General features: G+C 42.3%; 3 protein-coding genes across 6 annotated transcripts in view; 1 reads left to right on the top strand and 2 right to left on the bottom strand.

The window, feature by feature from the left end:
* NECAP1 (NECAP endocytosis associated 1) overlaps positions 1-11447 on the bottom strand; it is a 12741-nt gene extending 1294 nt beyond the window's left edge. The window contains exons 1-8 of the mRNA XM_059403624.1: positions 11313-11447; positions 5230-5330; positions 4970-5074; positions 4228-4309; positions 3305-3413; positions 3044-3224; positions 735-837; positions 1-410 (exon numbers count right to left, since the gene is read on the bottom strand). The exon at positions 1-410 is cut by the window's left edge and continues 1294 nt beyond it. Of these exons, the coding sequence (XP_059259607.1) occupies positions 362-410; positions 735-837; positions 3044-3224; positions 3305-3413; positions 4228-4309; positions 4970-5074; positions 5230-5330; positions 11313-11407 (825 nt within the window). The 5' untranslated portion in view covers positions 11408-11447 and the 3' untranslated portion in view covers positions 1-361. The remainder of the gene's footprint in view (positions 411-734; positions 838-3043; positions 3225-3304; positions 3414-4227; positions 4310-4969; positions 5075-5229; positions 5331-11312) is intronic.
* Positions 11448-34250: 22803 nt separating this feature from the next.
* C3AR1 (complement C3a receptor 1) lies at positions 34251-42968 on the top strand. The gene is made up of 2 exons (XM_059403623.1): positions 34251-34317; positions 38893-42968. The coding sequence occupies exon 2, from the start codon at positions 38905-38907 to the stop codon at positions 40342-40344; it is 1440 nt and encodes a 479-aa protein (XP_059259606.1). The 5' UTR covers positions 34251-34317; positions 38893-38904; the 3' UTR covers positions 40345-42968.
* Positions 42733-62747, bottom strand: FOXJ2 (forkhead box J2). Of its 4 annotated transcripts, none has more exons than XM_059403618.1 (11): positions 61578-62747; positions 55038-55384; positions 53687-53761; positions 52694-52762; positions 52400-52540; positions 51756-51954; positions 48865-49251; positions 48362-48463; positions 47591-47800; positions 46868-46966; positions 42733-45694 (listed from the first exon to the last, which is right to left on the bottom strand). In XM_059403618.1, the coding sequence occupies exons 2-11, from the start codon at positions 55368-55370 to the stop codon at positions 45606-45608; spliced, it is 1704 nt and encodes a 567-aa protein (XP_059259601.1). In that variant the 5' UTR covers positions 55371-55384; positions 61578-62747; the 3' UTR covers positions 42733-45605. The 4 variants fall into 4 exon arrangements, with proteins under 4 accessions (XP_059259601.1, XP_059259603.1, XP_059259602.1 ...); XM_059403620.1 differs by having other exon boundaries at positions 51900-51954; XM_059403619.1 differs by lacking the exon at positions 61578-62747 and adding an exon at positions 55610-55630.
* Between the last annotated feature and the right edge of the window lie 9036 nt (positions 62748-71783).

Raw genomic sequence — 71783 nt, 5'->3', positions numbered from 1 at the left:
TGATTCGGAAAGAAGGAAGAATTGAAAAGATGGGAGGAAAATTTTACAGATGGTAGATTTTGTCCCCCCTCCGCAAAGAGACCTGGCCTTCTGAGCCCTGCATAGTCAGCCACAAGTATGGTGAGACCCATTATTCCCCTGCCTTAATCGTGAACAGGAGAGAAGGGATACTTTCTTGGCTGTACAGTAAGTAACAACATAGGGGAGTGACATAAACCAGCAATGGAGAAGCTATGAAAAAGATTGTCCAGTAATTTTGATTCTGGGGACAGTAGGAGTTCCTAGCTTCCCTCACAGATTGGTGCCCTCAAGTTCATTTTTTTTTTCTTCAAGTCTGTCCTTAATGTCCTGCCAATGCTATTCAGAACTGGACCCAGTTGGATGGCTGTGGTGCCTGGTTTGGAACAGAGCTGTAAGACAGGAGAAGAGAGAGAAAGCCAAAGGAATTAGGATAGCTACTCCATTCTTCATGTAACAGCTTCCAAGAAACTGCTGCCCAGACTTTCTGAAACTACACCTCGCGGAAATTCTACTTATCAAGTCTTGAGATATCCCACATCAAACATCATCCTACAACTCTTACCCCACCAACCCCCACACTTCCCTACTACTTTACCTAGAATTCCTGCCGAAGACTCTATGACCTGCAAATGCCCTGCTTTCCCAGATCAAGACTTCGTTTAACTGTAACATATCCTCTGACTGAGAGTATGGTGGTTTCATGAGGTTCATACCTGGATGCAGTGCTAAAGTCTCCCCACAGGTCATTGTTTGCAGAAACTAGAGCTGATGCTGGTGTCGTGACAGGAGCAGGAGAATCCAAATCTAAAAGGATATCTGAATACACAGTAAAGAGAAGAGAAAGAAAAGGGAAAACATAATAAAAATCTTAGTAATAAAAACTTATGCTCACACAAATCTACACACAAATGTTCACTGCAGCTTAATCTGTAATAGTCAAAAACAGAAGACAACCCAGATGTCTTTCCATGGGTGAAGGTTAAACATACTGTAGTACTTCCATACCATGAACTACTACCCAACAACAGAGAAACTACTGACAGACACAACTTGGATGAATCTCAAGGGAAGTATACTGAGTGGAAAAAGCCAATCCCCAAAAGTTATGTCCTCTATGACTCCACTTACATAACATTCACAGAAGTGACAAAATTATAGAGAGAGAAAAGAAATTAGTGATTGCCTAGGGTTAGTGAGGGGGTGTGAGGCAGGACACAGGAGGCAGATGCAGTTATAAACGGATGACATGAGGGATCCTTGTACGGATGGAGCTTGTCTGTATCCTAACCATGGTGATGGATCCAGGAACCTACCCAAAATAAAAGTGCGTAGAACTAAAAACACACATATACACACAAATGAGAACACGTAAATCTGATGAAATCTAAATAAGATCAGTAAATAGTATCAATGTCAACTTCCTGGTGGTATCTGACTTTGATTTTGCAAATGTTACCATTTAGGGGAACTGAGTAAAGGGTACACAGGATTTCTTTGTGTTGTTTTTCATAACTGCATGTGAACCTATGATTATCTTAAAATAAATAGCATAATTCAAAAAAATTTAAAGTAAACTTTAGACATTATACCCAGTGCCTTCTGGAGACACTTATGAAAAGATGTAGGTTATAACCATTTTTACGTCAAAATTTCAAAAGAAGCTTACTCCTAGCAATCAATGATATGAATGCTCTACATCCTGTAATTCAATAAGTTAAAACTACAGATTCTAATACCTGCTTCTCTAATCTTTGGAAAATTGCTTCCCGAGTTCTAATGTTCCTATTCTTTTTATTGGAGAAGAGTTGACATTTACTTATTTATTTATTTATTTTTAAAGATTTTTATTTATTTATTTGAGAGAGATCGCAAGTAGGCAGAGGGGGGAGGGGGAATCAGGCTGAACAGAGAGCCTGATGCGGGGCTCAATTCCAGGACCCTGAGATCATGACCTGAGCCGAAGGCAGAGGCTTAACCCACTGAGCTACCCAGGCGCCCCTAATGTTCCCATTCTTGAAATGGAAAAACTCCATCTACTCTTTTTCCCCTCAGATAATACGGAAGAGTGAAAATGTATTCATACACCCAGATGCTGTCTAATTTTCTCCCAAATACCTTTGGGAAGAAACGAAAGATAAAAAAAATAACATTTACTGAATGGCTGCAATTTTCAAAGGACTATGTTAGGTGGTGTCACATCATTTCTCCTTTATAATCCTGGGGTAATTCTAAGTCTCCCTTTTGCAGTTAAGGATATTGAGACAGGATGCCTGGGTAGCTCAGTCAGTTAAGCATCTGGCTTCAGCTCATGTCATCATCCCGGGGTGCTGGGACTGAGCCCTACATTGGGCTCCTTGCTCAACAGGAAGTCTGCTTCTCCCTCTTACTCTGCCCCTTCCCCCCATGTACACGGTCTCTCTCAAATAAGTTTTTTTGTTTTTTTTTTTAATATTTATTTATTTGACACAGAGAGAGAAGAGAGCACACAAGCACCAAGTCGGGGGAGCAGGAGGCAAAGGGAGAGGGAGACACAGGCTCCCTGCTGAGCAGAGAGCCAGATGCAGGGCTCGATCCCAGTACCTGGGATCATGACCCAAGCTGAAGGCAGATGCTTAACCAACTGAGCCACCCAAGCACCCCTCAAATAAAATCTTTAAGAAGCAAAAAAGAATACTGAGACTCAAAAATGTAAATAATGTTACTAAACACATTCAGATATAAAATAGCAGAGCTATGACCAAAATCTTACTCCATCTGACTCTCAGACCTATTAGCATCTCACCAAGGTATAATGAAGAAAACAGTCACTAAATCTACTCATTTTCCAACAAAGAACCTGCCAAATATCATGACTCTCGGTTCACTGGAAAAGCTTTAATTCCTTATTAGAGGCTGCCAGAATCACCGTGTCAGTACCAAGTGCCATTTAACAGCAAAAACATCAAGATACTCCTTGACCAACAGATGCTACCCAATCAAAACCTAAGATATGATGATTTCTCAAAGTTATGAAGAGATTTACCTGCATCACTACCTCCATGGTTAGATTTTGGAATGGGTGGTGGAGTGACATGATTGCTGATGGCAACGGAGGACGGTGGGGGAATAGTGACTTTGCCTCCAGGTGGGGGTGGGAGCAAGCTTAGGCCCCCAGCCCCTGTAGTCTTGGGCTTAGAAGCACCTCCTTTCTTAGTTGTAATGTTCTACATAGAGAAAACAGAGAAGAAAAAGTCACAAGCTTATTACAGAAATACAGGGAGTAGGGGAAAGAAAGCATACTCACCCCAATACTCAATTTGATGGTCTGTCCTTCCTTGAAGCCCAGATCCAACTTGGGACGATTATCCATGTCCTGAGATTCTTTGGATATCTCAGATTCCTGCTTTACCCACCTAAAAGAGTAAATTATGTTAATCTGAGATTACCTGAGAGTCCGGCACACAAACCTGAGTGTAACTAACTTATAGGAGACAGGATTCTAGAAAGCAGAGTGAGGGAATATGAAGAATGAAGAAGGAAAGGAAGAAAAGCCACGAAAGAGGGCAACAGCGTTCAGTGGCACTGAGGAGCCACACAGAATACATGTTTAACTTGTCCCTCCAAGGACAGCATTTAGCTGCCAATTCCCATCCTCCATGGTTGAGCGCTGCCCCTGGGAGGGAGTGTTAATTCCTCAGTCCTTCCAGGCTGCATTCCTGTGCCAAGTGAGTGGACTTCCACAGTTTCAGAGTTCTGAGGCAGAAAAGCAGAGTTGTGCCTATGCCTGCCCTTGAAGTAGGGAGGAGATGGTGTGCATGATGCTACCCACCACAGCTGTGCCAAAACCAGGCAGGCAGAAGAAATGTTGAAACAGACATAAAACATGTCAGCTACACAAAGTAACAAAACTGCCCCACAACTCCCCACTATCTCCCATACAGTCCTGCTATTATTATATGCCTCCCTTAGCCACTTAAAAGCACAAGTCCCCAGAGACATAAGCAAAAGCATCTCAAAATACCATACAAGGGACCAAAAACATGTTCCAGGTTTTAAGGAAAGGATAGAGCAAATACAAAGATAATGTAAGCAAATGGAAAGATTCCAATTCATAATGCACTAGTTTACCAAAAACAGAAATCAGAAGGTAAAAGAGTGTCCATTCAACTGAAAAGGAGCACATCCAAAACCTTTTAACCAGGTAACTAAAGGTCAAATTTCACTCACTTGAAGTGATCTTGCAAGGAGACATTAAAGTCAAAGGCATCACCCCGATCTGTGAACCCAATGCCAATGAAAGCACTACGCCCTGTGAAAAAGACAGGAATATTCTCAATAGGAAGTACCCCTTGGGGAAAATTCCACCCAGTGAAAAGTCCGGAACATGAAACACTTTCTCACAGCCCAGGGGTCCACAATCTACATATAGCCCAAGGGCCAAATGCTGCCATCACTTGTCTTTATAAGTAACATTTTACTTGAACACAGCTACACCAATTTGTTTACACATTATACGGCTGCTTTCACAATACATCAGCAGAATTAAGTAACCACAGTTGAGGACAAAATCTAACTGCATCCTAACAAAAAGTTAGGACAACCTCTGATAGAGACTACAGAGAAAAGACAGAGAATGACTGCCCTAACATAGATGATTTAAGACAGTCCCACCAAAACCCACCACTAACAATGAGTGAATGGGCAATATATGTTAATTCTTTGGTTAGTTAGACACTTTGATTGATTTACATCTACCTATAAATCACAGTGTCTTGAACTTGTGTTCATATCTATTACTAATAACATGCTAATCCTTGTCCTTGCTTTTAGCAACTAGAGTTAACTATGAAGAAAGGAGAGGACAAATTTAGTAAACTAAAGAAAGATAAATGCAATTAGGACACACTTTCATTGAAGTGCATTACCTATTTTCCTACTATCATCCCATTCAAAATACCAGATTCCTTACCAGTACCATCCTGGATCCGGATTACAAAGTAGCGGCTGGAATCTGTCACTGTCTCCACAGCAATACCAGGATATTGTTCTACTGGTGCCTGAGCAAAGAGCTCCCCTGACAGGTAAGAAAAAGACTTCTTTGGGCAAAGGAAGCAAAAATCTAAAACTCCAGTTAACAAATATTTCCATTCCAATCCCCAACTTAAATGTACTTATAAATGCAGCAAACCAATACTCTTAATACGTCAGAGAGTCACCAGCACAGATTACCTGAAACTTTATCCTCAAGTTTGATGTAAGCGATCTTTCCTTTTGAAGTGATTCGGAGGCGACCAGTCCAATCAGGCTGGTCTAATTTCCAGTCAGATGCCCTAGAATAGGAAAATAGGAAGTCTCAGGTCCATGTCTTTAATTACTAAAAACCTACACAAATCATTTGTCACCGCTCTATTTTGCTGTCCTGAGCTTATTCTTTCTACCTATTAAATAATCAATAAGAATAACTCATGACCCCTCTACATAGATGTCTCATTATACATATAGCCCACAGCAAACAAGTCCTTACTATGTAAGGATTATCCAATAAGCATCAATAAAACATATAAAGTACAAATACAAGCAATTTTTAAAAATTCTCATAATAATACCATTTCCCTACTGCAGATAATAATTTATATAACAGTATTTTACCAATCAGGTAACAACAAAGTCTACTAAATAAATCATATTGGTAATAGAACCCTTCCCAAATCCCTAAATGTATCATCATCTTTCACTGAATTCAACCAATATTTACAGAGTGTGTATTAAGTCACAGGCACTATTCTGAGCACTTGGGATACAACACTGAATGAACAAAACAAAGACTTCTACCCTCATGATGTTTACAATATAACAGAATACAAGTAATAAAAGAAAACATAAAAAATAAGCAATATAAATAATATCTCAGAAGATGGTAAGTGCTACAGTAAAAAAGAAAATGCAGAGGCAGAAAAGGGAAACTGGGAGGGTAGTGGGAGAATAAACAGGTTGTAACATTCAAGAAGGTGGTTGGGGAGACCTTATTAACAAAGCGAAAAGTGAGCAAAAATGTGAAGGAAGCAAGAAAGTTACCCATGCAGATATTGGAGGAAGGGGGCAATTCCTGGACTAGAACAATTAGTCAACAGGTGCTGAGATGGGAGTGTGTCTGGAATGTCTGCCCTCAAAAAAAGGAAGCTGCTACAGTAAGAATAAAATAAATTAAGAGATGAAGTGGGAGAGGTAACAGAGGGCCAAATTTTATAGGCCTTGTTAGAACTTTGGCATTCACTCTGAGTGAAGAAGCCATTACAGGTTTTAAGCAGAGGTGATACATGATCATGATCTTCCTTTTATTTTATTTGTTTTAAGAAAATAGCTGTTTTTTTAAAAGACTTAACTTACTTGAGAGAGAGGTGAAGGGAAGAAGAAAAATCTCAAGCAGAGACTTCCCACTGAAATGTGGAGCCAGACACATGGCGCAATCTCATGACCCTGAGATGACCACAACCGGAGCCAAAATCAAGAGTTAGATGCTTAACCTACTGAGCCACCTCGGCACCCCAATCTTCCTTTTATTTTAAAAGGATTACTTTGAAAAAAAAAATAATAATAAATAAATAAATAAATAAATAAATAATTTTTTTTTTTTTTTAAAGATTTTATTTATTTGATAGAGAGAAATCACAAGTAGACGGAGAGGCAGACAGAGAGAGAGAGGGGAAGCAGGCTCCCTGCTGAGCAGAGAGCCCGATGCGGGACTCGACCCCAGGACCCTGAGATCATGTCCTGAGCCAAAGGCAGCGGCTTAACCCACTGAGCCACCCAGGTGCCCCAATAAATAAAAATTTAAAAAAAAAAGGATTACTTTGTTGTGTGTAGAAGCAATGTAAGTGACGAAGCATGGGGATTAGTTAAGAGACTACTGCAGTAATCTAGGAGTCATAATGGTGACTAGGAAGATGGGGCAGCAGAAGTGGCTACATTTTGGATATATTTAAAGCAAAGAAGAAGGATTTTCTAATGGATTTAATGTGAGGTAGAAGGAAAGAGAAAAGTCAGGATGACTCTAAAGATTTTAGCCTGAGCAACGGAGATGCCAATAACGGAGATAGACTACAGGTAGAGCAACGTCTGGGAAGAAAGATCAGGAGTTCAGTTTTGAATATGTAGAGTTTAAGATAGCAAACAGATTTTCAAGCAAAGATACAGAGAAGGCATTTGAATATGAGTCTGGAGTTTAGGAAAGACATGTGGGCTAAACATACCGATGTCCATGGAAACATTACAAATACTGAATACTTATAATCTGTATGATGATAAATAAATTTGAATGAAATCTAAGACATTTAAATATGACTAATTTTACAAAGCAGTGCCTTGTGATTTTGTGGAAAAGAGAGGGCAAAGTAAAAGTTATTAATAACTTATCCTTGGGCAGCTGGCTGGCTCAGTCAGTAGAGCAAGTGACTCTCGATCTCGAGGCTGTGAGTTCAAGGCCCACGTTGGTGCAGAGATTACTTAAAAATATTATCTTAAAAACAAAACAAACAAACTCATCCCTTAGGAACCCGAAGACAAACACTCACAAGTTAGAAAGGTAACAATAAGTATATCTAAACAATAATAAGTTTAACAAGATGGCAAGCAAAAGATGGAAAAGAGAAAGCACAGGTTTTGAACAGGATTTATAAGACAAATCTTTGTCATGTCCACCTCTCTTGATGCCCTGCCTCAAAGACGCTCAAGTACTTCAATCTGATCCAGAATGCAATGCTCTAAAGGTCCCTGTATTTTAATTTTTTTTAATATGGTCATTACTTCTTCTATTATGCCTCTATGAGCTAAACACAGTATACTGTGTTTAGAACAAGCCTACCAGATGTGTTTCTTGGGACAAGTTCCTTGTCTTATTTATCTTGCGTGTCTAGTGGCCAATATTCAACAAATTCTCAATAAGTGAATGGATATGCCCAGCAGCAGTCTCCTTCAGCCCTGAGCCTTAGTTCCTTTCCCACTCCCAAGACCTAGCCTGAGGAACTCTTGGTTTCACTGGTCTTCTGAACTGACTTCAAATACTTTCATTCGCCTCGGTAATAAATCCTTACAGCAATCATATGGAACAGGCATGAAAAGCCTATTATCTCTGTCTCTCTAGGTGAAGAACAGTAACAACAGTAAGTATATAATGCCTAACTTCAAAGTCCAGCGTTGTTCTTATTACCTTAAAACAGACTATTAAGCTTACTATTGATTTAGCTGAGGAGGAGGGTAGTGATAAATATAAAAATTTTTATAAGTTGGGATACTATTTCTTCATCATTTATAAGTTTCTCGTAGACTGAAACTATCAGTGAAAGCCTGAAAAGCAACAGCTCACTCTAGGTGATCTTAGTCACACAAACCAAGTGACTCCTGCCTCCTAAAAAGCCCAGTTTTTCCTTTAATGGCAGCCTAAAGAAGTCATGCTTATAATGGAAAATGCGTTCTGTAAACAAGATTAGGCAGAGAAAAAGACATAAAAGTAATGTTTATCAAGCATCTATTACATGCCAGGCATTATGCTCACTCTTACGAAAATTAAGTGAGAGGATACTGCAAGGTATAAGTAGTATATCCATTTTTACAAATGAGGAAACCACAGTTCAAAAGAGTTAAGTGTCGGGCGCCTGGGTTGGCTCAGTCAGTTAAGCGTCTGCCTTTGGCTCAGGTCATGATCCCAGAATCCTAGGATCAAGCCCCATGTCAGGCTCCCTGCTCAGTGGGGAGTCTGCCTCTGCCTCTCCCTCTGCTGCTCCCCATGCTTGTACACTCTTTTTTTTTTTTTTAAGATTTTATTTATTTATTCAACAGAGAGAGACAGCTACAGAGGGAACACGAGGAAGAGGGAGAGGGAGAAGCAGGCCTCCCGCTGAGCAGGGAGCCCGATGTATTGCAATGAGGGGCTCAATCCTAGGACCCTGGGATCATGACCTGAGTGGAAGGTAGATACTCAACGACTGAGCCAACCAGGCACTCCTTGTGTGCTCTCTTGTTCTCTCTCTCTAAAACAAGTAAAATTAAAAAAAAAAAAAAAGAGAGAGAGAGTTAAGTGCCTTGCCAAAAGCAAATAAATGGGAATCTCGTTGCAAACTTAATGCAGCTCTCTTCATTCATTATAGTAAGAGTGGATAATGATAAAATACCTTTTGGAGGATTACAAATGTCAATAATAAGCAGGAAAACATAGATAACAAGTAAAAGAGGAAAATTAAGAAACTGTTTTGATGCCTCACTGCTGTTAATGGACATAAGGATAAAAGGCTCTGGATAAACTAGGAAGTGAAGGTAGAGAATGCAGATGGGTGAGAGAAGGAAGGCCTTTAAAAAATCATAAAGCAGGGGGCGCCTGGGTGGCTCAGTGGGTTAAGCCGCTGCCTTCGGCTCAGGTCATGATCTCAGGGTCCTGGGATCGAGTCCCGCATCGGGCTCTCTGCTCAGCGGGGCAGGGAGCCTGCTTCCCCCTCTCTCTCTCTCTCTCTGCCTGCCTATCCATCTACTTGTGATTTCTCTCTGTCAAATAAATAAATAAAATCTTTAAAAAAAAAAAAAAAAAATCATAAAGCAGAAGAAAAAGAAGAGAAGCCCACTTTATGGTATATCCTATCCTCCAGGAAGTCTTAACTATTAAGTTGGGCTATTCCACCTTATTTAGCAGTTCAATCAATGCCAACTTATGCAATTAAGTATAACCTACTAATTTCTTCCACATTTAGAGTGCCCACTATGTGTCAGACACTATAGTAGACCCTGGTACTATAAAATTAGAAAAGAAGTTAGAAAAGAAAAAAGTTGTTCATAGCTAGTCTGGCAAAACAGATTGATCAATCAATTACAATACAGAAGTAAGAGCACTCACTATGACAGAGATAAGCATAGGTGTTGTGGAAGCATGCAGAAAACATACTAAAGCCAGAATGAAAAGGTAAAGGGGAGCTTCCCAAAGAAGATATCCCTCAGCTGAGTCACACATATTACTACCTGTAATTACCATCAGAAAGCATGTAGATTCCTATTATGGTCAATTTGAAGTCTGATTGAAAGACTGGAATTAGGACTACCTCTTTGCCAAAAGGTACAACCCACAGGGTCTAATGCACAGGTCAGCAAGCACAAAGATACTGAGTGATGATGAACTGATGATGAACTGATGATGAATGCCTCTCTGGTAAAGAGGCAAAATAAAGGGCAGAGGAGGAGCACAACAGTCAAAGTAATAATAAATGCCAAGAGAAAAATCATGATGGTGATGTGGATCAGAGAACAATAAGAACAGCATCCTATCTATTTACATGCTGCTTTACTGTTTCCTAAATTCTTTCACATTGTATTATTTCATTTAACCCTCCAAAAACTTCTGTGAGGTACATAACCAGAGCAGATTTTATTATCATTAATTTTTTCCCCTATTTCACAGATGAGAAAACTAAAGCTTGGAAAAGCTAAGAGATTTGTCTCAAATCATACAGCTGTTAAGTTGTCAGAAGTCATACTCATATTTCTTAGCATGTAATCCAGTTAACATGTTAACTCTTTCCACTGCATGACCTCATGACTTCCTACAGCATCCTCAGAACCTGTTATCGGATTACAAGGTGGTTAGTTAGCACTACAGAGAAAATGCTCCATTAACTCTGGAGAGAAAAAGCTATGGCAGAGGTAAAGGGGGGAGGGGGGAGGAAAATAGAAAATACTATGTAATCATCAAGAAAACGTACTGAAAAGAAACAGAATGGACAACCAATGGAAAACCTATAATCCTAACCTTTGCCCACTAGCCAAAGAACTGAAAAGGAAAACCAAATGGTGGATGGTATTTGGTAGCAAGACTGACAACTGCACAGAAGATAAACTGTATCACCTACAGAATGGCCAACAATGACTATCCACAAAAGCGTACCGGGTACTGGTAATGGGTATGAGGGAGGACGGGAGGGGGTTTCGACAAGGGTGACAAACTGAAGGACGCAGGAAAGAACTAAAGGTGACTGGCAATGGAGCAGGGACGATTGGATGTGGATGATGTGGAGCAGATGGGTAACCCAGAGGGGCCCAAGGGAGGAGGGGTGTGAAGATGCAGACGGTAATTTTTCTAAAAGCGGAGGAAACCAGGATGGCATTCCACAGTGGGGAAAGAACAGGAGGGCTGGGCCATAACAACCCAGGTGAGCAGGCTAACAAGGTGACAACCCAGAGGTGGCAGTGGCAAGGGACGTCCAGCGTGCTACCTGAGGAAGAAACTGTCATCCCCGACCCGGTATGCGTGTGCTGCAGTGCCTCGGGGTTAATACCTGTAACCGCGGTTGGAGGCCCGGGGAGGAATCCGGTAGACGCTAACGTCGGGCTTCACACACAGAACAGACTCGTACTCCAACTCAGCCGCCATCTTGGCTCTGCACTCCGCGCCACCGGGGGCGGGGTGTATGGAATGGGGACGAACTGTTGGGGGCGGGGGAGGTGGGCTGTGCGCAACTTCCGCTTACGCTGCTTCCCGCGCGATTTTAGTTGGGTTCCTGAGATTAACCTCCGGAGGTACCGGCTGGGGTAGCCATATTGAAACCTGGAAACCGTGAAGCTGCGCAGTTCGCCATCTTGGGTAATGGCAAACCGGCCTTTCCAGTGCGTGACCCACGTTATGGAAATCTCGATTCCCAAAGGTGATTAGGGAAAGCGCCATCTTGGGGCTGGAAGGGTCCTGCAGTACTTGGGGAGGAAGAGGACCATGTTGAAAACTGGGAGAATTTTTTTCTGACGAGAACCACTTTTTAACCAGTTTCCCGGTAGAAAAAGGGTAATTACTTGTTGGTAATCCCAAACCGGGTACCTACGTAAATACATGACTCATAGTCATGGTGGATTTTTAATCCTCCGGCGTCTAAATGTTAAAAATGCCCAGCCTGATTGTTGCCGTTTAATCTCGGATTTCACGGAACAACACCTGTTGAAATAGTTTGCCACACTTTCAGTGTACATTCTGGTTATCTTTTTGGAAAATAACCTCAAACTCTTAAATGGGACCAACTCAATTACTGATAAATTAGCAAAAACTAGTGAGCTATTACTTAATGCTCACTGTTTGCTCCAAATCCTATTGTAATGATAAATCCTGTTGAACTCTTTCCATAAATATGTTCTCTGTACTCTTCACATGTAAACTTGCCACAACACTATCACTTTGAACCGATTTAATTAGCAGGGATAGCAGGTGTCAAAACCAAGTTATGATCTGAAGTCTGTCTAAAATAGTAGCAGTCTTTGCCCCTTCATTATACTGACTGGTTGAAAACCTGTCATTAATAATAGCCTACCTGACAAAGTGATAATCTTAAAATTCAAAAAGACTTTTTTTTTAAAGACTCTATTTATCCCTTGAGTGAGAGCATGAGAGGGGAGAAGGTCAGAGGGAGAAGCAGACTCCCCGTGGAGCCAGGAGCCCAATGTGGGACTCCATCCCAGAACCGGGATCATGACCCAAGCCGAAGACAGTCCTTTAACCGACTGAGCCACCCAAGCACCCTCAAAAGGACTTATGATATATATATCCCTGGCAAGGATGTGGGAAACCAGCTACTCTCATACACTAGTACCGTGAATGTACGTTGATAAAACATTTTGAAGGGAAATTTAGCAGAGTTGATCAAAATATCCTATATAACTTTAAATTTAGTAAAACCACTAATAGGTATGAGACTTTTTTTTTTTTTAGATTTTACTTATTTATTTTGAGAGAGGAAGAAAGAGAGAGCCCAGGCAAGCATGGGAAAGGAGGGACAGAGAAAGAGGGAAAGAGAATCTCAACCAAATTTCACCCTGAGAAGGGAGCCAGACACCTGGCTCCAGCTCACCATCTGAGATCCTGACCTGAGCAGAAATCAAGAGTCAAACTCTAAACCAACTAAACCACCTAGGTGACCCTAGAGATATTCTTATGTGCACAATAAAGTAGGTACAGTATTTATTACAGCATTGTTTATAATAGTGAGTAATGCAAAACAACATGAACACCTATCAGTAGAAAATATATATTAATATATATATATATATAATATGGGATGCCTAGGTGGCTCAGTGGGTTAAGTGTCTGCCTTTGGCTCAGGTCATGATCCCATTGTCCTGGGATCCAGTGGTGTGGGGCGCCCCACTTAGGGGGAAGCTTGCTTCTCTTCTCCCTCTCCCTCTCCCTCTCCTACTGTCCCTGCTACTGTCCCTGCTTGTGTTTTGTTCCCTGTCCTGCTGTCTCTCTCTCTCTGTGTCAAATAAATAAATAAATAAATAAAATCTTTAAAATAGATAATATATAATACATATTATGTTATATATAATATATAATATAATACATATATAATATATGACACATATATTATTTACATAATACATATTATATATCTATTATTTATGTAATTTATGTTTATATCTAATTTATTATATATTATTTACATAAAATCTAAAATATATAATAAAATTATATATAAATATATATTTATAGTATATATATTTTATATATTATATGTAATTTATATTTAAATTTATATATGATATAGTAATATGTATTATTTATATTGATATATTATATATTATCTATAATATAAATGTTATATAAGATTTATATATTTTTTTCAAGATTTATTTATTTATTTGACAGACAGATCACAAATAGTAGGCAGAGAGGCAGACAGAGAGAGAGGAGGAAGCAGGCTTCCCATGGAGCAGAGAGCCTGATGCGGGGCTTGATCCCAGGACCCTGGGATCATGACCTGAGCCAAAGGCAGTGGCCTAACCCTCTGAGCCACCCAGGCGCCCCAAGATTTATATGTTTTATATAAACATATATAAATATATGTTGGTACCTAAATATATATTTATATATGATATATTTATATATAAAATATAAAAAAATATATGGCCATGAGAAGGCCATAGGAAAAGATACATGATTTAAAAAAAAGTCAGTAAACTTTCACTTAAAATTTCAGTAATCCTAAACTACTTCTGGTTCCAAAATTGTCCATGTTCATCATATTCTTCACACCTTTACATGCATTAAACCTTCTATCTTGAACATTTTCCTCTAGCTTGTCAATTTGATGTGTTCACATATGTGCTCAAATAATACCTCCTCTTGGACTTCACTGGGTACTTTTTTCTAATTCCAGTGTAGTTAACATACCATGTAATATTAGTTTCAGGTGTATGTTATAGTGAATCAACATCTCCATACCTCACCTGATGCTCATCACAGCAGGTGTACTCTTTACTCCCCATCACCTACTTCACCCATCGCGCACGTGCGAGCACACACACACACACACACACACACACCCCTTAGTAACCATCAGTTCGTTCTCTATAGTTCAGATTTTGTTTCTGGGTTTGCCTCTCTCTCTCTTTTTTCCCCTTGTTCATTTGTTTTGTTTCTTAAATTTCACATCTGAGTGAAATTTACCCACAGTAGAAACACATTTTATATTAGAACCCAATGCACACATATGTACTTGAAACAAAGTTTTCCTAAAATGATAATTCTATTAAACATGATGGCAGTTTATAATTTTTATTGTGATCTCTTCTGTTCTATTTTATATTATTGTTCTCAATCCACAAAACTGATTTCAATACTAGTAGTACATCTTGACCTACTTGACCCACAGGTTAAGAAAAAGTAATGAAGAAAGACCAAGAATGTTTCTGATAATTAGATCATATACTAAGATTATTGTGTATATTTTACTCTGCTTTTTTGAAGAGTCATCTTACTACCACCTCACACCAGCCAGAATGGCTAAAATGAGGAAGTCAGGAAATGACAGGTGTTGGCAATGATGCAGAGAAAGGGGAACCCTCCTACCTTGTTGGTGGGAATGTAAGCTGGTGCAGCCAATCTGGAAAATAGTATGAAAGTTCCTCAAAAATTTGAAAATAGAGCTACCCTACAACCCAGCAATTGCACTACTGGGTATTTACCCTAAAGATACAAATGTAGTGATCTGAAAGGACATGTGCGCCTGAATGCTTATAGCAGCAATGGCCACAACAGCCAAACTATGGAAAGAACCTAGATGCCCATCAACAAATGAATGGATAAAGAATAATTTTTAGTGTATTCCTGTGTGTGTGTGTGTGTAGTGGCATGTATGGAATACTATGCAGCCATCAAAAAAAACCAAAATCTTGCCATTTGCAATGACATGGATGGAACTAGAGGGTATTATGCTAAGCGAAATAAGTCAATCAGAGAAAGACAATTATCATTTGATCTCTCTGATAATGAGAAATCTGAGAGATAGGGCAGGGGGTCATGGGGGGAAAAATGAAACAATCTAAGATCGGGAGGGAGACAAACCAGAAGAGACTCTTAAACTCAGGAAACAAACTAAGGGTTGCTGGGTGGGTGTGGAGGGAGAGGGTGGCTGGGTAATGGACATTGGGGAGGGTATGTGCTCTGGTAAGTGCTCTGAATTATGTAAGACTGATGATTCATAGACCTGTACCCCTGAAGTAAAATAATACATTATATGTTAATAGAAAAAAAGAAAAAGAAAAAACTAATAAATTCAATTAGCCAACAACGAAAGAAAGTCATCTTACAAACTTTCTACCGGCTGTACGATAAAGTCTAATTTTCTTAGCTAGATGATTCTTAATAATCTTGCCCCAACCTTCTTTTCAGGCTCACATAGAGCCACTTGTCTCACACCATCTTCTTCTTGCTCCCAGTGTCGTCTCTAGCTTAATCACTTTGCTGTAATTTTCCAAACACACCATTTTTGTTCATGTTGAACATATTTGCACAGACTGAAATGTCCTTCCCATTCATTCCCTGGTAAAATGTCTTCAGATGTAATTTATATATCAGTTTATCTAAGGAGTCTTTCTCGACTTCCCCAAACCCAGCTCTACACTCCCACAGCATTATTTATACTTAGTTTTTAATTCTTATCACGTTGCATTCATCTGTTAATAGGTACAAAGGCAAGAAACATGTTTGTATTTACACAGTATCCATCACAGTTTTTGGAATGTAGTAAGAACACCATACTTTTTTTTTCTATTAAATGAATGATTGTTTCTGTCCATCTTTAATGCTATAATTTGTTCTTTATAAATCCAAAAAATGCTAAATATCGTGGCTGGAATTCACCTCTGCCCACCAGCAGGGGGTAGCAGCTACACAATTCAAAAGTTCTGGACTGGAGATTAGATTAACTGTCCCAGAAATCAAGCTAATTTTCTCCTATGTGTGATTCTCCAAGTATATGTGATTTAACCGAGTTCAACAAAAGCATCTTTGTTAGAAATGTCAGGGGCCCCATACAACTCAAATTTTGATTATTTTTAGAAATATTTTAAACATGAAAATAAAGGTCAAGTTTTCCTGACTTTTTCCACCAGTAAGTATTTTTCAGCTCTTTATTCTTTGCACACATACAAAAAAACTATTTATCACTGGGTTTTCAATTCTGACTTACCTTTGTTCAGGGTACTATTATCTATCATGAAATTGTACTTGTTAAAGTATAACTGTCCTAAGTCTTAGGGTTGCTACAAATGCAGTGATAAGAATTGTAATGAGATTTCAATCACAGTTTATAAATATTCCTTACTTAGAATGGACCCTAGTGACCTTGTGGGTGAAATCTTGCACTTTTAATATGACAGACTTGAATCCGAGACTTATTAAATCATTTGTCCAAAGACACAGTTGGTTATGAAGTCAGGATTGGAAACTCATGTTTCATGATTTACAAATTAACATTTTCTTCATCCCACCACACAATTTAAATACAAGAAGCACCCAAGATACTGGTACAAAAATAGAACACTTGTGTAGTTTTGTATCCATATCATTTTTTTCCATTTAATATAAGCCATAAAGATAACCTCACAAGTACACAGAAATATATGGGCTATTTACAGAAGAATTTTTATAATTAGAAAATGGAAATAATCTAAATGTCCATCAAATCTGGAATTGATCCATTCCATAAATAAATAAGTTATGGCACATCTATCAGTGAAGTACTATGCACCTATTAAACATTGAAATTTGTCTATATGCTCAGATATGAAAAGGTAAGTTAATAAGTGAAAAACTGTAAGGTCCAAAAAGGTATAATATTAGGTCATCTATAAAAAATAAATATAAGGGTTGCCTGGCTGTTTCAGTCAGTAGAGCATATAACTCTTGATCTTGAGATCATGAGTTCAAGACCCATGTTGGGTCTAGAGCTTTCTTTTAAAAATAATAAATAAATAAATAAAATCTAGACTTGATAGGCATAAAATAATTATGAAACTATAGCAAAGATGCGTAACAGGGGCTGTTATTTCTAGTAAGTGGAAAGGGTAAAGAAAGGGAAACTCTTTTTCTTTCTTTTTTTTATTTTATTCATTTATTTGACAGACAGAGATCACAAGTAGGCAGAGAAGCAGGCAGAGGGAGAGGAGGAAGCAGGCTCCTCTTCTGAGCAGAGAGAGCCCGATGCGGGGCTCGATCCCAGGACCCTGGGATCATGACCTGAGCCAAAGGCAGAGGCTTTAACCCACTGAGCCACCCAGGCTCCCCTCTTTTTCATATTATATACTTCTTTATGCTACTGTTGTGATAACTAACTTATAACAGTAAATCAAGAACTATGCATATAAAATTTCAATACATGAAAATGAAACTACATGTTATTTATGAAGTCATACATATGTAATAAAAATATAAAAGCCATTAGGGGAAAACTGGTTATCTCTGGAGAAAGAAAGAGCTAAAACATTTGGGGAAGAAGGAGTATGCTGTGAAGTGTGTAAACCTGGTGATTCACAGACCTGTACCCCTGGGGATAAAAATATATGTTTATAAAAAATAAAAAATTAAAAAAAAAAAAAAGTATCTGAAGTAGGGGCACCTGGGTGGCTCAGTGGGTTAAAACCTCTGCCTTCGGCTCAGGTCATGATCCCAGGGTCCTGGGATCGAGCCCCGCTTTGGGCTATCTGCTCAGCAGGGAGCCTGCTTCCCTTCCTGCCTCTCTGCCTACTTGTGATCTCTCTCTCTCTCTCTCTCTGTTAAATAAATAAATAAAATCTTTAAAAAAAAAAGTGGCTGAAGTAAACAGCATAATATTAAAACCTTAGTAAAGGTGAGTAGTCACAAGTTGATAGAGCTGATGCAAATTCTATTTTTTATATACTTATTCACCTATCTTAAATATGTCATCATAATAAAATAGAGTATGGGAGTCCAAGAGGTAAAAATTGTGAAGTAAATAATGAAGAAACAACCTGGTAAATTACTGAGTGATGTAAGTGAGCTGCAGAATTATACGTATAATTTAAAATGAGCATGCCCAATGTGCTCTCTATCTCTCACTCACACACACACACACTTCACATATACTTATTTGTACATAGAAAAACTCTGAAAAGAATACATTTAATAGAAGTCACCTCTTGAGAAATGCACTTTGGAAAAGGAAAGGTAGAGAAAGAATTTTCACTTTTGCTTTAAACATGTCTGCATTTAGTTAATTGAATTACTGTTAAAAAAAATGTCTGCCTTTGATTTTTGCAACGAGCACATATTTAGTTGTATAATTCAAAAATAAACATTTTTAAAAGTTAGAAACACTGTACTGGTTTTACAATGATTTCATGATGTTTTAGTTACATAGTAAGTAAAGTCAGTCATTGCCCTAATTCTGTCTCTTCCTACTCCTTGCTTCCCATTGTGGTCCTGCAGCTACTGGGTCAGGTTAAACTGGTCCAGTATGTGAATTTGATAATCTCTAATTCTTAGGTCAGGAATTCTGACTTTGTCCAATTGATTTACTCTGTATCCCCAATACATAAGACACGCCTGGCACATGGTGTGTTCAATCAAGAGCTACAGTTAGAATGATGGTGACGTAGGGGCCTAAGCGGGGAAAAATACCAAGCAAGTACTAGAATTACAGAATTTAAGATCAAAGCCACCTTAGCATTTGTGGAGAAAACTACCAGGTCCTGCAACCCTGAGAAACAAAGGATATGTCTCACATGATGATGCTGACCTGAAGTTCCAGATGAGAACTCTTGATAGGATTCTTTTTTCTGATTAAGAAAATATATCTGCTTCCTCCTAGGTGTTCAAGCTTTAAGAGTTACAAAACGTGGGTAATAATTTGGTCCCAGAGAGGTTTGCAGCAATAACTCATCCTTTGAGAATCTCCATGCCATCTCAAGAACATGAGGCATGTGGCAGGTGTGGGATGTAATTAAGAAAAGGATCAGATGCTACAGCTAAATATATCTGATTTTCCTCCCAACTCTGTCCTCTCATACTGCACCAATTACATTTACCAAATGTAAATCAAACAGAAGCAATTTCTAGTCCCTACTATAGTTACTCTGTAGATAATTTTCTAAGGAAATACTTGATTTCCAGAGTAATCTCCTTATTGAGTGAAGAGTTTTGGAAGACATTCCTCATGACACAACTAGTCACAAAATTTTTTTGAATTGGTCCACATCCAAGGATGTGGGGCAATGGAACTGGTGGGAGTTTGGCTGTTTCTAGTAAAGTTGAATGTGGTCATACCAGGAGCACTCCTCCAAAGTAAGCAACTTCTGCATATGTTCACTAGGTACAAACATACAATCGGGCTGAATGTTCTTAGGGAAAATGCACAAGAATATTATTGCAACATTGTTTACCATTTATAACCATTTATGAAATAAATGTCCACCATTAGAACAAATCAACTTGGGTATATTGGTATAATAAGACAGTGTAAAGAGTGAACATGAATGAACTACTCACGATGTGCAGCAAAAAGGATAGATCACAAAAACACAATGTTGGTTGGGGAAGAAAGAAAAAAGTAAGTTAACGAAAGAAATAACTAGATTGTCCATTTGGGCAATATTCAAAAATGAACAAATCTAAAGTTGTATGGTTTTGGGAAATATATTTCAGTGGCAAAGCCATTTTCAAAATGAAGGGAAATGATAAATACAAAATTCCCAATTGTGGATACTGGGGGTTGGTGGGGAATGGGGAGGAAGATTAAGGTGGGCATGGAGTGTGCTTGAATGATAGTGATAGCATTCTACTTTTAAAACAGGATGAAGGGGGCTGCCTGGGTGGCTCAGTGGGTTAAACCCTCCGACTTCGGCTCAGGTCATGATCCCAGGGTCCTGGGATCGAGCCCTGCATTGGGCTCTGTGCTCGGCGGGGAACCGCCCCTCTCTCTCTGCCTGCCTCTCTGCCTTCTTATGATCTCTGTCTGTCAAATAATTAAATAAAATCTTTAAAAAACAACAACAAAAAAAAACAGGATGAAAAATTTGAAAAAGTTGGATGATAAACTCATGATAACATTTCATTATTATTTAAAATGTACATATTTGGGGCACCTAGGTGGCTCAGTCATTAACTGTCTGCCTTTGGCTTAGATCATGATTCCAGGGTCCTGGGCTCAAGCCCCCCATCCGGCCCCCTGCTGGCTGGGAAACCTGCTTCCCCCCTCCCACTCCCCCTGCTTGTGTTCCCTCTCTCACTGTGTCTCTCTCTGTCAAATAAATAAATAAAAATATTTTTAATGTACATATTCAAAATTAATAAATAAATAAAAATTAAAATGTACATATTCATTGCAGAATTTTCCAAATGTGTTATATACCTCACATTTAAAATGTGATATGTGGGGGAACCTGGGTGGCTCAGTGGGTTGGGACCTCTGCCTTTGGCTCGGGTCGTGGTCCCGGAGCCCTGGGATTGAGCCCTGTGTCGGGCTCTCTGCTGGGTGGGGAGCCTGCTCCCTCCTCCTCTTTCTGCCTGCCTCTCTGCCTACTTGTGATCTGTCTTCAAATAAATAAATAAAATCTTAAAATAAAATAAAATGTGATATGTGAAGCAGCTAAGTTGTTAGTTATTGATTCCAACAATAAACATTCTGTATGGCAACAATAATGGTATTAAATATAACGATATATAGCACATTGAAAATTACAAAATGCGGGGTACCTCAGTGGGTCAGTTAGTTAAGCCTCTGATTCTTAATTTCAAAGTCATGGGATGGAGTCCTGGGTTGGGAGGGGGGTCCTCACTCAGCAGGGAATCTGCTTGAAGAGTCTCTCCCTCTCCCTCTACTCCTTCCCCTGCTCACATGCTCTCTTCCTCTCTAAAATACATCTTTTTTAAAAACTACAAAATGTGGGGCACCTGAGTGGCTCAGTCAGTTGAGTATCTGCCTTTGGCTCAGGTCATGATCCCAGGCGGGCTCCCTGCTCAGTGGGGAGTCTGCTTCTCCCTCTCCCTCTGCCTGCTGTTCCCCTGCTTGTTCTCTTTCTCTGTCAAATAAATACATACAGTCTTAAAAATTAAATACATACATACATACATAAATACAAACTAGAAAATACTTTCACATACACAATCTCATTTATTTCTCACAATTGTCTTCGCGGGTCAGTAGTATTATCCCCATTTTCATCAAAAATATGCTGAGATACAGAAAGATCTATTGATTTGGTCATTCAAATATTCAAATATTAATATATTTAATGTTTAATGTTTAATATTTAATATTTAATGTCAGGAAAAGAATACCTTATATTTCTGGTACTAATGCAATAGCTGCTCATAATTTACATTTATGTTTGCATGTATTATTAGTAATACTGTGTATATGGTTGAATTATAGTAATGAATAATGATTACTGAATACTGAATACTATTCTACATGCTTATGTGCATTATATCATTAATCCTCACAACAGATAGGTACTATCATTATCCTGCTAGTTTTACAGGTGAAGAAACCGAAACACTGTGATTAACTAACTTGTCTACTGTCACAAGTGGCAAACAGATCTAAATGTTTCCAAGACCAAGTCCTTAACCAGCATGCAACTCTACCTCCGTAATCCTTTTTTTTTTTTTTTTTTTTTTAAGAGGGAATAGAGACATGGGAGAGGGAGGGGCAGAGAAGGAGGGAGAAAGAGATTCTTAAGCAGGCTCCATGCTCAGTGTGAGCCCAACGCAGGCCTTGATCTCACAATCCTGAGATCACAGTCTGAGGCAAAATCAAGAGTCAAATTCTTAACCAGCTGAGCCACCCAAGCGTCCCTGCCTCCGAAATTTTTTCTTCTCCCTCCAACCTCTCCATCCAGTTAATGGGCAGAATATGCAAAACTTTTTTTTTTAAGATTTTATTTATTTATTTGACAGAGAGAGATCACAGGTAGGCAGAGAGGCAGGCAGAGAGAGAGGAAGGGAAGCAGAGGCCCCCTGCTGAGCAGAGAGCCCTATGCGGGACTCCATCCCAGGACCCTGAGATCATGACCTGAGCCGAAGGCAGTGGCTTAACCCACTGAGCCACCCAGGTGCCCCAGAATATGCAAGACTTTTAACAATTCCAGGAGATCCTTATTATGAAATTTATATCTGTGAATTTGCCTATTTGCTTAAATTTATTTGTAACCCCAAGATCGATATTCCCCAAACCTTTCACAGTTATTCATGGACACACAAAGTGGCAGAAAATTTGACTCACTGGAAATGCACATATTCAGCTGAGATTGAACAAGGTAATACTGTACCTTCTTGTTTAATCTCTCGTATTTTTTTTAAGGCTTTATTTTTATTTGCAAGAAGGAGAGTGTGGGGTGGGGGTGGCAGGGAGCAGGCAGAAGAAGATAGAGAAGCAGACACCCCACAGAGCAGGGAGCCTAATGCAGGGCTCTTATCCCAGGACCCTGAGATCATGACCTGAGACAAAAGCAGACACATAACTGACTGAGCCACCCAGGCGCCCCTCACCTCTCATATTTTAAAGAAGTGCCCTCTGCAGTCTATGTAGTGCCAAGGTTTTTGTATGTTTATGGTTTTTCTTGATGTTTTCTGTTTAAAACAGCCCCCCAAGCAGAACGCCCAAGTAGCAGCAGAGAGAAGGAGAAGCAGACTTCTGCTGAGCAGGGACCCTGATGACAAAGAGCTCAATCCCAGGACTCCAGGATCATGACCCAAGCCAAAAACAGTTGCTTAACCGACTGAGCCACCCAAATGCACCATCTTTATGATTTTCTTTCTTCTTTTTTTTTTAAATTTTCAGCATAACAGTATTCATTATTTTTGCACCGCACCCAGTGCTCCATGCAATCTGTGCCCGCTCTAATACCCACCACCCAGTTCCCCCAACCTCCCACCCCCCACCACTTCAAACCCCTCAGAATGTTTTTCAGAGTCCACAGTCTCTCAGGGTTCACCTCCCCTTCCAATTTCCCCCAACTCCCTTCTCTTCTCCATTTCCCTATGTCATCCGTATTATTCCTTATGATCCACAAATAAGTGAAACCATATGATAATTGACTCTCTCTGCTGACTTATTTCACTCAGCATAATCTCTTCCAGTCCCGTCCATGTTGATACAAAAGTTGGGTATTCATCCTTTCTGATGGAGGCATAATACTCCATAGTGTATATGGACCACATCTTCCTTATCCATTCGTCCATTGAAGGGCATCTTGGTTCTTTCCACAGTTTGGCAACCGTGGCCATTGCTGCTATAAACATTTCTTAATAACATTTTCTTTTTGCTAGCTTACTTTATTGTAAGAATACAGCATATAATACATATACAAAATGTGTGTTGATCACTATTATTGGTAAGGCTTCTAGTCAATGGTAGACTATTCACAGTTACGTTAGGGGGAATCAAATATAACATGTGAATTTTCGGCTGTGTGGAGGGTCAGCTCTCCTAACTCCCATGACGTTCAAGGATCAATGTATAGCAATCAGTTGACCAGAATGCTATGATATCTGGATTTCCTCTAGTAGCAGTGGTTCAGAACTTGCCAATTCAGTGTTCTTGGTGACTTTGCGGAGCATAAACTACCATGAATACTGAAAGAATAGAGCACTCATGCAGGAGCAAGGTGTCTAAGAGGATAGGCTCTGCAGGCCAGCTGTCTGGTTTGAATTCTGCCATTTACATGGTGGCATGCACATGTATAACTCACTAGCCTCTTTGCAACTCAATGTCGTTTTTGACGACGAGATACTAATATTAGTACCTATCTCATCACCGGGCGGTTGGGAGAGCTATATACGTGAAACCAATGAAGAGCTGGTAGATAAACTCTCAGGGTGTAAGTTATTACAACTATTGATACTACTTCACATTTGAAACAAGAGTTACCATGTTCATTTAGGTTAAGATAAGCACTGACACATTGATTTTCAGTATTTCAGAAGCTACACAACAGAGAACATAATAACTAAAATGGAGTTACCAGGGCTCCTGGGTGACTCAGTCATTAAACCTCTGCCTTTGGCTCAGGTCATGATCCCAGGATCCTGGAATGGAACAACACACTGGGCTCCCTGCTCAGCGGGAAGCCTGCTTCTCTCTCTCAATCTCTCTCTCTCTGTCCCCCTGCTTGTGTTCCCTCTCTTGCTGTCTCTTTCTCTCTCTCTCTCTGTCAAATAAATAAATAAAATATTTCTTAAAAATTAAAAAATAAAATGGAGCCACCATTCTAACATGATTTTTCCCTCAATGGCTGGCAAATGTGGCAAATATATAAGGAATATCTCATCTGAAATGGCCACGTGTGATATTGTGACTTATAATAAATATGTATCTTGATCTCTGCCCCTAGTTCTGTATGTAGAGCTCCTAAAACCCTTGTAACTTCCCAAGTGATAAGAGCATTAGGAGCTATATATTTGGTCTTTGAACTGGATTCCTGACACAGGGGTCCTGAAACTCTTGTAACCCATGGGTGACAGGAGTGACTTTTCTTTATGAGGCAGTTCTGGGTAGGCTTCCAGATGGCTCCCAGATGAGGGTTCTGGAGAGACAAAGCCATGATTCGAAGCTTGAAATTTTCTGCCCCATCCCCCACCCTCCTTGAGAAGCTAGAAGAGTGGGAAAAGGAGTTAATAATTGATCACACCTGTGTGAGGAAAATGCCATAAAAACCCCAAAAGTGGGCGCCTGGGTGGCTCAGTGGGTTGAAGCCTCTGCCTTCAGCTCGGGTCATGATCTCAGGGTCCTGGGATAGAGCCCCGCATCGGGCTCTCTGCTCAGCGGGGAGCCTGCCTCCCCCTCTCTCTGCCTGCCTCTCTGCCTACTTGTGGTTTCTGTCTGTCAAATAAATAAATTAAAAAAAAAACCCTTAAAAAAAAAAAAAAAAAACAAAAGTATGAGATTCAAAGAACTTCCAGGTTGGTGAGCACAGCCACACTGGGAAGGTGACATGTTCCACCATGCCAGGGGCGGAAGTTCATAGGGTTATCACCTATGTATCTTTTCATCTAGCTGTACACATGTATTCTTTCTTGCATTCTTTAATAAACTGATAGACATAAGTATGAGTTTCCCTGAGTTCTGTGAACCATTATAGTAAATAAAGCAACCCGAGGGGGAGGAGGTCATTGGAATGTCCAGTTTGTAGCCATGGGGCACAGAAGTCATGAGTAATCGTAGGACCTGCCCCTTGCCATTAGCACCATTAGTGAAGAGCAGTCCTTTGGGACTTGGTCCTCAGTCTGTGGGATAAAACACTATCTCCAGGTAGATGATGTGGAATTGAGTTAAATTGACACCAGCTAGTCTCACGGAATTGTTTGATGTGGCAAGGAAAAAAAAAAAGCCCACAGGTGTGGTGACCAGAAGTGTCAGAAATGAAATGTCGGCTGTATGAAGGAGATACACAGAAAAGGGAGAAGTGGGGTTTTTTTTTCTTACCAGAGGGGAACACTGGGTGGTTTCCCAACACAGTATCACCACCTTCTGTTGCTTTTTACTGAAGATGACATGAGGAAAAAGAAAAGAAATGAAGACATTTTCTTTTTTTTTTTTTAATTTTTATTTATTTGACAGAGAGACATCACAAGTAGGCAGAGAGGCAGGCAGAGAGAGAGAGGAGGAAGCAGGCTCCCTGCTGAGCAGAGAGCCCAATGCAGGACTCGATCCCAGGACTCTGAGATCATACCTGAGCCGAAGGCAGCGGCTTAACCCACTGAGCCACCCAGGCGCCCTAAGACATTTTCTTTTTTTATTTTTTATTTTTATGTTCAGCTAGCCAACATGCAGTGCATCATTAGTTTTTGATGTAGTGTTCAACAATTCGTCAGTTGCGTATAACACCCAGTGCTCATCGCAACACATGCCCTCCTTAATGCCCATCGCCACTTTCTAAATAACGCACAAGTAGGATAGCTAACATACAAAATCCACCAAAGTTTACTCAACAAGTTATGTAGACTTACGCTTAGGAGAGCTATGTGTTCCTCAACAGTCCTGAATCCTGTCCCCATCAAAAAACAGGGGCCATAGGGACTATGGCTTCTCATCAGATTAGATAAAGCACAAACCAAAAGCTTGTCCCCTTGTCTACTTTCAGTTTCACCGAATGAAAACCCCAAACGGTGTTCGTAAAAAATGTAGGTGGACTCAGTTTCCTTCCCCTTCAATCTCCCTCCCTTGGCTATCCTAGGTACATACTATAATGGAAAAATAATAACCAATAAATCAATAGAGGAAACATTTACTTTTCTTTAAACCACTCAGATCTGAATGATTTATCATGCTGAACTTGACTGACTTCTTTCAAGATCTAGGCATACGTGCATCAGATACTTTTATGGGATGGACAGGTTTTTTTGCTTTGTTTTATTTACTTTTCAACTGAATTGCTTTCCTTTCTGAGTGACTTTCTTCTTCAATTTGTTTCCCTTCTTGGTTCTACTATAGCTATGTGCTAGAGGAAGAAGGGAGTACATCTAATCCACATTCCTGAAGAGCCATGGGCTAGGATTTGATTTGACAGAAAGGACATGTCTTAACAATGGGAAAAGAACATTCTGTAAGTTATTTGTTACATGTCCAAGCTGGGAGAGTGGTTGTGATATAATAGGCAAGACTGGAAGCCACGTAATGTTTTTGGCATAATTACTAACATTTATTGAGTCCTATGTGCCAACTCTCTTTCAAGGGCTTGGCATGCATTTATTAACTCCTAACCATCCTACAGAGTACAGTGAATATTCCCCTAAATCAGTCATTACCCATCCAGGAAAAGAGAAACCATTGTAGGTACATCAAACAGGGTATTTAATATAAGGACCTGGTTATGAAAGCGTTGGGAGCGCTAGAAGGATAAAAGGGGAGGAGATGATAGAATTGCGGGTGACTGCTCCCCTAGAATTGGAGAAGCATGTCACCTAGAATGGGCAAGTATGCCTTTGGCTTTGAGGCTGAGGGCTCTTGCTGCTGCCCTAGGCACCTAAGAATGCATAGGTCTGAGGAACCAGTAATCCCACTAGAGCCCACAGGAGCCAGCAGCTGCCTCAGCCACGTGTCCCATCCCCTTTGCAGGAGTTACCACAGTTGTATTCTGCTACAGAGCCAGAAGCTAAAGGATTCCCTGTTCAATCAATCTCTTTCTGTATGTGTGTGCATGTGTGTGTGTGTGCATAATATAGTTATACATATAGTTTTAATGTTTAGTCTGTTTTATGGTTTTTGTTCTTTTTTACTTTTAAAACAGATTTGCAAGGCGCCTGATGGCTCTCTGTTAAGTGGCCGACTTGATTTCAGCTCAGGTCATGATCTCAGTGCATGAGATCAAACCCATGACAGGCTCCCTGCTGGGTGTGGAGTCTGCTTAAAATTCTCTCTTTCTCTCCTTATACCCTATCCCCAACCCACTCACATGTGTATACACACTCACTGTCTCTAACATAAATAAACAAATAAGTAAATAAATAAATAATAAACTAAAATAAGTAAAATAGATTTGCAATCCTGGGCAGCTGTCTGCCTCAGTCAGTGGAGCATGTGGCTCTTGATCTCCTGTTTGTGAGTTTGAGCCCCACATTGGGTTTAGAGATTAGTTAATGCATCAATTAAATTTTTAAAAAAAGATTTGCAGTCATGGTGAACAAACTAAGTTCCAGAATCAAATGCAATGCTTCCCTTTACCTTTCACCGTCCAATAGCACATTAGCATAGACCTTCTGGTAAAGCCTATTCAGAATTCCACTGGAGAGAAGGTCCAGGAAATGTGGTGCCCAGGCTTCCAATAGAGAGATAGCAAGGAAAGATGGGAATGGGCTTCAGTTCAATAGATAAAATCTGACACAATCCCTGTTTTACAGGTGAGAAAATGAAAACAGTTTAAATCATTTCTGTACAGTCACACAATGAACTGGCAAAGCTGGGATTCAAACTCAGTTTTCATCAAAGTCCTTAAGGGCAGAAACTATTTTTTAATTCTCTCAGGCAAAAAAGGCTAGAGGTTCTGTGATTCCAAAGATTTTAATTTGGCCAGGCAAATACAAATTGCCATCACTGAAAATGTAGAATTAATCAGTAGCTCATAAAAGGTTTTAATATGACTGACTTTGTAATATATATTCAAGATTTCATTCTTTCTAGAGCATCTAATCTCTGCTTAGATGTTTATAATTTAGATATTCAAAAGGAGCAAAACATGGGGCTGACTGACGGTTCAGTCAGTTAAGCCTCCAAATCTTGATTTTGGCTCAAGTCATGATTCCAAGGTCCTGAAATCAAACTCCGTGTCAATCCCTGTGTTGGGCTCCATACTCACCAGGGAGTCTGCTTGTCCCTCCCTCTCTCTCTCTGCCCTTTCTCCTGCTCGTGCTCTCTCTCTCAATCTCTCAAACAAACAAAATGTTAAAGAAAAAAAAAAAAAGGAAACAAAAGATAACCACATAAGTTTCCCTAATTTTTCAACATTACACCACAAAACAACTAGTACTTTATAAGAAAGGACAGATATAATTGCTTTATAACCTTTAGAAAGACTGAATCCACTTGAGAAACAACCTTAAAGACTCTGAAATCTTTGAATTATATTCAAAAGTCAACATCCTTTTCAACCACATATTCATTCATTCATTCATTCATTCATTCCCATATGTTATACCAAGAATGTAACAGGCATTGGACCTAGAAACAAAGTCATGACCTCATAGGGCAGTGAAACAGATAAAAAGTTATTTTTTCTGCACTACAAGGGCCTGTAAAATTTCTACCCATCTTTAAAGTCTAGCTCAAGTGCTACCTCTTCAGTGGTCTGTTTGCTTCAGTAAGAATTAGTATTTCTCTCATGTTTTGGGGCACATTGGGAACCTCCCAGCAGCTCCCCCCACCCTTTTTTTTAACTGGATAAAATATTTTATTTTTCTATAGAAAGATTTTTAAAATATTTTTATTAACAGATAATGTATTATTTGTTTCAGGGACACAAGTCTGTGATTCATCAGTCTTACACAATTCACAGCACTCACCATAGCACATACCCTCCCCAATGTCCATCACCCCGCCACTCCATCCCTCCAGTCCCCTCCACTACAGCAACCCTCGGCTTGTTTCCTAAGATTAAAAGTCTCTCATGGATTGTCCCCCTCTCTGGTTTTGTCTTGTTTCATTTTTTTCCTCTCTTTCCTTATGATCCTCTGCCTTGTTTATCAAATTCCACATATGAGTGAGATTGTCTGATACTGTCTTTCTCTGATTGACTTATTTCATTTAGCATAATATCTTCTAGTTCCATCTACATCTTTGCAAATGACAAGATTTTGTTTTTGATGGCTGCATAATATTTCTCTCTCCGTGTGTGTGAGTGTGTGTGTGTGTGTACACATATATACACATCTTCTTCATCCATTCATCTGTTGATGGACATCTAGGCTCTTTCCAAAGTTTGGCTATTGTGGACATTGCTGCTGTAAACATTAGGGTGCACATGCCCCTTCAGATCGATATATTTGTATTTTGGGGGTAAATACCCAGTAGTGCAATTGCTGGGTTGTAGCTCCATTTTCAACTTTTGGAGGAACCTCCATACTGCTTTCCAGAGTGACCCAGAAGCCCTTATTAGGTTATAATAATGTATATCTCTCACTGTATCTGTATCTCCTACAGCACAAAGCATAGCGTCTGTGGTAGGAGCAGAGTACATGTTTATGATACTGAACTTAATGATAAAGACCTTACCTTTTGCAAGTGGATGGAATCTCTGTAGTAGGAAATTATATATCTTTCAAAAATATAAATGCACATACTCTTGGACTTAGCAGTTATAACTCTCGGAACCTATTCTACAAAAGTGTTCATGGATGTGTAAAATACAAAAGTAAAGTACTCATTGGAGCATTGTTTGTAACTGCTTTAAAAGTTGATTTAAAAAAAATAGGGCACCTTGTGACTCAGTCATTGAGCATCTGATTCTTTTTTTTTTTTTTTTTTAAAGATTTTATTTATTTATTTTACAGAGAGAAATCACAAGTAGATGGAGAGGCAGGCAGAGAGAGAGAGAGGGGGGGAAGCAGGCTCCCTGCTGAGCAGAGAGCCCGATGCGGGGCTCGATCCCAGGACCCTGAGATCATGACCTGAGCCGAAGGCAGCGGCTTAACTCACTGAGCCACCCAGGCGCCCCGAGCATCTGATTCTTTGTTTCAACTCAGGTCATGATGTCAGGGTGGTAAGATCAAGAGCCCTGGGTAGGACTCTGATCTCAACAGGGAGTCTGCTTGAGATTCTCTTTCCATTTCTCCCTTCCCCTTTCTCCTCCCCCTGCTCATGTTTGAACTCTCTCTCTCTTTCTCTCTCGCTAAAATAAATAAATAAATCTTTGAAAAAAAAAAGAGTTGATAAAAACAGACTATTCATCGGGACGCCTGGGTGGCTCAGTTGGTTAAGCAGCTGCCTTCGGCTCAGGTCATGATCCCAGTGTCCTGGGATCAAGTCCCACATCGGGCTCCTTGCTTGGCAGGGAGCCTGCTTCTCCCTCTGCCTGCCTCTCTGTCTGCCTATGCTCGCTCGCTCTCTCTCCCTCTATCCCTGACAAATAAATAAATAAAATCTTAAAAAAAAAAACAAAACAGACTATTCATCAACAGAGGACTAACTGATTAAAGGGATAATATGGACCAATTTAAAAAATATTATGTGGGGGCACCTGGGTGGCTCAGTAGGTTAGGCCTCTGCCTTCAGCTCAGATCATGATCCCAGGGTCCTGGGATTGAGCCCCGCATCAGGCTCTCTGCTCAGCAGGGAGCCCTCATCCCCCGCTCCTGCCACCTGCTGCTCTGCCTACTTATGATCTCTGTCTGTCAAATTAATAAATAAAATCTTTAAAAAAATGATGTGGACTACTATGTCCAGATATGAAAAGGTAAATAGAAAAAGCATAAGACAATATATGTAATGTAATTGCATTTATATTTATGAAAGAGTTTCCTCCAGGGAGTAACAATAGGATAGCTAGGTATTGTGGAAATTTCAGTTTTCATTTCATTTTAGTCCTTCTATATTTAAAGTTTTTTTTTTAACATGAGAATGAATTATTTTATGTATATATGTGTATATATATATAAAATGTGTATATGTGCACACTTATGAGAATACTATCTTTTGTATGCTCACTATTTGTGCTTTCTGAATACCTTCATTATTCCATGTTTCCAAATACTAGATTAAAATAAAAAAACAGAATATGGGGTGCCTGGGTGGCTCAGTCTTAACCATCTGCCTTTGGCTCAGGGCATGATCCTGGGATTGAGCCCCACATCAGGATCCCTGCATGGCGGGGAGTCTGCTTCTCCCGCTCTCACTCTCCCTGCTTGTGTTCCTTCTCTCGCTGTATCTCTCTCTGTCAAATAAATAAATAAAATATTTTTTTTAAAAAACAGAATATAATTAATAGAATTATATGCACCAACATCGAAATATGTTCTGACATATTGTTAAGCAAAAAAGCAGATCATAAAATCACATGTAAATTATAATCCCATTTTTGCTTGAAACTACCTTTTTAAAAGATATGTGTTCTACTTAGAAAAAATTTACAAAGAATGAATGTGAAGCTATTAAAAATAGTTACTTCTAGGCAGCGGAATTGGAAATAAAAACTTTCATTCTTTTACCCTTTAACTTTTGTATTATTTCAATTAATCTTCTTTATATGTACTACCTCTGTCATTAGATAACAATGGACACCAATCAATCAGTCAATCAATCACTCTCTTGGGATTTTTCTTGGGTCTTTCTGTCTTAAAAAATTTCATGGTGATTTCTCTGTGAACAAGAGGAGGAGCAGATATTATTTGAACAGTAAGTTGATTAATATTGACTGAAGCCTTTACCCCAGGCAACAGTCTTCAAATACATTTGACCCAAGTGAATTTTATTTCATGTGCATACATGTAAAAGAACAATGTGAGTGAGAATTTTTAAGATGTATATTTTAAGCTGGAATCATTGCTTCAATCTTCTGTATGCCTTCTTGATGAAACAATCTAGTTGATTGACTATTCTGTCCATCCCCAATACCCGAAACATTCTCCCACCCACCTGCCTTTCATTTTTCTCCACTTGAACATTCTAAATAGCATGTCAATCTTCTGTCTATAGAGATCTTTAAGGACCTTCCCAGAGATGGCTGGGTAGCTCGACCAGTTAAGCGTCCTACTCTCGGTTTCTTCTCAGGTCAAGTTCTCATAGTCATGAGATCAAAACCCCTGTTGGGCTCTGCGCTGAGCATGGCATCTGCTTGATATCCTCTCTCTCCCTTTGCCCCTCCCCTTGCCCAAGCCTGTGCTTTCTCTCAAATAAAATGAAATTTTTTTTAAAAAGTCTTTAACAGTACAAAGGGCTGATATCCAAAGACTATAAAGAACTCCTTAAACTCAACACACACAAAACAGATAATCATGTCAAAAAATGGGCAGAATTGTATGTCTTCTCCAATGAAGACATACAAATGGCTAACAGACACATGAAAAAACTGTTATCATCACTTGCCATCAGGGAAATCCAAATCAAAACCACATTGAGATACCACCTTACACCAGTTAGAATGGCCAAAATTAGCAAGACAGTAAACCGACAGGAAAGGATGTGGAGAAAGGGGAACCCTCTTACACTGCTGGTGGGAATGCAAGTTGGTGCAGCCCCTTTGGAGAACAGTGTGGAGATTCCTCAAGAAATTAAAAATAGAGCTACCCTATGACCTTGCAATTGCACTACTGGGTATTTACCCCAAAGGTACAGATGTAGTGAAAAGAAGGGCCATCTGTACTCCAATGTTCATAGTAGCAATGGCTACAATCACCAAACTGTGGAAAGAACGAAGGTGCCCTTCAACGGATGAATGGATAAAGAAGATGTGGTCCATATATACTTCCATCAGAAAGGATGAATATCCAGCTTTTGTATCAACATGGATGGGACTGGAAGAGATTATGCTGAGTGAAATAAGTCAAGCAGAGAGAGTCAATTATCATATGGTTTCACTTATTTGTGGATCATAAGGAATAACACAGATGACATAGGGAAATGGAGAGGAGAAGGGAGTTGGGGGAAATTAGAAGAGGAGACAAACCATGAGAGACTGGACTCTGAGGAACTAAGTGAGGGTTTGGGAGGAGAGAGTGGGTGGGTGGTTGGGTAAGCCTGGTGGTTCGTATTAAGGAGGGCACATATTGCATGGAGCACTGGGTGTGGTGCAAAAACAATGAATTCTGGAAAGAAATTTAAAAAAAAATAAAAATTTTTTTGAAGTCTTTAAGGATCTACCCAGATCTTACTTCTACCTTAAGACTTTCCTAGATTGTCCCAGGCTAAATGGAGCCTTCTGTTATGTTGTACTATTTTACTTCTACTGGCACTTCTGCCATCATAGTCTGGGTTGTATTGAAGGGGGATCTTAGGTGTGTATAGGTGCTTACTCCTACTAGATTGTGGACCTCTCAATATTAGAACATAGTTTAATTAATCCGATTTTGGAATGGCATGTTTCTTTACGCATAATAAGCATTCAGAAGATGTTATTTGAGGTTCTTATATCGGGATTATGCCGGTCACGCCTTCCAGCCACTCAGCACCCCCACCCTCACATAGCATAGGGTCATGTGTACGTGTTTCTAAAACACAAGCAAAAACCTACCAAGTGAGAAGCTTATGTACAGAAATATTCTCTCTTTAGCCGTATTCTGTGTTCTGCAGAAAACAATTATGCCTTCCCACTTCTGCTTTTTTTTTTTTTTTACTTTTCTTATCTGAAACATTGAGGAGTGACTCACTTCAAAACTCATCCTGTGAAGTCAGATAGTAGTCAAAAGTGTGGAGTTCCTCTATCACCAGAAGCGAAGAGAGGGAAGAGGAAGCGCTCAGCAAATTTCCTAAGCATACTTTATAACTTGATTGTGGGTAAGTGCGAGACCCACACGGGATTTGTGGGGACCTCCAGACCTGTGCTGAGGCCATCAGCTACTGTCTCAGGGTTTTGGTAAGAAAACCTACATTCACTGGACAACTTGTGCTGCTTCTGCCTATTAAGGATAATAATTTGAGGGTCATTATCTCCTCTTCCCCCCATTCCTTCCCCAATTTTTCTTTCTTTTGTTTTATCTCTATATCCACCTTTCTTTTACTAAACATCCCATGTTCTAAATTATCTTCATTCTTCATATTTTCATTCTGGAACAAATAGTGAATTTTATGCCATTTTTTCCTCTTAAACAGCTATGTGTCTCTTTCTGAATTTTGAGTCCAGCTTTTCACAATAGCTAATTCTTCAAGTCAGTTGCCTTTTTATATATATATATTTTTCTCACTCCTATTTCCTCTTTTTTTTATTCTTTTGCTTATTCTTTTTTTTTTAAGATTTTATGTATTTATTTGACAGACAGAGATCACAAGTCGGCAGAGAGGCAGGCGGGGGTTGGGGGGGGGGGAGCCGAGAGCCTGATTCAGGGCTTGATCCCAGGACCCTGAGATATGACCTGAGCCAAAAGCAAAGGCTTAACCCACTGAGCCACCCAGGTGCCCCTACTTACTCTTTATTGTTACCAACTCTGTCTCCCTATCATTAGTATTTCATTCTGGAATCTACTTTCTTGTCCTGTTATAACTGAATTTTAGTTTCAGGAATGTCTTTATCCTTTTAACTACTTTTGACCAATGTAGTATTAAAAACTAAAAAAGAAAGAAAGAAGGAAAGAGAAAGAAAAGGTTCTACCAGTCGCAAATGTAGAGGTATCTTTCAGCCAAAACACTTGGAAAAATGTAAAAAGTGATCTTGTTCATTCTGAAAGATTTTTAAGACTGATTTATACATACTTAAAATATAGTTTATACCTATGGCTCTATTTATATTGGAATCTTGCTCTTTTTAATCTTTTTTTTGAAAGATTTATTTATTTATTTATTTTAGGAGGGAGAGAGAGCACAAGGGGGAGTGGGCAGGGGCACAGGGAGAGAATCTCCAGCAGACCCTGCCCAATGTGGGGCTCGATCCCATGACCCTAAGATCATGATCTGAGCCAAAATCAAGAGTCAGTTGCTTAACAGAATGACCCACCCAGATGACTTTCTTTTCAGTCTTTATTACTTCAGTTTGTGCAGCTCTTGGTAACTTTACCATGTGATTGTTAAGAATAACAATACTGAAACCTTTTTAGTTCTGTGGTTCTTTGTAGTAGAAAGACTATTGGACTTAAGATCTTACAACCCTCCTCATTGTGAATATGTGACAGTCCCCTAATTTGCTGAGTTTCTGTGTCAAAAACTGCAAAATAAAACTAGAGACAAGGAAAAATAATTGCTATATTTCTTTTCAGTCCTCGCTTCTCTGATTCTATCCTTCTCTCAATACTTCAAAGATGTTGGCATGACTATGTATACTTGAGCAGGACAGTGGACCAGGGTAACTGCTGTGCCCAACAAGGAAAGAAGGGGTCCTGATAAGACTTGAGTATTTGAGTGCATAAGGCTACAGTGAGGGAGAATGAGAATCACTTTTTCTTTTCTATTATTTTGTTGACTCGGTTATCTTAACTTCTGCTAATCATGTAAGACCCTACGACAGCATTTGGTTAGCTCAGCAGAATTCCAAGTCATGAAAATATTTTGGGACTTTATGAAAGGAAACATAAAATGCTCTTATAGCCAGTAAGAACTGGAAACTGGAAACCAAAAGGGAAGGTAGAAGAGACAGCATATTTAATGGATTAAGTGGACAATAATAAAAATTTTAAATTTAGTTGGAAAAGAAAATAAAGTAAACCCCAAACATGAACATCCATGCACTGAAGTCATCTTTGATCTTTATGTCATGGAATCCATAGTGCTAACTTTGGTAGAACAAGCACTTAGGTAGAGACTCATTTTTACCATTATGAAATTTAAGGCCAGAATAATAGATAAGACAGCCATGACAATAATTATATTACAGGAGTGCCTGGGTGGCTCAGTCGCTAAGCATCTGTCTTCGGATCAGGTCATGATTCCAGAGTCCTGGGATCAAGCCCCACATTGGGCTCCCTGCTCAGTGGAAAGTCTGCTTCTCCCTCTCCTACTCGCCCGCTTGTGTTCCCTCTCTCACTGTGTCTCTCTCTGTCAAATAAATAAATAAAACCTTTTTAAAATAATAATTATAATAATACAAGGCAAAATGCTTCACTGCACAGAGAATATGAAATGGAGATTCAACACATATACACACACACAAATTTAAGAGGTGGAGAACTAATTTCTTATTGAGACTTTAAGAGAAGGTTTTGAAGAAGAATAACATTTGAGCTTATTTTGAGGAATGGCTCAAATTTCAACAGGTAGAGATTAAGGATGTAGGACCAAGGAGGTTGAGGTGAAAGACATAATTCCCGACAGAAGTAAACAGTATTAGCCAAAATAGTGAGTTGTTCAAGAAAGCTATAAAGTAGGGTGCATTTATGGGAGTCTTCGGAATTAGGGAACGGTAATGTCAAGAGGCCAAGAGAATGGAGTTGTGGATAAAGACAGAGAAAACGATGTTTGAATTTGTTATTTAGAAATAATTTTAGAGGTAACTTTAGCCCAGTGATGGGTCAGAAGACAAATTACAAAGTGTTAAAAAATTACAAATTACAAAGGTTAAAAAGTGAGTGGTGAGAACAACAGACCCTGAGACAAGCTAGCATCCTTGACAAACTATGTTAAAAAAGGAGAGAGAGATACTTAAACATAACATTTGGATGCAAAGTGTGATCCTAGATTGGCTATAACTGTGGATCAATCAGCTACAGGAGATGTTTCGGGACGGTGAGAAAAAAACTACGTCTAGAAAAAAACTAGGCAAAGACTGAGTATTCCTTAAGGTAAAATATTACTGCATAATGTGGAGACTAGCTGAAAAAAGGAAATCAGTTTATACAACAGTATGCATGCCAGTTCATAGCAGCACTGTTCACAAGAGCTAAAAGATGAAAGCAATTCAGATGTCCATCAAGAGATGAGTGGGTAAGCAGAATGTGGGGTTTACATACAATGGAATATTATTTAGCCTTAAAAAGAAAGAAATTCTGACATATGCTACAACATGGATGAGCCTTGAGAACATTATGCCAAGGGAAATAAACCAGACACCAGAAGACAAATGCTGTACAATTCCATTTATATGAGATGTCTAGAGTAGTGCAAATACAAATAGTAACAGAAAGTAGCCTGGTGGTTTGCCAGTGGCTGGGGGAAGAGGGAAGTGGGGAACCATTGTCTAATAGAATTAGAGTTTCAGTTTTACAAGGTGAAAAAACCATGGAGGTTAATTGTACAATAACGTGACTATACTTGATACTGCTGAACTTTATACTTAAAAAAATGGTTAGAATGGTAAATTTTGTGTTATGTGTATTTTCCCATAATTAAGGATTTTTAAATATGCACAGACTAATCAAGTTTTGTTAAATTTTAATTAAGAAAATATGCATATATATACATATATGTATATATGCAAATATGTGTATATATTCATGAATAACATTTTTTAAAAACAAGAAAGAAATGATGGGTATTGAGGGAATTGATGCTGAGAGGGTAAACAACTCGTGAGAAATTTGAAAGCAAAAGGAAAAGATGAGGTTATATCTAAAGATGTAACTGGGGACGGCACCTGGATGGCTCAGTCGGTGAAGCAGCTGCCTTCAGCTCAGGTCATGATTAGAGAGTCCTGGGATTGAGCCCCACATCGGCTCCCTGCAGGGAGCCTGCTTCTCCCTCTTCTCCTTGCTCATGCTCTCTCTCGCTATCTCTCTCTCTCTTTCAAATAAATAAATAATCTTTTTTATCTTTTTATTAAAAAGTAAAGATATAACACTGAGTCTACATTACCTTTTTTTGTGGTAGTGAGTCATTGAAAATCTGGTGGAGGGATTGGATGGCCTTTCTGCCCTCATAGAAATGGGAATATGCAACCTTAAAATCTTACATACGGTTCGAGGTGGTGATGGGGCTCCATAAAGCCTTCTTGTGGATTGAAAGCTGGGAACCTCTGGTCTAAAGTTATTGTTCATCCATTTAGCTTTTTTTTTTTTTTTTTTTTTTTTACTTGTTTTGTTTTCTAAGATTATTTATTTATGTGACACAGAGAGAGAGAGAGAGAGAGAGAGCTAGCACAAGCAGGGGGAGTGGCAGGCAGAGGGAAAAGCACAATGTGGGGCTTGATCCCAGGCCCAGGGATCATGACCTGAGCCGAGGGAAGACACTTAACCAACTGAGCCATCCAGGAGCCCTGCTTGTTTTTAGTAGGGAACACTGGGTAAGGAAAGGAACGAGTGCAGAATGTGATATTGGAATTGCAAGAAAGAGGAGAAATGTACATTGACAGGGACTTCCAAATGAAATTAATGATTTCAGTACACATTTAAATTGATATGGTAGATTTTAATGATCATAGAATGTTTTCGTGTGGTCCAGGATGAAGTTAAGGAATACAGACTAAAACAGGGGCCTCTGTAGTCTACAGCGTTATGTGGGAGGGTGGTAATTCTAAGGATATGCTTTTTAAGAAAAAGATAGTTTTTAATACTATTGCTTATATTTTTAGAGAAGTTCAGCAATGGAGCCTTCCTCTGCTGATAACAGTTCAACTGACCTACCCTCACAGCCCTGGTACGAACCCCAGGTCATTCTCTCCATGGGCATTCTCAGCCTCACTTTCTTACTGGGGTTGCCAGGCAATGGGCTAGTGCTGTGGGTGGCTGGCCTAAAGATGCAGCGGACAGTGAACACCGTTTGGTTTCTCCATCTCACGCTGGCCGACTTCCTCTGCTGCCTCTCGTTGCCCTTCTCCCTGGCTCACTTGGCGCTGCAAGGACACTGGCCCTACGGCGGGTTCCTGTGCAAGCTCATCCCCTCCATCATCATCCTCAACATGTTTGCCAGCGTCTTCCTGCTGACTGCCATTAGCCTGGATCGTTGCCTTTTGGTCCTCAGGCCAATCTGGTGCCAGAATCACCGCAAGGTGGGGACAGCCTTCGCTATCTGCGGATGTATATGGGTGGTGGCTTTTGTAATGTGTATGCCCGTGTTCGTATACCGGAAAACATTCGCTGTAGGTGACCATTACATGTGTGGCTACAGTTTTAGTCCCTACAGCTCCTTTGGTTATTCAGACTTCACCAGTAATCTACTGGAAAATGGGTCTCTTGACAACTCCACTGTGCACCTGCCTGGAGAAATGGATGAGGGATTAGAGTCTTTCTCTTTACAAACAAATGATCTTCCTTGGACAGCCACCACTATCCTCTATTCTCAAACATTTCAAAGACCTTCTGGAGAGTCACTCCCTGTGGATTCAGCTAAATTGTCTAGTCGATATCCATATTATAATTTTCTTGCTAGTAAGGTCTCATCTATAAGCCCCAGTGGGTTTCCTATTGAAGATCACAGAACTAACCCACCAGATAAATTTCTCTCTACCAATTTAGAGCTTTACTCTGGTACTTCTAGCAACTCCTTATACACACACGAGCTATTCCAAAATCTCCAGGATTATGATGTAGGCCAGTTTTCATACAACAATCAAGTACTAACACCCCTGATGGCAATAACCATCACTAGACTAGTGATGGGTTTCCTTCTGCCCTTTATGGTCATGATGACCTGTTATGGCCTCATTATCTTCCGAATGCAACGCAGCCGCTTCACCAAGTCTCGGACCAAAACCTTGCGAGTGGCCATGGCTGTGGTGGTTGTCTTCTGTGTCTGCTGGGCTCCATACCACATTATTGGAGTCCTATCATTGTTTTTTGACTCAGAAACTCCCTTTGGAAAAGCTCTGCTGTCTTGGGACTACATGTCCGTTGCTCTAGCATCTGCCAATAGTTGCTTTAATCCCTTTCTCTATGCCCTCCTGGGAAAAGATTTCAGGAAGAAAGCCAAACAGTCCATGAAGGGCATTCTGGAGGCGGCTTTTATTGAAGACCTCACACACCCTACCAGCTGTCCCCAAAGCAAAGTCTTTTTGGAAAGAAAGCGTATCAGTACACCTGTGTGAAGATACGGAGCTGTGGACCCAAGCCAAGGTTCTTAGGTATTCACCCAGTGTGACATGTTTCTGAAGCAACGAGTGGTATTGTGATCAGGGGATTCCAGAAGGCATCCAAGAATCAGTCCATAGGTTCTCAAAGTATGGTCTGAGACTAGAAGCATCTGCATCACCTGGTAACTTGTTAGAATCACCTAGAAACTTGCTGAATCGAAATCTCCGGGGGGTTAGGCCCAAGCAAGTGTTTTAATGAACTCTCCTGTTTCTGATGAATGCTAAATTTGATAATTATCTCCCAAATTAGTCTATTTCTATCCCAAACTAAGCCAGTGAGATCAGGGAGAACCTAGTCTATTTTAAAATGATTTTTCCATCATGAACTTTTTTCTTGGGAGTGTCCAAATCCCCTCCCAGATGCAATTTAAAACCATTTTGTCTAATCTTACATGAGTAAACAATGATCGTCTCTTTTTGGCTTTGATGTGGGGGTGATGATGTCTTCAAATGAAAACAAGGTGCAAAAAGACAAAGTCCACGAAAACAAGCAGTTATGAGACGCAGTCTGGAGCAGAGTACAATGTCAGATGCTTGCTATGTGCAATATTCCTGGATACGGGACATGGGAATTCCACGTTTCCATTATTACAACTGAATAGGCATCTACTATGTAAAGACAGGCTGCTAAGGCATCTGAAAACTTACTCATAAAATGGCATGTAAGCTGTGGTTTGGGGAGTTTTCTATTTGCTTACTTAGTCTGCCTATCGATAGAACCATCTCTTTTCCATTCCTTCTTAACCTCCTTTATCCCTTATTTCTTCCCTGCCTCTAAATCTTCTGTATTACACTTTGTGCACCCAATAACCTCTAATTTCTTAAGATTCAAATTGCTCCCCTCCTCTTGCTTGAAACTAATATTCCCTGAGAAACTCATTTCCAGTGAGAAGAGGAGGAGGGTGGAGGATGGAGCAGTAACCCTTGAATTCACTGCACAGTGACTGAGTACCCTCCAGGAATACCATGAAACTTCGTAAAGCACGGCTATGCTTGTTTATCATTCACCACGTATATCTTTGGGTTTTTGAAATGAATTTTTATCTTTCCCAAAGTAATAAATGCACATCATTTAAAGAGAACCCAAGGCTTATAATGAAATATAAAGTTTCCTGCCCCTCTCTGCCCAGCCAATCCCTCCTCCCACTCCCATCTCCCAGAAATAACACTTGCAACAATTTTAGACATTTCTTCTGATATTTACCATGACAATCATGTGCTTATGCAGCTAGTTTTCATATACACGATAACATCACTTCTTGTCTTGAAAGATGAATTTTATCCACATTCATACTTTTTACTGATCATCATCCTAATATTCATTAATCACCATACTTCAGTTGGCTCCTGACCACACTTTCTTCTGTTCTGTGGATCCATCCCAACCCCACATATAGCTTTCCTTCCATTCTTTCATTCAAAAAAAAAAAAAAAAAAAAAAACTTACTTAACCCTATTACCTTCTCATTTGTCTGTGTATTTAAACTTTATTATGTTAAATTTCTAAAATCTCAGGGTTTTTGTACTATAATATAGCCTCCCCTGGGTGGAATATAATTATTTAGTCTAAAAAAAAGAGAAAATGAGATGTTTTAGACTTGCAAGGCACTATTATTTGTTCAGTGATTAGGGTGAAGCTCTGGACTACAAATAAGTAATAACGTGCTATGCAGAAAAATTGCAAATCACTGAGAAGTCGTTCAGGTGTGAGGTAACAATGTGTGACATGATGTAAGATTTGCAATGCCGCCTTCCAATGTAATCTTCTTATGTATTTGATATGAATAAATGCTTGCTTTCTTGTGGTTCCTTGTTGAGACTGGGATTCATGGATCCTCTTAACTGTTTGATACTCAGAATATGTCATAATCTCTATACATACAGCAAATCATAGTAGGCAGCTGGAGGCTTGCTATAATCGCAATTAGCTAGGATCCTGGAAGTCCCAACGCATCTTACAAGACCCGGATGTAAGTCCCAAACTTCTGCATTTAGTGTACAGGATACTGGGGTGATGACATAGTTATAAGATTCCACAGTTGTTATTTCTGGATTCCCTTTGAGAGTTCCATTCCTGGGAAATATATTTGGAAAACAAAATCTTATGATTGGAATTCCCGCCTTTCTTATGAAAAACTCTGCTAAGTACCTGTGAGTATTTGCCAGGAAGTCCCAGATGGAGATCCAACTCCTCCCAAAATTGTAGTATCTCTGATCTTTGAAATATCCCAGAACACAGGCAAGGTGGCCTAGTCCACACACCGAGCTATAAGGGGTGACTGCCTCTCCCAACAATATTTCACTATATTTAATAGCATTTGGGGAAAAAAAAAAAAAAAGCAATGTTAAATGCATGTTTTTTAATTCTTCTTTCCCAGCAATCTTACAAAACAATTCCAAGATCAACTGTTTGGACCCAGAGGTGGGAGGCAGGGAAAGGGTACAAGGCCAGCTGAAGACAAATGCTTCCCCCTTCCTGCCTTCCTACCTGGCAAAAAGAAATCTGAGACCAGCACCAGTAAGAGTAAACCATAAACATTCTTCCTTTTTTTTTTTTTTTTTTTTTTTTTATTAAGAAAGCATGCAAAACACAACAACTTGTGAGATCATACACCCCCTTGCCGGCCTGCACCAATGCAAAGCACTACAGGTGGTACGAAGGACTCACCAATCTAGAAACCTGGGGGTCGAAGAGAGGAAAGTGAGGATGAGTGGATCTATACCACGTGACCGCTCCATCTGTCCCTCTCCTCCCATTTCTCCCTTATCTCCTCCTGGAGGCAGGAGCGCCTGCACTTTTGCACACGTCACTCAATACAACAATGACTATACTTTGAGCCCAGCAATGCTAGACCAACAAGAAAAAGTAGTATTCTTTCCATTTCATGGAGGGGATGGGGAAACAGGCCCAAAGAGGGTAAGTTTTGTCCTGTGCCATCTAGCAAGGCTGAGTTCAATGGAAGGGAGCTAAAATCCCAGGAGGCCTGATGGCCAGTCTCCACCCCTAGCCCCAAACTTTAGTTACTCTGGCTGCCCACCAGAGTCTTCATGAGACTAATTTTCAGAAGACACAGATGAATTATAAACAAGGGACATTTACATGTACAATTTCGTCTACCCTCGTAAATCCTGTGTGGATCTGAGTAGAAAGGGGGTTTAGAAAAGAGAAAATAATCATTTGTAAAGGGGGAAATCTTGGGAAGAACAGATGGGAAGTTGTGTATATAGGAGGCACCTTGACTGGAAGGAATTCAGAAGAGATGCCTAGAACAAAGACACAGGGCAAAGGCATTTTGCCACCCTCTAAGAGAAATTCTCCTTTCCCCAATGGGAAATATTGTGTCATACTTCAACCCCACTGACTGCCCAAAAACGGGGGATTCAATCCACTCATATCCCCATTTCTTACAAAAAACTTCACAGAAAATAAAGTGCTCTTTAGTTAACCGCCCTTTCTTGCCCGTTTGCTTCAGCCTTCTTCAACAAACTCTCATATATAACCCCCTTACAAAGAAAGAAAGGGGTGGGTGAGGGAAAAGCAGAAGAGTGGAAAGCTAGATCTCCTGGAAGTCCTGGGTAAATAAAAGAATATGAACAAGAGCAGAAATCAGAGAGAGAGTGGCCTTGTCCGCTCCTTACGTTTGTCCTGCAGCTTTCGGAAAGTGAACATTCAGTGAAATAAACACAGAAGTAAAATTGCTCTTCCCTCTCGTAACTAGTATTCAACAATGAACGTGAAACACACTAAGTACTTTGCAGCAGTAACTCATGGCCATTTCTCATTAAAGGATAGAAGTTGTCCCTATACCTTTTTTCTCTTTCTGGGGGGTCTCCCTTGGCCCTCACAAACTCTCTTCTCTAGATTATTTAATCTCCTCTACCAATTTCCTTCACCCCTTGAAAGTCAAATGGCAAAAGCTTCAGCCCCAGTGATTTGGATTCCAAGAGAAGCATTTGCTGACATAATTAAATAATTGAAATATTCCCTACCTATGTGTATGCCAGCTCCTTTTCCCTTTCCCCACGCCCCTACCACCAACGCTGTAGGTTTGGTTCTGCTATGATCAGTAGGAAAGAGGTTCCCATCTTGTCCTAGGACATGATGAAACTGAAAGAGTGATAATGGCTTACTTTTCTTTCTTGAGAGTTCCAGAAAATGGGGGCAAGAAGATAAAAAAGAGGAGGAAGAGTTGAGCCAGCAACTGAAGGAGGACAAAATAGTATTTGCTGAATGGGGAAGGGGGACTATAGAATAATTTGTAAATGCAAATATGAGCCACAGTTAATTTCCAGAGAAAACTATGTTTAAAAACCCAAAAGGGTTAAACTGAAACCATCTCCTAAAAGCTGAACCTACGCTGAACAGGTATCCTCATCCCTACCACAGAAGCAAGACCAACTCTATCTCCAATAGACTAAGGGCTGGGAACAAGCCCATGGAAGTTTCTAGTAGCATATAGAAACTGATTGTTTTATATTCCATCACCCTCTGCACTGCTTGACTCCACCCAACCCATAAGTCTTATTCTTCTAGGATTTAATGGTCACCCTTCTGCACCACCACCATCACTCTTACCCTAGATGGGAAGTGAGGATCGGGAGAAGTAAGGATCGAAGATAAAAGGGACAAGGAAGAGCTCAGAGGACAAAATTAGCACCATTGAGTAAAACCTGCAAATTCATGGCTGCCCAGCGGTGTTTTAGATCTCTTTTTACTTGAGAATGTGGCTTCTCTAGTACTAGACTGAACTGACAGGAACAGAAAACAATTTAGGGTCAGACGGTGAGATTAGCATTGAGTTTCTCAAAGAGAAAGGTAAATCAAAATTTGAAACCTTTCTCTGTAGCCACCAAGGCCTCACCTTCTGGCCAGATGATTTTAAATTAGCAAGGGACAGACACGGTCTGTGAAGGAGGGCAGAAGACTGGGGGCAGCAGATAACCAATAATAATAATAACAATAATAATAATAATACCATAATAAGAATAATAAAAAAAGAATTCAGAAAAAAACAAGAGGGAAGAGGAAGAAGGAGGCAGGAAAGAGGGGGGTTATCTTCGGCAGCATCTTGTGGTGGCTTTTCTGACAGAGCAAGAAAAAAGAGGATATGTAAGTATATACAGCAAGGAGGAAGGGATGGGCTGGGGCTGCTCCTGCCCCACTGCCAGACTTTTCGCCACCCAGCCTTGAGCTCATGGCCACGCTCCATAAGGCCCTAAGTGATCAAGTCCCAGTCGAAGTCATCAGGGATCTCCTCGTTGGTACCTGGAGGGGGGACCGGTGGCCGAGGTACCATATGGTGTGCTGTCAGGAAGAGACAAAGAAATTAAAAGGAGAGTGGATGGGAAGTTATTCTATCCATCTAGATAGGCAGTGCTCAGCCCTGAAAAGGACCACGAGGAAGGGCTGGTGAAACTATGCTCCTTATCAGCCCAGAGTTGTTTCCGTTGCTAGTGCCACTCCAGTGGGTCCAGGAAATAAACCAGAGTAAACGAGGGCACATGGCAATTTAACACTATGCAGCCCCCAAGAATTATACTTATGAAAACCATGTAGTAATGAAAAAAACATACACAATGTACTATTATATGAAATCACAGTATAGAAATTTGTAGACGTGTTACATGGATAAGGAAGATATGGACAAAGAGTCTGATGTCACCCAAAAAATTCGAAACCCTTGTGGTTAGGCAGGATAATAACAGCAATTTTTCTGAAATGTATTTAAAAGCAAACGATCTGTTCATTTTATATTATTTATGGCAAGTTAGGGTCTACCTCCACCACCATCAGAGGTAGTTCAATCCCAGACCCCTGATACAGGAGTCAGGTGACAGGAAAACAGACATGAGCACAGAGCAGGTATGTCTGTATAACGTGCTCAATGTATCTGCCTGACCATACCTTCCATCTAGATTCCAAAGTTGGACATAGGTTCCATGGTGTAGTGGTTAGCACATCTGCCTTACAAAGTTGGACATAAATGTTCAACATCTTTGGTCTATTTGCATGCTTTTACTGTCTTTTTTTTTTTTTAAGATTTTATTTATCCATTTGGCTGGGGGGGGGAGAAAGAGCATGAGCAGGGGGAGAGGGAGACAAAGAGGGAGAAGCAGACTCCCCGCTGAGCGCAGAGCCCGATGTAGGGCTTAACCCCAGGACCCCAAGATCATGACCTGACCCAAAGTCAGACATTCAACTGACTAAGCCACCCAGGCACCCCTGCTTTTACTCCCTTTTATTATTGCAGGTACAAGTTATGCTCAAAGTAAATCAGTCTTCTTTAGCCTCCCATGACATATACCTCCCTAGCAAGGGGCCCACCCTCCAGCCTTAGGAATCATGAAGGCTCACATACTCCCAGCAGGGGTGAGCAAGAGGGAAGAGAATGCAGGCCCAGAGCCAGAGGAAAGCAAACACAACTTGTCAGGGTAGAGAGTGTTGGGCTGTGGGAGAAGCAAGCTTCCTGGCTCTTACCTGGGCGATTGTATCCTGCTGAATCCTGGGTGGAGATTGGGTACATTGGTGATGGGCCGGGGTATAGGTGGGGGGCTTGTGGGTGCACATAAGAGTTCACTGCCAAAGCAAGACAAGAGTTACTTGAGCAGACTTCATTATACTCAGTGAAGTAGGGCCCAATATAGAGGGGGAAAGAAGTACTCTTTCTCTCCTTGATGTCTCCTCCCTTCCTTGCTCTGTTCTATAGCTTCAGCAGGCTTAAAGGCTTTCTGGAGGAGCCATCAGTCCTCACCACTTAGGGCAAAAAGGGACCTTAATGGTCCCTACAACTATGACATATCATGGCTAGTCAAAGGATGACAAATAGAGAAACATGATCATTGAACCTCTCTCATTACACTGATCTGAAGATTGTGTAACTGTAGAGAATCACAACCCCATCTGATATGATCTGGGTAGGGGTTACTGACACACACATCTGGAATGAGCACCTTTTCCTCCCTTTTCATAAGTAATTCTGATCTCCCAAATTAAGGTGGAAAAGGGACTCATACAGTGTTTCAGTACAGGACTTGACTGATTGCACTAGATGTTCAGTCAACGTAGCAGACAAACCAGTCCCACTGCTCAGTCTGGGTCACTGCTCATCAGATGACTTTGCTCAATTCTCTTCTGCCCTTTTCCTCCCCCTCTCTTTTCGTCAGAGCCTCCACCTCCTTGGTAACTTGCTTGGCTCACTACCTTGGTTCATGGCTGGCTCTTGTTTGCCACTGGTAAGGGCACAGGAGTCAGCAATACGGGCAGAGGCTGGTGGCCGGTGGGAGCCCCCCTGGGGAGGCACATGACCAGTCTGGGTAAGGAAGTGGTTGAGAGAGTCACACAGATTGGCAATGTGATGCTGGTCGAGGCTCCAGTTCTTCTGCTCTGCCTGTCGCAGACTCTCCATCAGTTCTACAAACAGAGAAGCAAGAAGGGCTACCCTTTGTGGAGGTCCCAAAGCCCCTACCATATCCGCCCCCATCTCACTGCTCCCACCACATCACAAATCAACACTACGGACTAGATTCATTGCCAAGAATAACTGACATCTCCAAGAGCTCTACATTTTCAAACTCTTCTTCTGTTGGCTCCTTCCTAAATTCTTGTTACAATTTCCATCTTGCTGGTAAAGAAAACAAAATTTCAAAGGGAGTGATTGAATTAGCCCATCAACAGTGACAAAACTACAAAATCGTGGTCCGGTTTCTGAATTCCTGAGAGCCTTCCCACTCCAGGGACAAAACAGGGTAGGATAAAACGCGGTCATATTTTGGGTGAGTTCAGGCAAAATTAATTAAAATTAATTTGCAAATAACACTGGCATCATCTGCCTTGTGAGATATGGAGGGAAAACAATGGAATCCTCCCTCCTCAAAGCTCAATTCACCATCCCCTTCTGGTGCTGGTTTCTACTAGGCTTCCCACTCACCAGGTCCTCCTCTCCCCTCTGGTCATCTTCCTCTCCTCACTCACCTGAGAACTGTGACTGCTCAATGCTGGACCAGTTGAGCCGATTCACCATCTTAAAACTTTCCTTTAAGGAGTCGATGTTGGAGCACCAGTCGGGAGGAAAGGCTATAAAGGGGCGGGGAGGGTGGAAAATAAAGAGAGTGATGTGGCAGCCCGCTGACTATGTGCAAGGTTGTCAATGACATCACCAGGATAATCTGAAAATCTCCCTCCCTGAAGATGGAGGACTAGTAAAGCGGATAGCTTTAGGGAGAGACAGCCTAGCTCCCAGGCAGGAGAATCTGTAAAGCAATCCCAGGTGGTCCAAGAATCCCAAAACATGGAGCTCTGAGTGGCAACTTCAGTGGGCTCAGAGGGGCTCCTGCAGGGGCTGGTGGGGGCGGGGGGAGGGTGGGGAGGCTAGAGACCCACTGTTAACTACCTGGCCAACTGCATCTCCAGACCCAGTCAGAACAAGCAGGCCAGCCCGCCCTCCTCCCAGAGCCCACCACACCCTCCGTACTCACCAAAGCCAGTACTGTTGATAGGAGCCTGGCCCTGTGCCTGCTGCTGAGCCGGCGGTGGTGGCTGCGGGGCAGGGTGGGGGTGGGGATGGTGCTGATGCGGGTGGTAGCCCCCGTGCTGCAGCGGGGGTGGGTGCATGGCCATCACGGAGGGAGGCCCGTAGCCTTCGGCCCCAGCTGGCTTCCCCCCGGGTGGGGTACACCCATCCGGGCTTGGGGTGTGTAGCGGAGGGGCACCCCCTACAGCGGAGGGGCCCTGGGCGGGAGCCGGCTGCGCCTGCGACTGCTGCGGGGGTGGCTGCGGCTGCGGCTGCTGCTGGGGCGGTGGCGGCTGCTGGTACATGTAGTAGTTGTTAGAGGGCGGCATGTCCCCCAGGAGAGACGAGAAGCCTGGAGGGTGGAAGAAGCAGCCAAGTGAATTGGGCATGCATTTTTCTTTCTTTTCTTTCTTTTTTTAAAGGTTTATTTATTTGAGAGACAGCACTGCGAGCAGGGGGAGGGATAGAGATTCTTCAAGCCGACTCCCCACTGAGCATGGAGCACCGCGTGGGGCATTTGATCCCCAAACCCTGAGCCGAAACCCCGAGTCAGGTGCTCAACCGACTGAGCCTACCAACACCCCAGTTCAATTTTCACTGAACAGGACTTCCACAGGGATGAGATGGGAGGCGTCAGATAGAAACCCCAGACTTAAGGGTGTCCTGAGAAGGCACGATCCTCTGGGCTCCCCCTGCCCTCCATGGCTCCCCCACCTCTATAGATACAACGGACAGATGGAGGGCCTTGACAGTGTGACAACTGCTCGAATTCTAGCAAAAAGGTTAGCATGTATCTTTCATTCTATTCCTCAGGGATCTGGGGGTAGGCCTGGAATCAGTGTCAAGAGCAGACAGATATCAGGTGAAGTTTTAAAAGTAAATCACAGGGGCGCCTGGGTGGATCAGTCTGTTAACCATCTGCCTTTGGCTGGGTCATGATCCCAGGGTCCTAGGATGGAGCCCTGCCTCAGGCTCCCTGCTCAGCGGGGAGTGTACTTCTCCCTCTCTCCCCTGCTCATGCTCTCTCTCTCTCAAATAAATAAATAAAAGGTAAATTACTAATTAAAATAAAGCCACTGGGTACCTACTCTTTCTTCTTCCTTACTGTATCTACACTTGTCGCTGTTACTACCTACTTGGTTTCACCACCAACAAACGGAGCTGGGTGAGGCATAGATTAAGGATGGATGAATTTCTGGCACACATTGGGCAGGGAAGAACTAGAGACTGAGGCTGGGCAGGAGCTTTCAGCCACCATGAAATCTGAGTGAACACTTGAATCCTCACTCACTCTAATTTTTCACTTTGTCTCTGACAGCCCCTCCCTGCTCCACACTTCTGATCAATCAATCATCTGACCTGGATTCCTTTCTCAAGCAAAGGCTACAATCTCAGCGCATAACTCCAGCTCTAAATCCCCCAAGATATAAAAGAAGAAATCCACAGCAGTTAATATAAATTTTCCGAAAGGTGGCTGCTAATCAGTTTTCATCATCCCGTTCAAACCCTGAGGCCTGTACCCGGCAACTACACAGAACAAGAGGCTCTGATGCCTCACCCGAAGTCGACCCCCACCTCTAATTTCTTTAAAACCACAAACAAGGGGCACCTGGGTGGCTCAGTGGTTAAGCATCTCTCTTTGGCTCAGGTCATGATCCCAAGGTCCTGGGATCAAGTCCCTGCTCAGCGGGGAGCCTGCTTCTCCCTCTCCCTCTGCTTGCCACTCCCCCTGCTTGTGCTCTGTTTGTCAAATAAATAAATAAAACCTAAATAAATAAATAAAAACAGAAACAAACAGGAGTCGCAGAGGGCTGGACCAGGTGATTTCTCAAAGGAGCTTTCCAATATGGACCAGGTGATCTCTCAAAGGAGCTTTCCAATATGAACTTTACTCTCACACGGTAATACAGGTAATTTGAGTATGGACCAAATATAAACTAATATTAAGGAAGTATTATTGACTGTGTTAAGAATAATAATGGCAGTGGATAACAAAGTCTTTATCATTAAGACTTCACAATGAAGTAGTACCTATAGGTGGGATAGCACATCTGGGAATTGCATTACATTATTCCCATTTAAAAAAAAAAAGTGGGTGGTAAATGAAACGAGCTGAACAAAATATTGCCATGTATTAAACTGGGCCATCTTAAAAGTTGGAAACCTAAGGGTGTATTATACTATTTTCTCTATTTTTGCATCTGTTTGAGATTTCTTTCTAACAAAAATTAACATGGGGTGCCTGGGTGGCTTAGTTGGTTGAGTGTCTGACTCTTGATATCAGCTCAGGCCATGATCTCATGATCTCAGGGTGATGAGATCGAGCCCCAGGGTGGGCTCTGCGCTTAGTGGGGAGTCTTTTTGAAGATCTTCTCCCTTTACCCCCTCTCCCACTCGCTCGCTTTCTCAAATAAATAAATAAATCTTTTTAAAAATATATGTGCTGCCGAAGTGAGCACAATTTTTTTTTAAAGCAACTAGAAATATGCTAAAAAATTAAATTGTCTCACAATGAAACGGATTCTGAGGGAAAGCAAACCACTGCTGTCCCCTAGTGGCCATCCTCTAAATGATGGGCTTGCAGCCATTAAGTCACTGCCCTTAGTTCTAGAAGGGGGATCCCTTGAACTCACTTTCTGAAGCTAATAACCCAGCCTGCCTCTCAAAACAGCTCCAAAACAGCTCCAAACTAAGCCAGAAGAGCTTGACTCCAAACAATTCTGGTTTCTTGAGATGCTTCCTCTAACCAGTGATCAGCCTCTCCTCATGTGAAAAGTAACACAGAAGGGAAAGAGAATGTACCACCGATCCAGGAGTAGAAGTATGTTCATGCCCTCATCCCAACAGCAGGCTCACCATGCTGAGACGAGGAAGAGGATTTCTCCAGCATGGATTTGTAGAGGTTGCGAAAGGACCAGCTTAGGTCCTGAAAATTGATCTCTGAGTAGGAGAATTTGAAGTCATTGTTGGTGTTATACAGGGGAGGAGGACCCTCCGCACCTTCTCGGCCAGGAGCCCCTGCTGCCACCGCTCCACCATCCACAGATCCTGTGCCCTGCAGAAAGGAGTAAGAGAGACTCAATCCATGTGCTATATCAGGAAAGGAGCCTTTCATGGTCACCAAGCTCTCTGGCTTGTCTTCATCCTGTCCTAACTTTTCAATGAATGAACATCATTTCCCCGTCTGTCTCATTGATTCCTATCATGATGTACCTCGAGCCATTTTCCCATGCTCTGTCCATCTTCCATTCTCATAACCTTTTTGGCTCCCCTTCTTCTCTTCTCACTACTTTTCATCCCCCTGATCTTTCTCAACGTTCTGTTACATATCTCTCTCTCTCTCTCAGCTTCCCTTTTCTGCTTTCCCTTTCTTTCCCAATTGATCTGCCTACTACATCACAGATAATACAGTATTTCCAACTGGCAGATCTATGACTCTGTTCAACGACCTATCCACCCATCCATCCATCCCCATGCACCCTGACACCCCTACTTCTTACCTGGCTGTAGCTTGTGATAGAAGTGGGGCTCTGAAGGGACATCTGAGGATTCCCCTCGGAAGGCAGTGAGGCTTCTCCACCCCCAGGAACACCTCCCCGTGGGCTCTTGCTTGCCTCCTGTTCTGGTGAGTCTTGGGATAGCTGAGGGTTGGGAAAGAACAGAAATCTGGAAGCAGAAACTAAACATCCTCCTGAGACCCATGGTTTCAGCTCACCCTTTGCCCCAAACACAGGAAAGGACCAAAACTACAAGACAGGATGTAGCCCGAGCTGCTGGCCCAGGTGGGGACTTACATCATCATCTGGAGGGTGTCTTCTCTTTCGGGAGATGTCAGGGCAGGTGTCGATTGTCCAGTAAGAGCCCTGGAAGGAGAACCCAAACCCACAGAAAACAAAATCATTATATATGAAAATTCCCACCTTTGGAAAAGCAAATAGTTGGGAGGATTTTCACCCAAAAAAAAAAAAAAATGTTATATTAAGAAAAATAACTGGAGAATCACACAGAGTTCCGAGGGTACTGGCTATTTTTGAGGAATAAATTTGTCCTAAAAGTTCAATGAGTATGTCAGGGGTATAACTATAACTGGTGGTCCAAACACAGGCCTTGATTGTTCTGGTATCTTGTTCAAAGAGCTGGAAATGCCCACACACAACCATCCCCTTCTGTGTGATCTGTGGCAAGGCTCTCCTGAACTCGAGCATCCACATCTTTTGAAAGAAGAAACTGATTTATCTCTTTTCCCTTTTGAAGATAAAAGTCATGGGATTTTTGCAGAGAAAAGTCCTTACAAAGGTTATTTAGCCTACCTTTCACATCTAAAAAGAGGGCCACACATTAAAGTCAACTTTACCATATATAATTCTATTTTTAAAAAAAGGATTTCAGGGATGGCTGGGTGGCTCAGTTGTCTCCTGCCTTTGGCTTAGGTCATGATCCCTGGGTCTTGGGATCTAGTCCCACATCAGGCTCCTTGCTCAGCAGGGAGCCTACTTCTCCCTCTCCCTGCTGCTACCCCTGTTCATGCGCGCTCTCTCTCCCTCTCTGACAAATAAATAAATAAGTCTTAAAAAAAAAAAAAATTTCACAATCTTTCTTAGTCACTCATGCTAGTGGGGGCCCACAAGCGTGATAGCCAAGCTCTTCTTTTGAGAAAAAATAAAGCTGCTTCTCTAATTAACATGATTTCCTCTTCTGGGTAATTAAAACAGCCACAGGACTCTAGGCTGTCAACTACTCCTCTCTCCTTCCTGCCCCTCCTTTCAATGCTTACAGGAGTGTCTCACCTTCCCCGGGTCATCCCGAGGTCTGGGCACCTTCCGGAAACACTTGTTGAGAGAAAGGTTGTGCCGAATTGAATTCTAGGGAAGCAGAGAAGCAAGTTAGGCTTCAGCATGGTGTAAAGCAGAAAATTTTCCAATAGGGCACAGAGGGACACAAAAGAACATAACATATCATAAAGTTCAAGTATCAGGCAAACTTAGGACCTCCTAACTATACTGATGGAGGACCTTATCTAGCAGATAGCAAGAGCCCTGAGATGAGAAAATGCAGAAATTAAATGGATGGGAGGTAATGCCTATAAACTTGACTACCAGGTGCTTCTGGTATCTATATAAAAAACAACAACTATATAATCTTTCTGGTTATATATATATATATATATACCTGAAAAATTAAGACAGATACATATCTGCCTTAATTTATTTTAATCTCCCCTTTAAGACTGTTTATATAAATAAAAGCAAATATAAATTTGAAACAAAACAAAGGCACAAGGTCACCTTTGTTCTCTCAACAGCCCCCTGGAATGCTACATTTGGAGGAAAAAAAGAATGTTGCAGCTGTGTGCTGGACGAGACTGGGTGTTGTGGTAGCTAACAGGGACAGGGTCATGGAGGAAAAGCTGAACACTTCCAGTAGTCTCCAGCTCATCATTTGATTTGTATGTCAACCGGTGATTTACAGAGTGAAAGAACTACATTAAATCCCCCCTCCTTCTCAACAACTGGCAAATGAGTTGCTGCTCCAAAAGATGGGGAACAGCAGTCTTCCTTCTTTGCTTGGAAGAAGAGTTTCCTTCTTCCTTTACTGCCAGCCAAACAACTTATCCTCTTACTACTTGCTTGGCGGATGAGCTCTTGGTGAAGGACCTTATTATTATCATTATTACTATTATTGTTATTGTTACTGGTATACAATTTTTCAGAAGATGAGGACTACGTGTAATGAAGCTTTGGAAATCTGATGAGACTCCTACCTCTAGGTAGGAAGAAGCAATGCCATCCCTTGCACAGTGACTTGAACATAGTAGAGTGGCAATAAGTATTTGTGAAATGAATGAATCTCCTTTTCGAAGACTCAGAAGGTAAGAGGGTATGATGAGCAACAGCATCCTGCCATCCTCATAACTATACTTAGTGGCTCGATATCACTGGAGTTTCCCTGATATACCTTATGAAAGTTGTTCAACTCTGAAAAAGAGTAGGGGATGGGAGATATAAGATTTTAAGTTCACGCATCTCTGAAACAGGTCAGAGTGAACTGGACCAGGTTAGAGGAAGAAACAAAAGAGTAGAGTAGAGAAAAAGGCTGTCAAAGGCTAAAAACAATCGCAGGTTACAGAAGTCATCCCACCTTCCAACCAATGCCAGCGTTCTTGTAATAGGGGAAGTTATCACAGATCCAGCGGTAAATCTCACTGAGGGTCATCTTCTTGGCTGGAGAGGAGTTGATGGCATAGGTGATGAGGGTGGCATAGCTGTATCGTGGCTTGCCATCCTGGTGCACTGCTGCCTCATCTTTGCTCAGGGTGGCATTTGGATCTGTGGGTGAGCCTGGGGGACACTTGCGGCTGCCACCTGGAGGCCCAGCCTGAGAGGCACTCCCAAGCTTCTCGATGGTAGCTCGAAGGGTCAGCTGGGGGAGCCAGTCTATGGAGGTGAGGCTACTCTCTAGGTCAGAAGCCATGGTACTTCTGGGTTCTGCCGAGAAGAGAACAAAGGGGAGAGGAAACTAGAACAGGTGAGTGTGATAGCTGGTTACTAGTGGCAAATAATATTCAAATGTTAGTGCTCTAAGGGAAGTAGAGTTTCTTCCCACTGTAATCCCCATGGGAGACTGTCGCAGAACAGCCCTCAACCAAGTGTTCCCAAAGCTCCCAGACAACATATCACCAATCATCTACTAGATGACAGACTGGTACTTACCAGTCTTACATCTTAATGTAGAACACAGCCAACAGGACTCTCCATTCAGCACTAAGAAGTCAGACCCCCACCCAACTGAGGTATTCCCTCAATCCTCCTTACATGGAGCCCTACAACATAATATTTTAAACCACATAATTTTTTTAAAAACTTAATATACCAGGTAAAATCAGCTAAAGTCTACTCTCCAATTATGTGATGCTTGTTTTACATACATAGAGACAGCACAAGTGAACATGTAAAGAAAAACAGTCCGGAAAAAAAAGAAAAGAAAAACAGTCCAAGTAAACACAAATATACAGCAAGGAAGCACACACCAACACTTTTACAGATGTTTCACAGTGGGTGAATTTGACCCCTCGCCTTTTTATCCCATATATGTGCACATGAGGCATATTCGATTTACCCCAAGCATAAATTACGCACGAGGACCAGCAAAGGACAGAGGCAAGACACACATGTAAACAGTGGCCCCCATACCCAGAGATCACAATGAGATATGCGATGTACATTACCAGCAGAGCACAAAGCCACACACAGAGGTAACAGATCCTGAGTTAGAGCCGCCCTCACACCTTTAAAGCTGCCCCTGACCGGCTCCCGCCCACAGACACCAACACCAGGAAGAAGGCATCGGCAAGGACCTCCCACCTCCCAGCCCGCTGGGCTTCACTGAGCCAGGAGGTGGGGGACACCCAGCTGTGTGCACACCGTAACAATCAGATAGCCTAGCTAAAAATAGCCACTCTGGGGCTAAGAGCTGGCTCCCCTTCTCCCGCCCTCCTCCTCTCTCCTTCCTTCCCAGCCAGGCACGCACGCTTGCTGCACCTCCATGCAAACTCCTGGCGCTGCCAAACCGCCCACGCCTGATGTTTGCACACCCTGCTGCCACCCACACCCCCTGGGCGCTCTCGCTGGCAGATCGGTGTAGCCGGAGTGACGTCTTGGTGGGGGGAGGTGAAGAGCGCCGGGTGCTCTCTGCTACTGCAGGGTCTAGAAAGGCTGGCAGGAAGCGCTTGGTAGCCATTTGGCGCTCCCAGAGAGCCCATGCCAGCAACCCCCTAAGCACTTGCCGCTTGGAGGTTTGTGCCTGCTCGCCCGGGGAGGAGAGTCCTGCCAGTATTTCCTTCTCGAGGCCCTGCTGACGGTCCCACCAGGGCTAGCGAGCCTCAGAATTCAGAATCCCGGACAGAAACACATCGCGTATGTAATTTCTAAATGCGCACCCAGATAAAATGCACGAGCGGTATGGATTCGACTATACACAAATCCACATCCTTTGCCGTTAAAAACTCAATCCCAGGTACGACTGCCTACCCCCCTCTCCTGCCTCCAACACAACTTGCAAGCTGTCAGCTCACTCTGTAGCCCACAGCTGGGGCTCTCCTCCCCTTGAGATTTACCCCTTCTCCTTTTCTCCTTTTCTCACCCTGTGTTCTCCCCCAAATTCCCCACCCACACAACTCCTGCATGTACACACAAGTAGTCGGCACCCTGCTCCTCCCCAGCAACACACCCACTCCACAAGGCTGAGGGAAACACCTTATGCCTCAGGGCCTGAGCAGCTTGAGACCCAACTGAAACCCAAGAATCACTTGACAAGAGAAAGAAAGAAAGAAAAAAAAAAGCTATGTTTATAAATAGTATCATGAAAGGGTTTCCCCTTTATGGGTAGCCTCTCTCCCCACCACCCTCTTTTACAGCCCACCACCACCACCTTGCCTTATAATATCATGGAAACTTGGAAGCTAATAGGGACATCTAATCATTCCAGGAAGCCTCAAACCTCCCAGCGCATTACTGAATCAAAATGCCACAGCATCTGGAGTAAAGCAGGGCACTTTGGGCAGTGAATTGGTCCTATAGCTGGGTTATCCCAGCCGAACAGTGTTGTGACAATAAGCAGGTTCTCAGTGACCAGGGTTTTCCTCGGTCCTCCTCAGAAGGGGAGGTCTATAAAGAATTCCCTATTATTGGGTACCCGGGTGGCTCAGTGGGTTGGGCCTCTGCCTTCAGCTGAGGTCATGATCTTGGGGTCCTGGGATCAAGTCCCCCTCTCTCTCTGCCTGCCTCTCTGCATACTTGTGATCTCTCTCTGTCAAATAAATAAATAAAATCTTAAAAAAAAAAAAAAAAGAATTCCCTATTATCTTCTGCTTAAGATCCCTAGGAAACCTCAACTTCTGAATACAGAAGCCTTCCGTGGACCCTTCATTTGAAAGTCTCCCAACATAGGACACGGACATGAGAGTAGACTTCAAGTGGTTTACAGAACCCATGCCAATCCAATCACTGTGAATTCCAGAAAGGGAAGCACTGCCAGCCTTTGCTAGTTGTTCCATGCTTTTCCCTACCCTTACCCCTGCACCAGGTTAAGAGAGGTTAAATTCAACCTTTCTCCAGCACCCTCCCTGTCAGCCCTCCAGATACCACACAGCACTCAAAATATATCCTAATCTTACCAGCTACAAGAAGCTTGCAGCAGAAGGTCCTCCGGATCTTTTGGCACCATGCTCCTTTAACCCATCCCACTTCCTCACCCCGTCACTTCCCCATTCTGGAAGGGCCGTCCAGTGCACAGAACCTCAGAGATGAGGTCCCTCCATTCTATTCCCAGCCTTGACCCTGACTCACTAAATGTCCCTAGCCACCCCTTGCTCCCTGAAGTCTTGATGCCTCAGTTTCCCCCTTCAATAAAAGGGATGAAGTCATCAACACTGCCAAAGCTTCATCCCTGGAGGGAAGTGAATGAAGCTTAATGAGCTTGTGGCTGCCACACATTCCATGCTCCCCAAAATAATGGCACGAGGCTAATGTTCAGAGCTAATATTAGAAAGGCAAACAAGAGCTACTTCCATTTCTTAGTCCAACCAACCTAGTTACCCAGACCTCTCTCCAGGTGGGCCTTGTGCCACTGGGCTTGGGCAGAACCTGAGTCAGGCCACATTCTTCTCTGCATGCTGGAAGACTGAAAGGAAATACCCATAGAAACTGGGAAAGGCAGCCAAAGGGCAGGCTCCATCACATCCACAGGACATCTAATGAAGACTACAGTACCAGGAGAAAGGCAGAGAAAAACAGAAAGACATTCTGTTGGTGTGGAAGACTGATCCTGGATGAGATGTGTAAGATCCAAAATAACAGGCACGGTTTTCTTCCCACTTTATCTGAAAGGCCAGGAATTATTCTCTGTATGGTGCCAAGGTCAGGTATTAAGGAGTGATATCTTCCTGCTCTGGACAGAATGCCAGCACTAATAGAGCAGCGGTTGAGTTTACCACATTACCAATTACCAGTCAGGATGCCTGGGTTTCAATCCTGGCTCCACTCCTTACTGGCTGTGCAACCTCAGGCAAGTTACCTAACCTCTCTATGTTGTCATTTCTTCCTCTATAGAATAGAGATGATAACTGCACCTGCACAGGGTTGTTGTAAGGATTGCCTCAAGTTAATATTTTTTTGTAAAGATTTTGTTTATTTACTTGACAGACAGAGATCACAAGTAGGTGGGGGGGAGGGGGGCGGGAAGCAGGCTCCCCGCTGAGCAGAGAGTCTGGTGTGGGGCTCAGTCCCAGGACCCTGGGATCATGACCTGAGCCCAAGGCGGAGGCTTTAACCCACTAAGCCACCCAGGTGCCCCTCAAGTTAATATTTTTAAGGCATTTAGTAAGTGTTAGGTAAGTGTAGCTATTATTATTTTTGAATGAGGCAAAACAGAGAATATTGGAAATGAGAAAGCAGACCGTGGAGGTTAAGACTGAAAACAGCAAGACTGCCATGGTTTATGTTACAAAACCTGCACTGAATTTGCAATAGCTTTCGAGATGTCAGAAACTCCACTTTTTACTTTGGGGATAAGGTCACCCCACTACGGACCAATTCTAGGACCACGCAGACTTCAAAGATGAAGGAACAAGAGGATATCATCTCTACTTTTCAGCAGGGACCAGGTCTAGCCATAAGACATGATCTGGAAAACACCACTCTTTAAAGCATAGTTAATCCAACCCAACAGCCATCCGCTCCCAGCAGATTCCACAGAAGCAAGGAGAATTAGGGAAACTCCGTCCTAGTAAGGCCGGTTGCACTGTTGGGGGGCAGGAGGGGGGGCCCACCTGGAGCCACTGTGATACAGTTCCCTCTCAGTCTCTCAACAAGTTGCAATCCAGCATCTGGGAAAGCACTTTGGGAGAAATGGGTTGCTATTACACTAGAGTCGGCTCTTTTCACGAAGTGGGGGAGGGAGTTCTAGAGGTAAGAGTCAAGGAGCCTCATGCTTTTGAGACCAGAGATACCAGAAATAAAACTCTCTCGCTAGTTCTAGAAGAAGTGGCCACAGCCTGACACTGAGCAGCCTTACCACAAGAAAGGACTCTTATGCAGCCATTCATGAGGGTTCTCAACTGGCCAGGGCAGGCCAAGGCCTTCCTCCCAGCAGGGCAGCCTTACCAACAACCTCTCCATGTCCTCCCGCAGGGGATGCCTACTTCAAGAGGCCTACCAAAAACACAGGATTCTGGGTAATTGGAGGCTTAGTCCGAAAAGTGCAACGCAACTGTCCCCACACACATACCCACTTGAAACAGAGTCAGAGCCCCATTCACCTGAATTAAGAGACATATGTACACCGCTCTCTAGCACAGCTGTGTGGACCTGGATTATACCCCTGCCTCATATACCACTAACAGGTAGTCTCCAGGGCCAAGTGGACGTATGTAGGGACTCACACAGCCCACCAAGGCCCAGAAAGAGAAAGAAGAAGGAAACATAAAAACCCACGTAAGATGGAAGCCTCCCACTTGGTTTTGCTGTGAGGTGCACACAGAATTTGAGGCAGGAAAGCGGGGGCCCAGCTAGTGGTCCCAGGTGGAAAGACACACTGCTAAACGCCCAGCATCCACTAGAAGGATTTCCTAGCACCCTTCTCCCGACTTTTCTGATGATTCTGGGCTTTGATGATTCCTGCTCCATATCTCATGAAAGAAAACTTAAATACCAGACTCCAGAGACACAGAACCAAACAAGAAATGGGAAGGGAAAAGATGAAACTATTAGGTGCTTTTCTTAAAGGAGATTTATCACAGGTCAAATCTCCCGGTGGTGGGGGAAGGGGGCAACTTATTTCGATGGAAGACTGGAGGGAGGCTGAGCAGCAACACCCCTCTCTTCCTATCCAGGATCTGCTTTTTCCTGAGGAACTGTCAGTGAAGGACAGGAGCTGTGGACAGGAGCTGTGCAGGACATGAGGGCAGTGGTACAGGACCAGCACTAGGGAAGAACTTCAACCCAAGAGTTAGCGTTCCCCTGTATCCTCTCTTCTTGCCTTAGGAAGGGATTTCCATTGTCCCTTTGGATTTTACTGACAGAGCCATGCTTCCATCCAGGAATAGGTAAGCCACAAGAGGAGGCCTCCTGGTGTCAGAGGAAGGGTGAGTGGGGACAGGCTGATTTTCTTGTCAAGGAGACAGTGGGTAGGAGAGAACAGCTCTGGCGGACATGAAGCTGAAGTAGGCTTACAAGGTAAGACAAGGTAGTATCACTGGAAGCCCTAGACAAGTGTAGGCCATGAAATGCCACGATCACTTTAGTGAGGTAAGAAAGCCCAAGAATGGAGAGCGCTCTGGGAGTCTGGTTGGGATGTGTCCATCCTTATTACACAGTACAGATGCAGTTTTGAAAATGCAGGCATTTGCTGATACCCCTTTGCCCTCAGCATGAAACCCTATGTGTCCCCAGGGACCTCAAAGGAATTCCATCCATCGAGTCCCCAAACATTAAGAAACCCATTTCACAGAGCCTCTGCAGAAGGTGTAAGTCTGAAGCCAGGAGCTTCCTCAGAACACACTCCCCAGAGGATTCTCTGAGTTATTACTCTACCTTCCCCAGTGATGAAACCCAAGAGCCACCATCTCGGCCCCTACCCCCACTAGTACCTAAAGAGGACAGAGAGGTTAAAGAAAGCACTAACCTGTCTCCAAGCTTCCCCCAGCAAAGGGAGGGAACCACCTGGTACTGGAGTTTGGGGCTGGAGGGACTCCCCTCTTCAAAGGCAGATGAAGAGTTTCATCCTCAGTGGCTCTTCCTGTACTTGGTTGAGCATCCCAAGCTGGGGTCGGGGGGAACTGGGTCCCCTGAGGATGAGGAGCGGAGGGAGGAGGCGGCGGAGGAGAAGGAGGTCCTACCTGGGGAAGGTGGCACACCCCCCACACCCTGCTTGTAACCCTGGGGAGGAGGGGAGGAGCCTCTCCGAACCTGGAGTTGTCTCCTCCCCCTTGGGGGAGTCCCCCTCCCCCCCAAACTGGATCTTTCGGGAGTGGAGGGCTCTTTCTGTCTGCTGGAGATCTGAGCGGAGGGGCTCTGCCCTGTTCCACTGTCTAGGTACAAGGAAGTTGAGAGGAGAGTCTTTCCCCTCTCCTGAAAGGCTGAAAGCGGCTCCTCTTCTTTCCCTGGAGTGGTCTCTGCTTCTGAATGTAAGGACTCCTCTCCCCTGTGAGTACTGGATAGGATGGAGGGCGCCTACTCCACAGGCATGCCCCCCCTTCTCTTAGCCTCAAAAGTCCTGAACTGCTGAGAGTGTGCGTTTGGAGGGGTGGAGGCACGCTGGGGCGGGCTCACGCTGTCTGCTTCCTTTAGCAGGATCGCCCCTTTCTACTTCTGGAGGTCTATTCCCGGGCCAGGATGGGGGTTTTCCTCTCCCCTACAGGGGTCTCTTCTTCCCCTCGCCCGAGTGGCGGTAAGGGTCTCCGCTCCAGCGGCGAGAGAGGCTGCCCCCGTCCCCGCGCCCGCCTCCGCTCCGGGGTGCCCCCGAGGGTGGGGTTTTCCTACTCCCCGCTCTCCCTGAGCTGGCCTGGGCAGCAGGGTCCGGGAGGCCGCGGCTGCCGACTCCGGTCCCTGGCTACTGTGGCCAGCGCCTCCTCTAGTCCCGTCCCGTCCGGTCCGCTCCCTTCGGCGCGTGAGGCCCCCGGCGCTGCCACCTCTCGGGCTCCGGCCAGTCCGGGCTCCGGGGGAGCCAGAAGGCTGACGGACAGTGTCAGGACTCGGCTCGGGCTCGGGCTCGGCTCGGCTCCGCTGCAGGCCCCGGCTCCTCCCCGGCCTCCGCGCCGCGCTCCACGCCCCTCCCCCTCCCCCGCCCGCCAGGCCGCCGCCGCCACCGCCTCCCGGCGCGGGTTAAGGAGGAGCGGGCGGCGCCGAGCCGCGGGCCGAGCCGCCGGGGTGCGCGGCGCCGGGAGAGACGCGCGGCCGGGAGCCGGGGGATGGCGCGGGGTTGGGGTGGGGCGCCGCCGCCCGGCCACTGGGCCGCGCGAGCAGCTCGCCTGGGCGCGCGACGGCAGCCCCCTGCCCTCGGTCGGGACGGTCCCCCGGTCACGCCGGACGCCGTCCGCCGCGACTGCACACGCGCCTTCGGGGGTGTTCTCTGCACGGCCGACCCGAGGTGTTCTCTCCGGAACGGCGCTGATGGGCTTCCCGCTCCCCGGAGACGGTGTATAAGGGGGTATGGCGTTGGGACCGGGTTAGTCTGTCATCCTGACCCCATCCTGAAGTTCAGTACGTGCTGTTGAAGGAGCGGATGTGTGAAGAGAGAAGGAGCGTGTCACGGAGAGAACTCTAGGCTAAACTCCGTATGAACTTGTACAAGGCCCCTCTTCCGCGGGGGCTGAGCGACGAGGGGACCTCGATACTCGCCCTGACTACCCACCCACTAGGCCTGTTGCAAGGACCACAGGAGATAACTGATGTGAAAATGCTTTTTAAACTGTACAGTATACAAAGGATGCAAAACATGACTTCTCGTTCAGTTCACTTGACGACAGAATATGCCACCCGGGAGCCCACCTCTAACTTTTCCTCCTTCAGTCATATTATTCCTCTAGAAACTCTTACATATTTCACCCTCTGACCTGTCTAAACTTTTCTCAAACTATTCTAATTTCTATCACATAAAATAATATGAAAGCAAAAAATATCATCCATGAAATATTTGAATTGCTCAAAAGAAAAGACTGCGTATTCTGGATTACAACTTGATGACTACATTTCACATTTAGATAGTAAAGTCTTTTATCTTCTGGCTAAATGTATGATACTGTTTAAGTTACCCTTGTATAAAATTGCATTATATTTACAGTGTGCCAGGCATTGGGCTAAGAACTCTGCATGTGTTACCCCATTTAATTCTTCTAGCAATCCCATAAAGTACCATTATGGTGCCCGAAAGTACCATTTACAGATGAGAAAACGGACTTAGAGATTATGACTGTGTCTACATTCACATGATTAGTAAGTAGCAAAACCAGGACTTAAACTAACAAATCCAAGTAACTCCAAAGTCCCAACTCAACTTCTATTCCATTGTCATGAACTGTCAGAATTTAAAAAACATCCTTAAACTTGTTGTAATAGAGATGTATGGAAACAGATGGTAGCTACATTTATGATGAATGTAGCATAATGGATAAACTTGTCCAATCACTACAGTTGTATACCTGAAACTAATGTAACATTGTGGGCAACTATACTCAAATAAAAAAGAAAATAGATGGATTTCCTTTACATAAATAGAAAGCAGAAAGGTCAATTGGTTGTTTGTGATTGATTGATTTATCTAGATCACAAACATATATATATGAAAAAAAAATCCTTAAATTTATAGGAAATGAAGCCCAGTTGAGTCTTTTCTTTCTCTCCATCCTTCCACTATCCCAATTTAAGCTGTATCCCTTCCTTTAAAAAATATTTATTTATTTATTTATTTATTTATTTATTTGAGAGAGAGTGAGAGAGGGCAAGAGAGGGGAGGTCAGAGGGAGAAGCAGACTCCCCATGGAGCTGGGAGCCCCATGCGGGAGTCAATCCAAGGATTCAATCCAGGGACTCTGGGATCATGACATGAGCCACCCAGGCACCCTGTATTTTCCCCCTTTTGAAATATTAACTTGTTCTCCCACACACAGATAACTTGGCATCAAATGCTTGCTTCTTGCTACATGTTAGATGTTTTGTTATGTTTCATTTGTCAATCATTTTTGACATTTTTGTATATATGTGGAACTTGAGAGGCATGGTACAGAAGTAGTACTAAAAATGAGAAAGCAAGGGAAGGATTAGACCATCCTTTACTGGAGAATTAGAAGCTCAAGAAATCATTTAATATATGCAAGATATTTTCTGCATTATTTGTGACTGTAGAAAATGAGAAAATTTGCTTAAATAACCATAATAGGGTAACTCTTAAATAAATAATGGTATGTCTATATAATAGACAGCTGATTTTCTTTTTACATCTTCTTTACCATTTAGATATTTTACAATAGGTATACATTATTTTAAAAGAACCAATTTTTTCATATATCTGAATATATTCCAGGGAGAAAATCATGCTTTAAAAGTTTGTATAATAGAGGCATCTGGGTGGCTCAATTGTTAAGCATCTGCCTTCCGCTCAGGTCAAGATCCAGATTCCTGGGATTGAAGCCCACAAAGGGCTCCCTGCTCAATGGGAAGCCTGCTTCTCCCTCCCCCACTCCTCCCTGCTTGTGTTCCCTCTTTCTTGATGTCTGTCAAATAAATAAGTAAAAAAAAAAAAAAAAAGTTTGTATAATATAATCATGTAATTGCTTTTTAAAATATATACTTATCAGGCACCTGGGTGGCTCAGTTGGTTAAACGACTGTCTTTGGCTCAGGTCATGATCCCAGAGCCCTTGGATCGAGTCCTATCTGGCACCCAGCTCCATGGGGAGTCTGCTTTTCCCTCTGACCTTCTCCCCTCTCATGCTCGCCCCCTCTCTCTCAAATAAATAAGTTAATTAATTAATTTAATTAAATATATACTTAAGCGTATGTATATATTTGAGTATACACAGAGACACAAGTGGATATACACCAAAGATGTGAACTTGAAGATAATTTAATTTACCTCATTTTCTACTATATCTATAGTTAGTGTTCTTATGGGTTTTGCTTATGTAATTTTTAAATTAGAAAAAGTGATAAATAAACCTATGTTTGTTTTGATTTCACCCTAAGACAGGGGGAAACACTTGCATTCATTCTCTGTATATTTGCATTAAGAAGGGTGATATGGAGCGGAATAAAAATATAGTCACTGAGAGGCATCTGACTGGTTCCGTTAGTAGAGAATATGCCACTCTTGATCTTGAAATCATGAGTTTGAGCCCCACCGTGGGTGTAGAGCTCACAAACACATAGCTCTAGAGAGAGGGAAAGAGAGAGTAAGTCACTGAAACATGCAAAAAACCAAAATGTAAGGATTCAAACTTTTCTAAAACAGAACATATTACATAATTGACAAGTGTTAGTCTACCTTGAGCAAATCGTTTCTTCATACTATTGGTGACTAATATGTCACAATACCGTTTCGGGAGCATTTATTAAAGACTTACGTGTTATATAAAACGTATGATTTGTGTATATGATTTGTGTATCCAAATCCCAGCTTTGGTGCTCTATAACTGTGAGAACTTAAATCACTTAACTGTTATGTTTCCTCAACAGTAGTAAAATGGGAATAATAATAGTACCTACTTCACAGTGTTGTGGAAAAATGAGATGACTTCATGCATGTAAAGAAAGCATTTAGGTAAGTGCAAAGAGAAAAAGTCTGAAGCTTAAAGGGGCTTAAAAATCATACCAAGCAAATGCAATGTATATGGACCAAGAGACATATCCATCAAATATAATATGTGGACATTTGGGCTGGGTGGAGGGAGATCCTGATTTGAACAAAGCAACTGGAAAAGATATTATAAAGCAGTCAGTAAAATTTCAATCTTGACTCTGGTGATATCAAGGAATTATTGTTATATTAGATGTGTTAATGGTACTGTGTTATTGTTTAAGGATCTCTTTTAAAAATGCATACTGCAGTATTTAATCATGGAATGCCTGAAATCCCCTTCAGAATAATCAAGTGATGGGAGGAAAGAGGTTTAGATGATAAAAGATCAACCGGGGTTGCTTATCACATGTTTTTTGTTTTTGTTTTTTAATAAACTATTCTCAGGGTACCTGGCTGAGTTGGTGGAGCATATGACTCTTGACCTTGGGGTGGTGAGTTCGAGCCCCACCTTGGATGTAGAGGTGTTTAAAAATAAAATCTTTTGGGGGCGCCTGGGTGGCTCAGTCGTTAAGTGTCTGACTTCAGCTCAGGTCATGATCCAGGGTCCCAGGATCTAGCCCTGCACTGAGCTCCCTGCTCAGGAGCAAGCCTGCTCCTCCCTCTCCCACTCCCCCTGCTTCTGTTCCCTCTCTCCCTGTGTCTCTCTCTGTCAAATAAAATAAGTAAAATCTTTTTTAAAAAAATAAAATCTTTTAAAAATAAATAAATAAAATACTATGCTCTCTACATTTGTATGTGTTTGAAATTTTATGAAATACTTTTTTAAGGGGCACCTGGCTGGCTCAGTCAATAGAGCCTGCGACTCTTGATCTTGGGGGTCCCAGGTTAAAGCCCCATGTTAGGGGTAGAGTTTTTTAAAAATATTGTTTTAAAAAGTGCTAGAAGATAGTAAGGATTATTCAAGTGTTTGCTGTTACTATATACTTTGTATTCATAATACTGTATTAGCTATGCTTACACTTTTCAGGTTACAATGTTTTCATTAATGCTATGTCTTTTAGCAGTGACAGTAAACCTAGGGAGTAGGTATTATCCCCATTTTACAAATGGAAAGATTTGACTAGAGCCAAGACTGCAAGGCTGTGCAACATATCACCTCCACTCTTCCAGTTTTTCAAGGGACCTGATGTTAGAAGGTGTAGGAAGTAAACCACAACTATGGAGCACAGGATTTTTGCTTCGCTTCGAGGCTGCAGTCAGGTATAGTGGATATGGGGTAAATGCACATACAAGCGATTCATTTGGAAATATTTATTAGACAAAATCGAGCTCACGTTTCCATATCAGAATAAATTCTAGCTGCTACTTAAAGGGTAATCTAGGGATAACAACACATCAGGGATAGAACACAGCAGAGCTAGAACACAGCAGAGATTAAATCACAAAGGAAAAATTCCATGGTGCGTATTTCCTTTCCATAACTTTATTATTTTAAGTTTTAGACGCTAACTTTATATCCTCTTCCTAACCTGCTTGTTTTCCCTAAAACGAAGCCTAGAAGTAAGGTTAGGGGACTAGAGATGAAAAACGGAGAAACGTGGTTGGAGGGCGGGAGGACGTCACATCCCGGTTGTTCTGAGGCCCAGCCTCCCAACAGCTCCGTTCCACCTTAAGAAGCGTTAGCCTCTCCCCGAGCCCGGCAGACACACAGTCCCTCCCACTCCCGTGTCAGCTCCGACCCGAGAACGTGGGGAAGGGAGGAGAGACGCACTGAATGGAAAGATTGGCGCCCGAGGCCATAGGGTCCGTCCTTCCCCTCCTCTGCCCGCACGAGAGGAACGTGTAAAGCCCCGGCAACTGGGTTTGGTTCTTTTCCGCAGGATTCAGGATGGGGGCGTGCCAGTCTGAAATCAGAAGGCGGGGGGGGGGGGGGAGGGGAATATATGTGAGGGGTGGGGCTCATCTTGGGGTGGGGTCGAAGAGAACAGAACTGGGGCATTAGAGAAAGTACGCAGTGACTATTGGTCGAAAACTGTAAGTTCAAGAAATCCGGACGCACCTCTCCAAACCACCTCCAAAAGAGGGGGCAAGTTTTCCATTCTCCGCCCCAATTCCCCGTATCCGTTTTAATTGCTTGGGTTTAAGGTAGGCTGGGCCCAAGGTTGCTGGCTGATTGGCTGCGTCAGTAATCCATCAGGAGGACGCAAGCGAGGGGTGTGGCTATTTGGGGAGGAAGTGAAGATTATTTTGGTACCGCCTACCGCAACTACTGATTGGTTGAGGTTGGCAATGAGGTAAACGAGGCATAAAAATGTCTGCTAAAGGGAAGGGTTTATTGGCCATCCTCTCGGGGACGATGTCTAGGGTGGGACTGCGAAGAGTCAGCTGGACTCTGTTATTGTACTGACGGACCAAATTGATTAGAACCCGGAAATGAGTTTAGAAGGGAACTGAAGGAAAGAGGGAAATCCGCGGCACTTTCTTTGCCCTCAAACAAGGTCATTTCCTGGATAGGATCGATAATTTCCTGTTTACTCAACGAAGTCAGCGTGTACCCTGGCTTTCTGGAATACATATGATAATTGAATTCTTATGAGCCTTTGCTGCCATTTAAGTGGGACCAAATTTAATACTTCCCATTAATTACCTGAAAGAATGAGACAGGAAAGGAAAAACATGGGTTTAACCTTGACTCTAGGAAAGGATAGAGAAACAGACTCTAAGAGAGAAAGCTAAGGATGGACGTGGGATTACAGTATCCTAGCAGGTGGGTTCCTAAGGCAATCATTCATAAAATAATGAAGAGAGTGGGTGGAGATGTAGAGAATTGAAACGATTTGTCTAAAGGAAGAGCATTCAACTATACAGAAACCTTGGGTAGGGAATATATTTTGTTCATCATTGTATCCCTCATACCTGGTGGTATCGGATACGTGGTCCAAGATCTGAACCAAACAAAATGAAAAGACGTTTTAGAGCATAATGGACAAATTCTAAAGATGCCAGACCTTTAGAATATGTTTTTTTTACAGTATCTATATCAAAATAGGGGCGTCTGGGTGACTCAGTCCCTTGAGTCTGCATTTGGCTCCTTGAGCCTGCGTTTGGCTCACGACATGATCCCGAGTCCTGGAATGGAGCCTCATCGGGTACTTCCTGCTCAGGGGGGAGCCTGCTTCTCCCTCTCCCTTTGCCCCATCCCTAACCCTCTCTCTCACAATATAAGTAAATAAATCTCTCTCTCAAATAAATCTTTTAAAAAATATATCTATACACATATTTTAAAAATAAATTATCTATGTCAATTTTATAATCCTGAAAAAATGTTTCACACTTACCACCTGGGTTAATCCAGCCATAAAATGAAAGGCAGATCTTTCATTTTTCATTCCCAAACCTACCATTTTCCTCTTAACACCCTGGGGCCTTTAAAATTTGCAAACAGATTGCCCCTTAACCTACATCCTAGAAAAAAATTGAAAAGATAGATGGAATTAGTAAAAACAAAAATGACCTCTACATCCAATGAATGGAAAATAAGTTGTTTAACCTACAATCTGAGAGTCAAGGGTAGGAAGAACTTACTGAGAGTATTGAGAGATAACCAGAAATTATGGAATCGCTTGCTTTCCAGCAAGATTATAGCAAGATTTCACCCATGCTTTAACATGGTCTAAAAAGGCTCTGAAATTGAGGAAACAGTGCAAAAACTTCCCAAGAGTGTTATAACTATCCCACTGCAGGCAGGACACTGCACAGCCTGTCGGTCAAGATTCAAGTACCTTCTATTTATCCAGACTGCGTCCCTCTTTATAATTTTCTAGAATCTTCTAGGTCAGATAGTTTATGAGAGAGTGTATCATACTGGTTCGTCAGTATAATTTGAACAGCAGTTTGAAATAAGGGGAAGAGCCGGGGGCAGTTCTACTGCAATAATAAAAGTACCATAGGAAAGTTATTTCTAAGCTACAGATAATTTTAGCATAGTAAGGTATACATTGCTTATACGCAAGTAGGTAAGGGAGATACTAAGAAAATTTTCAAAAACGGTATTTATCATTTTTTTCCTGGTAATATTATATGAATATGTGAAGCCATGCAAAATGATTTTGGGGTCAATAATTCATACAGGGAGAGCACTGCACCTTTCCTTTTGATGATATCCAATAAATCAGAGTGGAAATTGTCTCTAAGGAGAAATAGAGCCTACCACTAAGTCTAAGGAAGAAAAAAAACTGGCATTGTTCCTAAACAAAGATCCAAGCCCTCTAGCATGTAAAGATAAACCAGTGGCATCTTGATTGGTAAGAACATAAGACATTGAGTCAGAAAGAATCTTAGGCCCTAGGAAAATCTTCAACTTCCTCCAGCCTAACAGCTGCCCCACCTCCCCAAACCTCTGCTCTGTGAAACACAGTAATCTTTTTTCTTTCCTCTGGAGGCCCAGCGACAGCTAGAAGGCCTCTAAAGACCAAGGATGAAAGCACCAGTTTATGCTGCACTTGGAATTTATGGAAAGAAGAGGAAAAGGGAAGGCAGGGGTTTAGAGGGGCTGGTAGAAGTACAGAAGGGACAAAGTACTATTGCTCAGTTGTGATCTGGTTGTCTACAGGAAGCAGAAACCACTTTATTTTGAGCAGAAAAGGCCTTAATACAGGGACATGGGTACTTACAAACTTGTTGGAAGGACTTAGGAGGAGCGGGGCCTCTGCTATATCCCAGATATGGCTTCAAAAACAAGACTACTAAACTCACCCACCAGGGGAAGCTGCAGAAAGGGGAGGAATCAAGACTGTTCCTCTAACTGTTGAGTGGGAGAACATGGTGCCTTCCCTAAGATCCAGGCATCAGGAAGCTACCGTTGCTAACACTAACTGTCTCAGCAGCTTTCAGTGGCCATGAAGCTTGTACACGGTTGCTGGAACACTACAGAAACCCCACCCCACCCCACCCCCAAATCCCATGACCATGCCAGCCAGCAGCAACTACCAAAGTAGCCAGGAGATGGTCCCTGCCTCACTTTGACTTTTCAAGTCTCTTGGATGTGCAAATTTTTCATAGATAAAACTCACAACTAGAATCCTAGCTGCAAGAAAATCTAGGAAATTGAGGTTTTGGTTTTTCAGCCTCTGTAAGTAGAGGAAAGTATATAAAAAGGAGAGAGGGGGACCTGGGTGGCTCAGTGGGTTAAGTGGCTGCCTTTGGCTTGGGTCATGACCCCTGGGGTCCTGGAATCAAGTGTTGTGTCAGGTTCCCTGTTCAGAGGGGAGCCTGCTTCTCCCTCCACATCTGCCCTTCCCTCACTTCGTGCTCTTCATCCCACCCCAGGACTCAGTCTGTGGAGCAGACTCTTAATCACAGAGTTGTGAGTTCAAGCCCCACACTGGGTATAGAGATTACTTAAAAATAAAGTCTTTATTTTTATTTGTTCAAAGATTTTATTTATTTGACAGAGAGAGAGCGCTAGTGAAAGAGGGAACACAAGCAGGGGGAGTGGGAGAGGGAGAAGCAGGCTTCCCACTGATGAGCAGGGAGCTCAATCCCAGAACTCTAGTCATGACCTGAGCCAAAGCCAGACGCTTAACCGACTGAGCCA

This window comes from Mustela nigripes, chromosome 6 (assembly GCF_022355385.1).
Source record: "Mustela nigripes isolate SB6536 chromosome 6, MUSNIG.SB6536, whole genome shotgun sequence".
Taxonomy (NCBI): Eukaryota; Metazoa; Chordata; class Mammalia; order Carnivora; family Mustelidae; genus Mustela; species Mustela nigripes.
This window is presented reverse-complemented; position numbering and strand designations above follow the sequence as displayed.

Coding starts and splice junctions, on each gene's coding strand:
- C3AR1 (XM_059403623.1), top strand. CDS start 38,905: ATGGAGCCTTCCTCTGCTGATAACAGTTCAACTGACCTACCCTCACAG.
- FOXJ2 (XM_059403618.1), bottom strand. CDS start 55,370: ATGGCTTCTGACCTAGAGAGTAGCCTCACCTCCATAGACTGGCTCCCC. Junction 52,541..52,693: donor GACACCCTCCAGATGATGAT/GTAAGTCCCCAC, acceptor CCCAACCCTCAG/CTATCCCAAGACTCACCAGA. Junction 48,464..48,864: donor TATCAACAGTACTGGCTTTG/GTGAGTACGGAG, acceptor GCCCCTTTATAG/CCTTTCCTCCCGACTGGTGC.